This window comes from Jatropha curcas, chromosome 6 (genome assembly GCF_041381405.1).
Source record: "Jatropha curcas cultivar XTBG-Jc1 chromosome 6, XTBG_Jcur_1.0, whole genome shotgun sequence".
Taxonomy (NCBI): Eukaryota; Viridiplantae; Streptophyta; class Magnoliopsida; order Malpighiales; family Euphorbiaceae; genus Jatropha; species Jatropha curcas.
Window position 1 is genome coordinate 12,226,973 of NC_143156.1, and position 72,089 is coordinate 12,299,061.

General features: G+C 34.8%; 1 protein-coding gene, 1 long non-coding RNA gene and 1 other non-coding gene across 5 annotated transcripts; 1 reads left to right on the top strand and 2 right to left on the bottom strand.

Annotated features, from left to right (window-relative positions):
* Nucleotides 1-28,431: 28,431 nt before the first annotated feature.
* On the bottom strand, nucleotides 28,432-35,736 carry LOC105646307 (protein FAR1-RELATED SEQUENCE 3). 3 transcript variants are annotated; one of them, XM_012232135.4, is made up of 6 exons: nucleotides 35,508-35,733; nucleotides 32,873-35,194; nucleotides 32,669-32,758; nucleotides 32,273-32,422; nucleotides 29,373-29,488; nucleotides 28,432-28,835 (listed from the first exon to the last, which is right to left on the bottom strand). In XM_012232135.4, the coding sequence occupies exons 2-5, from the start codon at nucleotides 35,102-35,104 to the stop codon at nucleotides 29,378-29,380; spliced, it is 2,583 nt and encodes an 860-aa protein (XP_012087525.1). In that variant the 5' UTR covers nucleotides 35,105-35,194; nucleotides 35,508-35,733; the 3' UTR covers nucleotides 28,432-28,835; nucleotides 29,373-29,377. The 3 variants fall into 3 exon arrangements, with proteins under 3 accessions (XP_012087525.1, XP_020539840.1, XP_020539839.1); XM_020684181.3 differs by lacking the exon at nucleotides 29,373-29,488 and having other exon boundaries at nucleotides 35,508-35,735; XM_020684180.3 differs by lacking the exons at nucleotides 28,432-28,835; nucleotides 29,373-29,488 and adding an exon at nucleotides 31,030-31,484 and having other exon boundaries at nucleotides 35,508-35,736.
* A 1,831-nt stretch (nucleotides 35,737-37,567) lies between these two features.
* Nucleotides 37,568-38,214, top strand: LOC110010763 (uncharacterized). The gene is made up of 2 exons (XR_002285783.2): nucleotides 37,568-37,787; nucleotides 37,865-38,214. It is a non-coding gene; the product is annotated as an uncharacterized LOC110010763 (long non-coding RNA).
* Nucleotides 38,215-42,433: 4,219 nt separating this feature from the next.
* LOC149495555 (small nucleolar RNA R71) lies at nucleotides 42,434-42,540 on the bottom strand. Its single transcript, XR_016321552.1, has one exon. It is a non-coding gene; the product is annotated as a small nucleolar RNA R71 (small nucleolar RNA).
* Between the last annotated feature and the right edge of the window lie 29,549 nt (nucleotides 42,541-72,089).

Here is a 72,089-nt window from a genome sequence, read left to right on the forward strand (position 1 = left end):
GGATCTAGTTGAAAGGGAGACCTAAGATCAACCACAAGGGATGTTTTATGCCTTTGTGGCACACGATCTAAGCTAGTGGCACAAGCCACTACGTGTTGTGTGAGCCACATTCTTATGGCTCACGCCACATGAACCCAGGTCCTTGTTCTTGTCTCATTCTTCAGCTAAACTTTCTTGATTAGGAAGGGCCTTGCGCCACTACATGGGGCGCATGCCATATTCCCCTGTGGCGCCAGGCCCTTCGTTTCAGAGGTTCATAATGTTTGATAATCAATAAACGGTCCCGATTCGAAGATCTAGTGATCAAGCTCTAACCTTAAATTTTTCGGGATGCGTATCTGACCATAATTGGATCTAAATAAATACTAAAACAAGATTGAGAGCAGTGATTGATGAATTTGTTCATCATCCTTGATGAACATTAAGACCATGAGCTTAAATCTTGCTTAACTCTTTAAATTATGACATTTTAATTACAGTTCTTTAATTTACAAGCACTTTATTACTCTGTCCTTTTAATTTCATGCCTTTAAATTTAATGGCTTGTGTTTATTATTATACTAACCCCTTTATTCATTAATCTTGTATCTCTAACATGCATCGTATTTTCATTTTGTGAATATGTGAGTGATGGTGGTTGGGGAATGTATGCTTTATTGATTCTGTGATTAATGTTACTTTGTATTTGTATGATTTATCTTTATTATTATGCTTTAATGTTTTATTATTGCAAATGTACAGAGATCTTGATGGATCTCAATGAAAGCTTGTACGTAATAATTAGATGGGGAATTGAGAAATTTAGAGGGATGAGGGTAGATTGTTTATTTAAGAAGGATTGTATTCTTTTCTCCTCCCCTTTCTTTGTGGATGTTTATTTTATGCTTATTATGCTTGAGATAATTTGTGTGATTAACATAGTTTTACAAAATGCATCAAAAAGTATTTTCATCTCAATTTTAGTTAATCGCATTATTAATTATTGTGAATCTTTAGACAATAAGGAGGCTGGTCTAACCGGGTGATGGGGGTGCCTAACACCTTCCACTATCGTACCTAACTCCCGAACCCCATCTCTGGTTTAAAACCGAGTTAGTTGATTTTAAAGAATCGACTAGTTCTAGAATTTTCCCTAATCAGGATGGCGACTCCAAAAATAAAACTCTTAGGAAAGTAAGACAACTATTTTCCGAGGATAAATGAATGGGTTTATGAAGAAAGCCAATTTCCAAATAAAATTAACCAAGCCCGTTCGATTCGGTTCTTTCCAAATCCAACTTTTGAAAAAAATCGCGCGTCCTCAACCTGGCGACTCCGCTGGGGATCGAACCCAGAATATTTAATTTTCAGTTTTGGGTTCGAATAAAGAGAGTTGACTCCAAAAGTTGTCCAATTATTCACAAATCTTTAATAAAGCTATTAACTTTAAATTGATTTTACACTTTTTGTACTTATAACTGTCATTCATGCATTTATCTCTTATTTATCTCCTTTCTACCCTAAACCCTAAAGGTGATATTGGGACTTGTGGTCCTTTCTTTCTACTCGACTGTTTGGATCCTCCACTAATATACACCATCGATAAGTCAAGTACCATTTGGTAATATAAAAAAAATTGGGATAATCTGTTATAACATTTTGTTTAAACCCGAAGTAAAAGGGAGGAAACAACCAATTCTTGCTTATGGAACCCAAGACTTAATAAACCCATCTAAAGCTCATGTAAATGACCCTAGTTCCTTCCCATAGGATTACCATAATTAACAAATGATTGTTGCATTCATCCAATAAATGCGAGAGACGTCGGTCCAAAAATCCTATGATGGTGTATGGGCCCAACCTATATGTCCTAGGGTTTAGAAAAGACTTTGACCTCGAATCGTGTGTGGGAGATAAAAGGGTGGAGATTATACGTTTCTCAACTCCTATCCCCTTTGTTTGTATATAATTGCTATGATTGTGTTGTGCTTCATCCATGCATCACTTAACTTGTTTTCTTGTAGCCATATAGGTATATTCTATCATGGCTCGATCCCAACGTTCAAAGCACCAAATGGCAAAACACTTAAGAGAGGTGTTGGAGGCAAAACGACTTAAAAGAGCTCTTTCCAATAGTGACTGCAAGGCCAAAGTCCAAATGCCTAAGAGGGAAGCTCCTTCAATTCCAACTCCAACGAAGGAAGACCAATTAGAAGAGGCTCATAAACTCTTGCTTGAAATAAAGCAAGCGCAACTTGAAGCAATGACTCTCTTCCAAGGTGTGGAGGTGCGATCTACACTCATACGTAATATTGCCAATCGCCTTATGGAAATGGGACACTTCACTTTAGACTTTGATGTTTAAGAATTGTAAAATATTTAGTTAGGGCCTCAAAAAAATAATTAATGTAAAAGTCTGCTTTTGGAAAAGTAATGAAATGAGTTTATTTCAAGTCAAATATTGTTAATGCCAAAAAAGAAGAAAAGAAGAAAAGAGCAAAAGAAAAAATCTCAAATGTATATGAATAAATATCATTGCTCAAGTACTATTACACTTGAGGCAAAAAGAAAAAATGGGGGTCATTATAAGTATATGGCTGCGAAATAGGACTCATTTTACTACTAAAAACAGCTCCCAAGAGCCTTTCTCCGATTTCGGATTTGAGTAGTCGCGATAAAGTTACGATGGAATATAGCATTAGTTGCATCTCACGATGTTTTGAATGTATGATTGCATTATTGTATGTCCTACCATATCCATGCATACATGCATCATGTCGTGTTTACTAACATTTATTTTATGCAGTCAAGTTAGCGCCACAAAGGGACAATGCTCCACAAGAAGCTATTTGGTTAAGAGTAGAAAATCACCTGGTTAGAGTTGAAGAACCTTCAACCCCCTCTGATATACTTGATTCTGCACCTACCAGTTCTTCAGCTCTCGCTTTGAGATTGAATACTCTTCGGTTCAAACAGATTTGTCAGTTCTAGCTTCTACCTCTACTGATAAGGGTAAAGAGCAAGTGGTAATTGAAGATGAATAGGCTAAAGTTGAATCTAAAAGAAAGAAGCATATTGATGACACTTGGTAGGATGAAGAATTTTTCTCCAAGAAGATACCTATAAGAAAATCTGAGCCTAAACCAGTTACGACGAAAAAGTTCTAAAAACTGGATAAAAAGCTTGAGAAGCTGCAAGTATTCATGAAGTCCAAGGGAATGGACCAGTATATAGACATCGATGATGATGATGAAGAAGAGCTCGAATTGAAGCAAACTATCCCTATGACTTACAAGATGCTGAAAGTGGCAAAGTATGATGGAAATGGTGATTCGAAGGTGCACCTTATGCAATACAAGTCAGTCATGGAGTTGGCAGGTCTGCCGTTAAGGGAAATTCTAAAAATGTTCTCGATGTCCTTAACTGGGTCTGCCCAAACTTGGTATTATAATCTCGAGAAGAAGGTGAGAAGAGATTGGAATGAGCTCACCACGGTTTTCCTTAAAGAATATGCTGGCAACCTTCAAATGAGTGTCAATTTAAGGGATTTGGAGGCAACTATGTAGAAACAAGATGAGACCTTTACTGACTACATGGCTAGGTGGAGAGCCAAGGTCACGCAGATGAGGAACCGCCTAGATACCAAGGAGCATATTAAGATTTTTATCAAGGGGACTCTGCCGACTTTCCATAAGAAGCTGTATTACATGCCATTGACTGTTTCACAAGTATATGAGGTGGGGACCGCCATTGAGGGCAAGAGCAGAGAAGATGGAAAGTATAGGAATCGTGCCAAAATTTTAGGAAATTCGGGTTCCAAGGGTCAAGTTCATTGCCAAGACCCCTAGCACCAACAAGAACACAACAACTGCCACTCTAGATCTAAGAGCCACTAATGTGCCAATGAGAAGGTTTTTCAATTTCGGCACTCCTCTCTAGAGTGTTTGAGAAAGTAAAGTCAAAACAATTTTGCCAAAGAAGTCTGATCAGAATTTTGCCAAAGAATTCTTATTAGAATGCATACTATCACTTCCACTAAAGCAAAGGTCATTCCACTGACAATTGCTTACGGTTGAGGCATGAGATCCAGAACTTAGATGATGGCAAGGTGACTGATCCAGAAAAGTCAAGGTCAAGCACAAGGACTAATCCACTTCCTAATTTCTGTAACGCGCCACCTCCTAAAAATTTGTATATGATTGAGTGTGGAAAGAATCTCGAGGAGGTGTTGGCTAAATTTGAGGAGGAGGAGGAGGCAAGACAGAGGGAGATGTTGTTAGAGCAGATCTATGTAATGGTGATGAATGTTTGGACAGTGATGAAGAGTGGTTAGATCAAAGTGAGGAAGTTTGAGTTGGAAGTGAAGATGAGATAGCTGTGAATCCCATTACTCTGAAAAGTTAGGAGTAGCGAGGAGGAAGAAGAAGCTAAAGCTATGAACCATATAACCCGAAGCAGTTGAACTTATTAATCGGACATGATCAAGCCTAGGGAAAAAAAGGAGAAGGCAAGCTCATCGGGTGTGCCAAAAACAAAAACTGAAGACAATACTCTGATTAAACAGCTGAAGAGAACCCATGCAATGTAAGCATATGGGACCTGCTCATCTTATCAAAGAAACACCCGAGAAGCTTTACTAAAAGCAATGGTGGAAATTCTAGTTTCATCATCTATATCAACAACTGATTTTATGGGGTTAGTTCAACATAATCCTCTTACGATCACCTTTTCTGATGATGAGCTTCCTCCTGAAAGAAGGAATCACACCAAAGCTCTATTCATAAAGGCTGAGGTCAGAGGAAGGATCATTGTTAATGTAATGATTAATGACGGGTCGACTTTGAATGTGTGCCCATTAAAGCTGCTTTTCAAGTTCGTCCAATTTGGAACCTTTTGATGTTGTTATTCGAGCTTATGATGACTCCAAGAGACAGGTGGAGGGCATTTTTAAAACTGTGGTTAAGGTGGGGCCAATAGAGAAAGAGACTGAATTTATTGTCATTGATATTCCCCACCATTTGCTTTGCTGCTGGGTGTCCATGGTACCATTCCTTGGGAGGTGTATCATTAATGCTACACCAAAAGATAAAATTTCCTTTTAATGGTAAAGTCATCACCATCCCTGCTGCCAATGAAAGGAGTGTAACCACGCTAAATGTTGACAAGCAAGTTATGCTCCCATGGACTGATTTTCAGATTCTTATGCTTAGCACTGACATGGGGCCCTCTGTCTTTAACATCATGAAGAGGATGAATTATGAAGAAGGGAGCATGTTTATTGTGTAGTATTAAGTTAATATGAGTAGTAATTTTATGCTACAGCTTTTGAGAGGAGAGGATTGGAAGAGAAGTCAATAGGTAGAGGAGAGGAGCTAGGGGAGCCTTCTAGCTCAAGTTAGTGCACTATATATGTAACTTATATTGTTTAGGTGATAAGTAAAATAGTTTATAAAGAAATGTATCATGAACAGTTACAAAGATAAAAGCAATATGCTAAGCTTACTGTTTTATGAGTTTTTATAAGAAAAAAAGTTAATTTGTTTATCAAATATTTATAAATAATGGAATTGAATTCGAATGTGATCATTGCCTTTATGAATTGATTACAAAGAAAATAAATGCTAAAGTAAAAGTTAAGTTTTATGCAAAATAATAAAGATTTAATATTAAATATTTTATGAAAGTTGGAAAAGAATTTTGAAGTACTCCTTTGAATGAAAAATTGAGGATGTTGACCATTGACTTCTGTAGTATGAGGGGTGGTATTGAAAGAATGGATATAGAAGTATTTGAGCAAAATGAAGTGCTACTCATTATCGTTTATAATTGATTTATGATCGAGATGCTTTAAAGAGTCTCGCAGCTAAATGTATGACATAGTTATTACCCGATATCACTTTATTTGTTGAAGTTGATATTACGATATGGTTATTGCCCTGCTGATATCACTTTATTTATTGAAGTTGATATTACAATATGGTTAAGGCACTAATGGCCCTTTGGATTGAGTCTCCATAAGATGTGGAGACAAAACTATTGTTTAATGATTTTATTGATATGTCATAGTATCTCCATTGAATTGATATGTGCTTAGTAAGTAAAAGAATGATTTAATTGATATGGCTATTTATCATTTCTATCTAATTGATTTATTTTCAGTAAGCATATGATAAGTATTGACTTAAAAGAGGTAATCTTGAAATTTGTTTTTCATACTTAAACATCTTAAGTATCTAAGGGCGAAGTATTATTTACATTATATAATTTATATGGTGCCCTACTAAGCCTTATACTTAGTGATAGTTGTTTTCTAAACTATTGCATGAAAAAGGAAAAGAGCAAGTAGGAGAGTGACCCTGCAGAGTGCTAAGTTCTTTATGTAGCTTTTGAAAGGTAAGCTACTGAAGTACCTATTACCTTATGAATAATCTTATTGGAATTTGTATGATGTATAGAACGAAAATCGGTCACTAATATATAATGAGCAGACCAATGTAAATGAAGATTATATAAATTTACAATTACTGGTATACATTTTAAAGCACTTGAAAGGTTTTAAATATCTCTTTCAAAACTAACTTGTGTTTGATGTTGATTGTAAAAGAACGATCTAATATATGATCTTCTTTCTAATGGGCTTTTGGGTAACAGTTTCACTAATGTATTTGACTATGTAAATATATAAATTATAATGCATTTTTAGTTAAAACATTTTAAATAGTAGAATGTTTATGTCTTTTATGAAAAAAAAAAAAAGAGATTTATTGAGTTTAAGATTTTATTAAGAGCGGGTCTTATGATATCTAAAATGTTTCAAATAGTTTTTGAAATTATTACAATATATATATCTTGAAATGAGAAGTTAAGTCTCTTATAGTATGTTTATTGAGTTCTTATATAGGTTAAGTGTTTGATAAACATATTATGGGCGATGTGTCATGCTTTACAGTGGGGTAAGATATGACATTAATTTATTTTGTTTCACTTTTCAAATAAAATAATAATATGTCCCTCAACACACTTTGATTAAAACATATAAAAAATTATAATTGGATTGATATTTTTGCATTTTTGAGTATTTATTATTATTATTATTATTATTAATGATGATTACTATTCCACTCTCCAATTAAGAAAGATAAAATTAAAATTTTGAATACTGATTTTTCTTAAAAATCATTAATATTTGTTGACTCAGTTATAATTCCTATTAAAGTTCAATTATATAAGCAATTAATTTAATGTTATGAATAATTATTAAGACAGAATTATAAAAGGCAATTAATATTTAACAAGAAGATTTATAAATTTTAATTTATAGTCAATTAATGATTATGCATACTTTAATCGTCACTATCAAAAATTGACCATAATTACTTTAATTTATTTTGTTTCACTTTAAAAGTAAAATGATAATATGTTCGTGCATATACTTTAATTAAAATGTATAAAAAATTGTAATTGGGTTAGTACTTTTATATTTTTAAGAATTAATTTATTAGTATTATTAATGATGATTACTATTAATTTAATCTTTAGTTTTGTTCTTAAATTAGTTGAATTTCTGAATAAAAAAATCTCTTTAAATATTCGAAAAGGAGGATTTTATCCTCTTCGTAGACCTAACCGATATAAATTTAAATTAAGAGATATGAAACAACACGGACTGACTAAAAAATACTCACTTGTTATTTTATCTTATCATGTAAATAACATCATTGCAAGAAATTTGACAAAATATATGCATCTAGCATTTAAATTTTAATGAGGCAATGGCAAGTCATCGACCAGCTAAGATTTACATTATTATTATAGTCTTAAAATTTGACTTTACTAAATTAATTATAATGGCTAAAGGAAAAAAAAAATGCAGAAAATGAGCATTGTCTATGGGCAAGATGCCAAATTAAGATAGAATTATAAAAGGCAATTAATGAGGTAATGATAAGTCATTAATATTTTTTGACCCAGTTTTAATTCCTATTAAAGCTTGCTATATAAGGCAATTAATGTTTGCTTCCATTTAAAGAAGGTAACATTCAAATTTTGAAATTTAATTTTCTTTATGAATGATTTTCAGTTTTGTTTGAAATTATATTGGAAGTCACACTATTTAACATTTCAGTTTGAGAACATCAAGAGCCATAATAGTTATATTGAAAGTCAATATTAATTGTCTAATTCAATTCAAATCTTTACTGTTCATATGTTATGACCTGTGATAAACCGATTTGTTAGGTATGTATTATGGGATTCCATACATACAACACTCACTACTATGTTAAAGAGATCCGGTGGTTTGCATTTGATATCCATCAGTGCACATGCAGCAAAGTGAGCAAAACCAATAATTCCAATTTTTTGCAAGGACAATAACTTATGTATGTGGCCAATAATGGCCCTTTAATCATTGATACATTCATGCATTTCAACCATTCTACAAATACTGCTGGCTATGATAGTTTTGCTACGTTATGGCACTAGGGATGTTCCTAGGTCGGTTTGAATATAACAGTCGAACTAAATCTAAAATAACGGTTTGAAAAGAATTAAATTTATACTAAAATTATAAAAAATTTCAAATCAAATCAAACTTTTGATAGTGGTTTGATTTGGTTTGAAATTTTATGCAGTTTAAAATAAGAGAAATTAAACTTTTCCATTCATTTAGTGAGCAAGAAAAAGAAAAGATTTAACATTATACTAAATATGAAAATAAATCAATAAAATAAAAATTATGCTATAAAATACACACAATTTTGAATAGCTATTAAAAGTTTTTAAATTAAATTTTTATATGCATATTCTTAGTATAGTATAAAAAATATTATATATTCAATAAGATAATAATTAAGCAAATTATAGATATTGAATTTAAATTTGATTTAATTACATCTATTACTAAAAATTATAAAAAGTATAGTTTTACAAGCATATAGTTTGTACATACATATTAATTTAATTTTACGTGAATCTTTAACATAAAATACTCTATAATTTATCTAATTAATAAAAATTATTGTTCAATTATTTCCAATATAATTAATCTTATAATTTACTATCCAGTATAAATAATCAATACAAGGGAAATTTTCATTCAAAAAAATTAAATTGAATTTAAACACACACACACATATATATATATATGAACACACACACACACACATACATATATATATATATATATATATATATATATATATATATATATATATATATATATATATATATATATATATATATATATATAAAACATCTGCATCGGTGTGGGTGATTTTTACTCTAAAACCGTAAATTGAACCAAAATTTTGATTTTTAAATTTTATAAAATCAAACCAAACTATTAATTTTTTAAAATCTCAGTTTTGAATCTGCAATGGAGCTGAAATAATAGATCAATTAAAGATAATTTCTAAAAAAGAGAAAAGCCACATTGCCAGGTTTAGCGAGCCATAAGAGTTTAGAGTAAAAGAGTTTCAATAAAATTTGAGCAATGAATTAGAAATGCAAACATATTTTAGGATCATTCAGAAATTCAAACATGATCCTCATTGGAAATTACACACAGCAAATTCAAACCTTATAGTTGGCTGTAGAGATCATAGATATGCTACCAACAACCATTAGCTTCCCCTTCAATGAAGCATTGCTTAATGTTTCAATAGCTGGATAAAAAGCATCCATATCTACATGTAACCAGAACCTTGAAAGATCCCGCATGCCTTCAAGCTCTAAAATTCTTCTATCAGCAATATGTAAATAGGACAAAATATATAAATTGCACAATAATGGGACGCATCAAACCACAATAAATGTAATTACACTTTCTTCAGTAGAAATTCAGCATTGGACCTAAGTAAGCTTCTTTCCTAGCGATTCTCCTACATAACAGGAAAGAATTTTCAATCTCAAAACTCATTTCATGAAAATCACGTATCAATTTATGGGATTCTCTCATCAAATGGTCCATGATTTTCATCGTGCATGAATATCTGTGCCCAAAATAAATTTTCATCGTTCATGCTACTAAAAACAGGTGAAAGTTACATCTCATATCTTTTTTTTTTCTTTTTTTTGAGGATTACATCTCATATCTTTATTACCTATTAACAAATAAAATAATCACAATAAGCGAATGGAAACAAAATAGGCATCTTCAGCTTTACCAACTGGGTGATGAGATATATCAGCTGCAGTGAGTTTCGCACACTGGGCAGTCATTTTTTCAATTTTCTGCCTCATATGAGCCTCTTTCCTTCCTCATTCACAAAATACTTTAATCCCTTACTCATTTTATATACTATTCTTTGCACTTTCTCTTTATCCAGTCCTTCTATACCTAAAAATCACACAATTTAGTAACTTAACAAATAGCAGAATAATATTGGGATTTTTATTCGGTGTCGTCGGAAATCAACGCTCCACTTCCACCTTTCTCTTTTGTCTTGACTGTCGAGCCTAAAGGACAAAGAAACACAACCAAGGACGTCAATTGGCCGGGACGGCGATTCAGCGGCAAGAATAAGAGGAGAGATCAATCGCTTGAACACAAAGAAATAAATTGATTTTTATTTTTGATGCGGCTCAATTTTAGTATGGAAGGGGCAACACTATATTTGTTTGGCTTTATCTAAGAAGGGGAACAAAGAGACGTAGACGAATAGAAATCTTAAATTAAGAAGGGAAAAGATTGCGGTAAATTTTTATGAGAATATCTCCTAAAAATTTAAAATTTTCTACCAATTTCTTAGTTAAGTTAAAAGCAAATGTTCAAAATTTATACAATCTTATTTTTTTTAGAAAGTGTCACCTCGTAGGAAAAAATTTTGTTGATCATCTTTTATATGTAGGGAAATTAATTATTTAATTCATGATATTTGACTAAATTATTTAAATAATTTCTGTGTTTGAAATAAATATTCAGAGCGTCCTTCCATCTAATTTTTTTCACTTTTTATCGTCAAAATAATTTAAAAAGTAAGAGAGAGATGAGATAAGTTTTTTGAAATGACAAAAGTTGCCCTTCGCAATTCTATTTCTTCTACCTTCGTTTCATCTTTTCTTTTCTTTCTTCTTCCTTTGATTTTTTTTTCTTTTTTATATTTTAATGATTTGTATTCTCACTAATAGGAGCTTTTTTCTTGCCTTCTCTTCTTCTTCCTATCTTTTTTTTTTTTTTTTTTTTTTTTTTTTTTTTTTTTTTTTTTTTTTTTAATCTTGTGTTTTTGTGAATCGGATTACCATCGCTGCCAACCACGGATCATATTTCAGATACACATTTGAGATGGAGCAATGGGGATAAGTGCCATTGTGGATGGCCTAAGGATGGGGGTGGTTTGAAGTGTGTGCGTAAGTGGAATGGATGTGGAAGTTATGGCTTTTAAGTTGTGGATCTGTTCTTGTGGTCTTTTACCAATGGATAAGTTTAGCTTGGGTCTCTTTCCCTCCCCAGGTGGATAAAACATGACAGCGTGAACATGTTGTGTAATTTGTGACTAGTGTTTCGCAAGGATTGTTTGGGCATTTTGATTTCAATCTCAGATATAATTTACATTTGACCTGCGTGATTTTTATGTTCGTAAGACTCCTATATTTCTTGGGTATCAGTTATACTATTGGTGTTTTAGACATCGATCTTTGTCCGGAAAACAAGAGCTTTTCCAACAAGGGACTCGATTGGGTATTGTGATGAAAAAAAGAAGAGTATTGGAGGGCATTTTAGTCTTTTTACTCCAATTTAACGGCCAATATTTTAAACTGAAGGACTATTTAGGGCGACAGAATCAAACCTCGGAGATGCGCTGAATATTCGTCTCAGAGACTATTTAAATAATTTTGTCAAAACTCAGGGACTAAATAATTAATTTCCCTTATATATATAAAATGGAATGTTTCAATTTTAGTTTTTATAAATAAATTATTTTTTTTCTGAATTCAGTTTCACTTTATTATATAAAAGTACAAAATCAAAAAAATCCTAAAAAATAAAAACTATAGAATCAAAAAATTCAGTTTGATTCAATTCAATTTTTTTAAAAAATTTGGTATGATTCGCTTGTTTTTTTCCTTTATAAAAATTTAATTTCTACTGTTTATACTCGTGTCCAAATGTGGGATTATTTTCCTCTACATAATGAATGCCATTTTCCTTAACCTTAAAGATTGGTTAGTTTCATTGAAAAGCCATCTTGTGAATAAGAAAATGACTTTTACAAATTCTGATTAAAGGGAGAATCGTGAACTCTACTTTAAATCACAAATTAGGTATGTAAATTAAACAATGATAGAATCACGACACCACTCATTTAATTAAATATGTTATATACATGTCAACAAACCAATCTATTTAGTTAACAAGCACAATCCGCATGGTATATATATTATACATGAAATTACTTTTTCCCTCTAATTAAATAGATTAAACAAGTTAGATGGAATTCGTGAGTCAACCTATGACAATCTATTTAAATCTTATCTGTCACGACCCGTCTCCATAGGCCGGACCGGCACTAGGGCCCAGGTAAGTTTAAGGCCCCCGAGGCCCGTAGTAAGCCTAAATCACTAATATCTAATGATTTCAATATAATATTTAAAACATTCAGCATATATTTATAGAAAAATAAACCTCAAGATTCTATTAAATTTCAGCCCAAATTTATCAGTTACAACATTTCCACATATCGGACCCAATTAACAATACATCACCCTTTTTTTTTATATGGACTCACATAATTATATCGTCTATGTTAACACACGACTAATTGTACACAATTTCTACAAATGCGGAGTTCACTAACAGATGTATACAGATAAGTCTTCAGACATTTATCTACTTAATAGATCAACATTAAAATTAAAGAATTTCTTTTTAACAGTGAAGGAGCAGAGTTATAGCTGGGATTTAGAAAATGCTACTTCTTGGAAGATTTAAACAAGAGATGTGAGTTTATTAATGAATAATAATTATTGCACAACACACGCATTCACACAAATGTATAAATATATCAATCTAGTCATTCGACTAGTTATATGCTCACACAGCCAGTCACACAAATGACATATCACCAGCACTCACAATTATTAACATCTTCATATAATCACATCACGTGGAAATTAGTCAGTGGCACCACCTGAAACCCCAACGAGCCGTCCTCACACATGGCTCGCCCTCTCATACATGTGCACCAGGGAGCCAATCCCCCATACGGCCAACTGGTCTAATCCTCACTGACCAGTCCTCTCATTGTTTTTCCATTCTCTCTCTTCTTTTCCATACTAACAGGAGGCAACTCGGTGGTCTCCATCCAATCTAGATCATCAAGTGCTCACAACAGGAGGCCACCCTGCGGGCTACAATCAAATCTAGATTATCAGGTGCGCAACAACAAGAGGCCATCCTGTGGTTCTATATAACCCATATCATCAGGTGCACACGGGGGCGCCGATCTCCCATTTTCCCGGCCGACGGTCAAATATCATATCATAATCAGGATCCATATCACAGACCGTCCTCACAAACCCATGGTGGTCCACTTCATCCCAATTCCACACAAACAAGGCATAGTATATTCATAGCACAAGTAATCAAACATTTCAATTAGATGCAGACATATTGATCAATTGAACATCGTAATGCAATGCACCATTAGACATCCATTTCTCAAATGCAATTGAATAATTAAATAAATACTATTAGCAATAAACAACAATAATAAAATAAACAACAATATTAAAAATAATAATGAAAATAAATAAATAAATATGTAAATAATTAAATGAATAATAAAGTAATAAATAATCAAAGCACTATATTTATTATGTACCAAATTATAGAACTAATCTAAATAAACTTATTATTTATGTTGTTAATTAAAATTTAGTCTAAGTTCTATCGAAATTTCGGCAGCACCTCCCCTAAAAATTGGACTATCTACCTGCTCAAATATCACAATATTATATATATATATATCAATCAATACACACAGCCCATCCATCGGGCAATCAACAATTTAAGTCCCATCCTCCTTTCAGTACAAGTATGTCAACGTCCACTAAATAAATCTACAAATTTTAATAACCTCCAACATGTTCCAATGATATTATTAATTGTCCCCTAACTAATTATCAAATAAATGTACACCTTATAAATAGAACTTGCATCGAAAAGTCAAATTCTAAGCTATCCACTAAAATTCAATGCTAACCTAAATAAAAAATATTCAAAGCATATATATCTATTAAGTAACTTGATTCACTCCTAAACATAGGCTTATTAAATTTCCTTTGTCTTGGCATAGAAATATAATTTCTAATTATGGCAAGGTCTACAATCAAACTATTCATTAACATATTAACTTATATACAATGGCACTAGCTTCATCTTAGGTGCTTCTTATAAGAACAACATGTCATACTTTACCCAAATTTACATAATATATTCTACGCAACTCATATCATCCAATTAACGATATCATATATAAAACAAATTACACTAATAATCCTTAATTAACATTCAATTACATATTACTTAATAATATTAACCCTTATTAGTATTAATTTCATAGAAACTAAAACATCCTAATTATTATAAAATTCATCCATATAACTCGTTTTGAATACTAACCAGATTTAATTACTTTGCTAACTAACTAATTAGACCTTTCTAAGATTGTATACGTTAATCAAACATATACGTCAATCCACAGATTTAATATCAATTGAGGTCAGATAGTAAAACTAATTAGATATTCATACTCTACACGAAAAATGCAAGGTTCTGCCCCCACCGCTGTCGCCGTCGTCTACGGTGGCCGGAGGTACCTTGGTTCCTGAATCTTGCAATTCTTACGCCAAGACGCAGCAAATTTCATATGGAACTCACTTCTATAGCCAACTACTACAAATTATGTCAATATCTAACAAAATCCCAATTTTTATTCTTAAATCCCTAAGTCCCATTTTGATCAATTCCTGCGATAAATCGCCTAATCTATACGAATGATTTCTAAAGGAGTGAAATGGGAGGACAATCAACTTACCTCATCGGAGATCATCGTCGGAGTTGCTCGGAGGGAAGGACGGAGACGCGACTGTCTCGATCGCGTTGAGGTCCCAGCTTCGCTGTGACTCTTGCGCTCACCAGAAACGAAAACAGAAAGAAGGGAAGGAAGGCGGCTGCTGCGGCGAGGAGTCGACGGCGAGGAGGCGCGACGCGGGTCTCTGGTTGTCGGAAAAACGAGAGGAGATGAAGGGCGAGGGTGAGATCGACGTTGGAGGAAGAAGAAGAAAGGAGAGGAAAAGAAAGAAAGAAAGTGGGTCGGTTTCTAGATCATTCCGGTTCGATTCGAACCGGTTTGGTCTGATTCAATTTTTGGCTCGATTTGCAGATTTTCTAATCCGATTTGATTTATTTTGACTCTTTTAGTTAGGTTCTAGAATAATTAATTTATATAGTAATCACACACATATACATATACATTTTTAATAATTTAATAATTAGCGCTCCATATTTACTCTTAAAAATTTCTAGAGATTCTCCACTCGGCAAATATTTAATAATATGTTTTGGGCTTGAGCCCAACTCCGTAAACTTGGGCTCATATTAGAATTAAACAGTATTTGCAGTCCGGACAGTCGAAAATTCAGATTTTTGATTTAATAATAATTCAAAAGTTTCGAAAATAAAAATTAAGGGTGTTTCAATCACCCCCCTTAAGACAATTCGTCCTCGAATTGAAATCTAACAGGTGGTAATAAGAACAAAGGAATAGGTGATTCTAAAGTCATAAGAGATACTCCAAATACTAAAAAGTCGGCTCAAGAGCGAATAAGATCGACCGAGTAAAAAGGGAATAAGTAGGGCGTTCTGATTGTACTTCTACCGTCAATCATCCTACTTAGTGCCACCTAGCCGAAACTTATAAAAAACTCAAGTTTATTACCTAAATCTCCAATTACTATCTTCACACTGCTACTGAAATCTTTAGAAAATCTTTTTTTGAATAAAACTTTTACAATAAAACCGGATTTATCAAGAAGATGCATAATATATGTCATATATGTTTCTCAAAATTATTTAATTTCCTTTGAAAATTTAAATTTTCACTAAGTATTCCTTCATGAAAACCCAACATATAGTTCACAAACACAAAACGACTGAAATTTAATTTACTTCTAATATCAAGATTTAATTCGTTTAATTTACATATATTATTACTAAAACTTTTCTTTAATCAAAAATTCAAAAATTCAAGGTTGAAATTATTACTTTAATTCAAAACTTTAAGAAAAATCGTCTGCGACTTCCGTTGTCTATTATATCATAGGGCACTTCGAAATAACTATCTGTTAATCATCATTAATCGTGATCTATCTAATCACCAACATTTCAATCTAAAACTTATTACTTACCCTTTCATCTAATACACATCAATACTAATGTCTTCTATAAAAATCTCTTAAGTCCTGACCTAATGCTATCTTAACACCCAAATATCACATCCAATCAATCTCATTAGCTTCTTATCGCCTAATGCATATATACTAATAACTTCTCACTTTTCTGTCCATATCATGGACTAGAATTTTCTAAACTATAGTCTTAACATTTAATTAAAAGTCTTAATTAGCCATATGTCTACCTATCACTAACTTGAGTCAACTTTATATTTAACTTACCTATCTCATTTGTCCTTAATCAATCAATATTCTCTTATTCAAGTCGAGTAAGATATTTATAAATTCCTCTGATTTGTCTACCACTTGCTCCTAACATATATTACACTTTGATATATATACCTTTTCTATACCCTTAAACCATTCAAGTCCATTTCTACTGTTATCCCTTCCATTTATTTTGCAACCTAGCTTCTAAACTAAAGTTGTCTCCCCAAACTTTTCCAACGTTTGTGTCCTTAATTCAACTACTAATTGTCTAGTTACTTCTTATTAACATCATCATTTCTCATTACTACCTTTTATCTTGTTCTTCTCTAAACTTTCTTTTTACGTTCTAACCACGCTCATGATCAACTCACCTTGTTATTTCACCTCACTGGCCCCGTGATATAAATAGACAACTTACGAAAATAACTTTTTACATAATTAATCAATTTTAGATTATTTGTCATAACATAATTTAAATTCAAAATCAAAATGGAACTTTAAATTCAAATAACAAGTAAATAAAATGACATAAAATTTATATATTTTTTTTGGATAATTTCTAAAGAAATTCAGTAGCTGAGCTGAATATTTGTTCACATATTCCTAATCACCTTAAAATTACTATTTATGTCCATGAACCTGCCATACCAATGAAAATCCTATTTTTTTTTTTCTCTACACTATCCTATTCGCTGTAGGAATAGAGCTCACATGAAGAGTAGTGTACTGGGTGATCAGGCCAATCCACTACCATCAGGTATTACTCTATTCCCTAGCCTAAGGGTTGATACCAACTCTAGCCCTTCTAGGTATTGCGATGGATTTATCTTATTGTCTACTGCTTTCACTTCAAACCTTGAATTACATCTTCTATAGTCTATTGATCTACACAATAGGTGTGGGTTTTCCCACCGCATAGGGTCTAGTGCGTCCACCATCCCTAGGGAGGGAAAATCACAAAGTTTCCTTCCTTATGTTGGTTACGGCCGATCCCAACATAAAGAAATTTCCTATACTCCGCAGTTGTGTCCTAGAACCCTAACCTAAGCTCTGATACCAACTTTGTCACGACCCGTCTCCATGGGCCGGACCGGCACTAGGGCCCAGGTAAGCTTAAGGCCCCCGAGGCCCGTAGTAAGCCTAAATCACTAATATCTATGATTTCAATATAATATTTAAAACATTCAGCCTATATTTATAGAAAAATAAACCTCAAGATTCTATTAAATTTCGGCCCAAATTTATCAGTTACAACATTTCCACAGATCGGACCCAATTAACAATACATCACCCTTTTTTTTTTATATGGACTCACATAATTATATCGTCTATGTTAACACACGACTAATTGTACACAATTTCTACAACTGCGGAGTTCACTAACAGATGTATACAGATAAGTCTTCAGACATTTATCTACTTAATAGATCAACATTAAAATTAAAGAATTTCTTTTTAACAGTGAAGGAGCAGAGTTATAGCTGGGATTTAGAAAATGCTACTTCCTGGAAGATTTAAACAAGAGATGTGAGTTTATTAATGAATAATAATTATTGCACAACACACGCATTCACACAAATGTATAAATATATCAATCTAGTCATTCGACTAGTTATATGCTCACACAGCCAGTCACATAAATGGCATATCACCATCACTCACAATTATTAACATCTTCATATAATCACATCACGTGGAAATTAGTCAGTGGCACCACCTGAAACCCCAACGAGCCGTCCTCACACATGGCTCGCCCTCTCATACATGTGCACCAGGGAGCCGATCCCCCATACGGCCAACTGGTCTAATTCTCACTGACCAGTCCTCTCATTGTTTTTCCATTCTCTCTCTTCTTTTCCATACCAACAGGAGGCAACCCGGTGGTCTCCATCCAATCTAGATCATCAAGTGCTCACAACAGGAGGCCACCCTGCGGGCTACAATCAAATCTAGATTATCAGGTGCGCAACAACAAGAGGCCATCCTGTGGTTCTATATAACCCATATCATCAGGTGCACACGGGGGCGCCGATCTCCCATTTTCCCGGCCGACGGTCAAATATCATATCATAATCAGGATCCATATCACAGACCGTCCTCACAAACCCATGGTGGTCCACTTCATCCCAATTCCACACAAACAAGGCATAGTATATTCATAGCACAAGTAATCAAACATTTCAATTAGATGCAGACATATTGATCAATTGAACATCGTAATGCAATGCACCATAAGACATCCATTTCTCAAATGCAATTGAATAATTAAATAAATACTATTAGCAATAAACAACAATAATAAAATAAACAACAATATTAACAATAATAATGAAAATAAATAATTAAATATGTAAATAATTAAATGAATAATAAAGTAATAAATAATCAAAGCACTATATTTATTATGTACCAAATTATAGAACTAATCTAAATAAACTTATTATTTATGTTGTTAATTAAAATTTAGTCTAAGTTCTATCGAAATTTCGGCAGCACCTCCCCTAAAAATTGGACTATCTACCTGCTCAAATATCACAATATTATATATATATATCAATCAATACACACAGCCCATCCGTTGGGCAATCAACAATTTAAGTCCCATCCTCCTTTCAGTACAAGTATGTCAACGTCCACTAAATAAATCTACAAATTTTAATAACCTCCAACATGTTCCAATGATATTATTAATTGTCCCCTAACTAATTATCAAATAAATGTACACCTTATAAATAGAACTTGCATCGAAGTCAAATTCTAAGCTATCCACTAAAATTCAATGCTAACCTAAATAAAAAATATTCAAAGCTTATATATCTATTAAGTAACTTGATTCACTCCTAAACATAGGCTTATTAAATTTCCTTTGTCTTGGCATAGAAATATAATTTCTAATTATGGCAAGGTCTACAATCAAACTATTCATTAACATATTAACTTATATACAATGGCACTAGCTTCATCTTAGGTGCTTCTTATAAGAACAACATGTCATACTTTACCCAAATTTACATAATATATTCTACGCAACTCATATCATCCAATTAACGATATCATATATCAAACAAATTACACTAATAATCCTTAATTAACATTCAATTACATATTACTTAATAATATTAACCCTTATTAGTATTAACTTCATAGAAACTAAAACATCCTAATTATTATAAAATTCATCCATATAACTCGTTTTGAATACTAACCAGATTTAATTACTTTGCTAACTAACTAATTAGACCTTTCTAAGATTGTATACGTTAATCAAACATATACGTCAATCCACAGATTTAATATCAATTGAGGTCAGATAGTAAAACTAATTATATATTCATACTTTACACGAAAAATGCAAGGTTCTGCCCCTTGGGAACTCCGGTCATCGGAGCCACCGCTGTCGCCGCCGTCTACGGTGGCCGGAGGTACCTTGGTTCCTGAATCTTGCAATTCTTACGCCAAGACGCAGCAAATTTCATATGGAACTCACTTCTATAGCCAACTACTACAAATTATGTCAATATCTAACAAAATCCCAATTTTTATTCTTAAATCCCTAAGTCCCATTTTGATCAATTCCTGCGATAAATCGCCTAATCTATACGAATGATTTCTAAAGGAGTGAAATGGGAGGACAATCAACTTACCTCATCGGAGATCATCGTCGGAGTTGCTCGGAGGGAAGGACGGAGATGCGACTGTCTCGATCGCGTTGAGGTCCCAGCTTCGCTGTGACTCTTGCGCTCACCAGAAATGGAAACGGAGAGAAGGGAAGGAAGGCGGCTGCTGCGGCGAGGAGGCGCGACGCGGGTCTCTGGTTGTCGGAAAAACGAGAGGAGATGAAGGGCGAGGGTGAGATCGACGTTGGAGGAAGAAGAAGAAAGGAGAGGAAAAGAAAGAAAGAAAGTGGGTCGGTTTCTAGATCATTCCGGTTCGATTCGAATCGGTTTGGTCTGATTCAATTTTTGGCTCGATTTGCAGATTTTCTGATCCGATTATTTATTTTGACTCTTTTAGTTAGGTTCTAGAATAATTAATTTATATAGTAATCACACACATATACATATACATTTTTAATAATTTAATAATTAGCGCTCCATATTTACTCTTAAAAATTTCTAGAGATTCTCCACTCGGCAAATATTTAATAATATGTTTTGGGCTTGAGCCCAACTTCGTAAACTTGGGCTCATATTAGAATTAAACAGTATTTGCAGTCCGGACAGTCGAAAATTCAGATTTTTGATTTAATAATAATTCAAAAGTTTCGAAAATAAAAATTAAGGGTGTTTCATTATCATACACAGATCTTTTATTTATGATTAAACCAATTTAGATTCAATTTTAAATGTTTAACTTCCATTTTAGCAAATCATGTTCAGATCCTATGTTATGACCTCTTTCCAATTTTAACACGCTTAATTGCCTAAATTTTCCATTACCAAAATAGAAAATATTAAGATTTTCGGATACAAAATTTACAAAATATTAACTTGATGCAATTTACAAAATATTTGAATTAACTTGATTTTAATTGAGTGAGGATCAAACTCAAACAACTCAAACAACGGGCATAATCGAATTTGAGTATTATAATACTCCATTCGATTGGTAGATAAGTCTGATCAAATATTTAATTTTGTGGAATGTTATATATTTAATACTAAATATAATATTTAATATTTACTAAGTCAAAAGTTTTTGAAATTTATTTAACACTAGTATTAAGAACATGCTTTGCACGTTAAAACTCATTATACTTACCCTTTTTTTATCTTTTTTTCTAAATATAGTTTATTAATTATTTAATATAATAAAAATGATAATAAATTATTGAATAAAAAATAAATATATTAATTACGTGGTTTTTATTTTACTGTAAATATTATAATATGTATGTGAAACGATCCAAAAATTCAATTTCATAGAATTTTAATTTAAGAACTAAATTTTTATTCCAACCAATGAAATTCAGCGGAAAATATTTTAGTATTGATAAACCAGACCTGTAAACCAGTTTGAATTTTCTGAAAACTGAGTGAAAAACCCGTAAACCAAGCAAAAACCGAGTCAAATCATTAAATCGAGGCAAACCAGTTTGAATCGAATTGAAAAGCTCTGGGAAACAGCCTTTTCTTTTTCTTTCTTTTCTCTTCTTCCTCTTCCTTCTTCTCCAGGGAGCCAGTGTCGTTCCTCCCTTCCCATTTTCGGTCACCGCTCGACGAGAGCGAGTTGGCGATCGACTCCCCTAGGGTCATTGGTCCCTTTTCCCACTTCCTTCCATGCTAGCAGAGCCTCTAGTGGCGAAAATCGAGACCGTCTCCATCGACAGTTCTCATTCTTTGATCTCCTGTGATACTAGGTGACTCCGGCGACCTGAAGCTTGAAAGTGAGTCTCGATCGACTCAGCTCCTCCACGCGATCATTTTTCCTCAAATGATTCCGACAATAGGGCATGGAAGATGAAACCACAGGAGCAGCAGCGAGAGGGTGACTATAGAGCCCGTTCTGGCTAGTTAGGGAACTGATCTGGTGCAACTAATGCCAAAAACGGACTCCTAAGTGAAAACCGAGCCAGATGGTGAGAAGAGCGCTCGATTTCTAGAGGCCACAATTTTTCGGCGGCGGTTCGGCAATCGGCCAACGAGTCTCCGGCGGGACCTCAAGAGGCAAAATCATCTCCTCCTCGTGTGGATCGTGGCATCATAGTCTGATTTTTGATTGATACACTCTAAGACCCAGTTTCAAATATTTCGGTATAAATTCCAATTTAAAATTTTTAGCTATTTAATTAGATTTCGAATAAATAGATAAATATACATAAATTTGAAAATTAAGCATACGAGTCATTTAGAATATTTTAGGCTTTATGTTAGATTAGTTGAATATTTAATTAGATTTAATTAAATAAAAAGAAATTAGATTATTTGAGTAGCTTTATATATAAATATAATACTTTAGTCTTTTATAAATAAATTAATTTTGATTAGCTTACGGTATTTATGGTAGCTGGTTGCGATTAATTATTTGATTTAGGATTTAGAATTATTAAGTGCATATATGTGTGTGTGATCTTGATAAATGTTGTCTAAGGCAGATAGGTTGATTTAATTGATTGCCCGACGGATGAGTTGTGTGAATTAAATAAATGTTTAGATGAATGAAAAATGGTTATGGCGGATGGGATTAGTTGTTGTGAATTGTCCGATGGATGGGCTTTGAGAATCTATTGTTGAATTGTAGTTTTAAGCAGGTGGTTTAATCCAATTTTAGGGGAGGTTCTGCTGAAATTCCGCTAGAATCTATGCTAGAATTATTTAATGGTTAAGTTGATAGGCTTGTTTGGAATAATTCGTTAACCCGATATATTTAAGATAGAATACTTAATTCAATTCAATTCTCTACTCTCCATCGAATGCCATTTCGTTTAGATTGTTGTAGTTGTTCACTCCTTCAAAGAGTTAGGACTCGAAATTAGGGTGTTTTTACCATTTAGCAATGTAAGTAATAATAGGTAGTATATGTACCATATGCATCATACATAAATTCATTACTATGCAACGCTTTGTCTTTATTTGTTTATTTATTTATTTACTTGTTTATTTATTTTTCAAGTATTAATTATTATATTATAGCATTTGCTTCTATATACTTATTAGCACCTATATGTGAATGTCTAATTGTGCACTTGTATTATGATATTTAATTATTTGATGTACTTGCACATAATTGCACTACTTGATTACATGTGTTGTGATAACAATGTTCCTTGTTTGTGTGGAATTGGAATGAAGAGGGTCACTATGGGTTTGTGAGGGTATTCAGTGATATCGTCAGCCAGGTATGGGGAGATCAGCGCCCCCCATATGCATCTGATGATATATGATATGAAAAACCACGGGGTGGCCTCCTGATGGTATGGAAAAGAAAAGAGAGTATAAAAAAATGAATGAATGAATGACTAAAATGAAATGAGAGGGCTGCTCAAGTGAGGATTAGATCGGTCGGCCAGGTATGAGGGATCGGCTTCCTGGTGCACACCTCATGAGAGGATGGGCCATGTGTGAGGAAGGCTTATCGGCGGTTCCAGTGACGCCATTGATCAATCTCCACGTGTTTGACTACTTGAAGATGTGATTATTTGTGGGTGCTAATATGTGCCATTTGTTAGATTAGATGAGTGTTCATTTTAGTACTTCAGAATGCATTTTGTGTGAATGCTTTTGTTATGCATTAATTATTATTCATTATTAAACTCACATTTCTTTTGTTTAAATTCTTTCAGGAAGTAGATTCTTTTGCCCGGTTAGAGCTCTGTCTCCTTCCTCGCAGAGCTAGAAATTAACTTTTAGAATTAGCAGTTATTTAATTATGTAGCTATATGTATTAAAACTTATTTATACTTATTTGTTAGTGAACTCCGCAGTTGTAGGATTTTAACCGATAAACTCACGAAGAGGTTTAGTAATTTATTTATATGAATGCATAAGATTGTTAGCCCACATTAAGGATGTTTTGTATTGTAATTGGACTCGAACTATGAAATGTTTAGGATGTTAGATTTGGGCCAAAATATAATATAATTATGAGATTCATTTGGTATGGTTGCATTTTAGTGGTTCAGGTTTACTATGGGCCTCGGGGCCTTAAGCTTATCTGGACCCTAGTGCCGGTCCGACCTATAAAAACGAGTCATGACAGTACGTAGATAAAATGAATGAATATTGTAAAAAATTTCAAAATGGAATGAAAAAATGAAACTTTATGATTGAAACGATATGGAAAGTAAAAATAATCATAACTCAAGTAAAATAATATTTTTAAGATTAAAAAGTAAAATAATAAAAAGAAAATTTTTTGACATAAAATAATAAAAAACCCTATAGCCAAAGAAAAATAAAATTATTATGGTGATTTTTTTATAAGTATATTGTATAAGATTTCTAATTGAGTTACATTATAATTCATAAATTATTCATAATTAAGATATTACTCGTACGTCTTGTGTTAAACTATTGGAAGTACAATAATAAATTTAAATAATAAATATCAATTTTTTAATTCTTTTAATTGAATTATTTTTATTATTTTTTACGATCTTATATTATAAGAGTTTAGCTAACATAGCTAAGTTAATCATAAATATCAATTTATCAATCATTATTTAATCATTTTATTATTTTATTAATAGTTTTATTTGAACTATTTTAACTTTTTTTCAATCATTTAAATTAATATAAAATAATTTTATATAATTTTATAAAATTGAGTTAAAATATTTTGACATATACTCCGTGTTTCTTGACTGGATGTTTAACTTTCTTTGATAATTAATTTTTATTTTAGGGTTAAGATAAAAAAAAATTTTCGATTTTCTATTTTATATTTTCTCGTTTAATTTGTTTAATTGAATATTATTAACCAATCTAATTAAAAATTATTATATAATTTTAATCAATCAATAAATTAAAATTTTTCTAATTAGGATGAGACTAAATTATCATTAATGATATTTTAATTAATCAATAAAATACAAATAAAATTTAAAATTCCTATACATGCAAAAAAATTATGATTTACTATTATATTATAATTTGACATTGTAATTCCCATGGCTACTTTACTTCTATCGAAATATTAAATTAAAAAAATAAAAAATAAAAGATATTATTTTGATAAATATTAATCTTACAATTCAAATAGAATTTACACTTTTATTAATAAAATATAAAATAAAAGGGAGGAAGAAAAAAGAAAATGATGCAAAACAGGTGGTCAATTTCAGTTATAAGTTTTAGCAAGGGATAAAAATTCTGCTGCTAAACCATTCGTAGAACCCGTTCCCAACCCTTACCCCGGGGAGAAGAATGAAATCAATTTATGTTATAACTTTAGAAACGGATAAATATTTCGTTACTAACCTGTTTGTGAAACCCACTCTCCCTACTTTATTGACCGCAACTTCTGTATTTATTATCGCTTTCATTGCTGCACCTCCGGTAGATATTGATGGTATTCGTGAACCTGTTTCTGGGTCTCTACTTTATGGAAACAATATTATTTCTGGTGCCATTATTCCTACTTCTGCGGCTATAGGTTTGCATTTTTACCCAATATGATAGCTTGTACTTCTGTTGTATCAATTATCATTTCAACGATCAACTTCTCCCATAATGATATCTATACTACCTAGTATTGTCATAATATCAGCCAATTTCATTCTTTTAACTAATTGAGGAAGAATTTGCAAATTGATAAAACCCGGGGGGCGAATTTTCCATCTCCAAGGAAAACCGCTCTGATCCCCTATCAGAAAAATTCCCAATTCTCCTTTTGGAGCTTCGACTCTCACATAAAGTTCTTGTTTCGGTAATTCAAAAGTACGAAAAAAGTGAAACAAGATTTGATAATTAATTAAAATGATCTAATTAAGTTAACTAATATAACTAATCTAATTAAAAATTATAATATAATTTTAGTCAATCAATAAAATTAAAATTTTCTAATTAGAATAGAATTAAATTATCTTTAATGATATTTTTAATCAACTAATAAAACATCAATAAAATTTACAATTTTCTAATTAGAATATGACTAAATTATCCTTAATAATATTTTTAATCAATCATTAAAACTAAAAATTTGTAGGGGTATTTACCGCAAGAAGAAGACATGATTGCAAACTCAATAATTTCAAATTAACAAAAACTTGATATAACAATTCTTAATAGTCCAAAGCAACAAATTATTGATAGCAAAAGCTATTAAAACTAAACATATATATAGTGGTATGATAGGACAAATTTCTAATTAGAATGTGATTAAATATATAATATTAATATAATAAAAATAATAAATTGATATCCTAATTAGAATAGAATTAGTAATGATATTTTTGTCAATTCATAAATTTAGCAGGGGCGTTTTAGGAATCCAATGTTCTTTCTCATTCGTACTTTTTTATATACTAGTCTTTTTTATAATGCATTGCACGTTGACAATGCTCGTTATATTTTCATTTTTTATACTCTTTTTATTTTTTATCTATATAATATTAAAACATAAGTTTTTATTTAGATTAAAAGAATTACAATTGGTTTATTTATATTAGATTTTGCTATATAAGCTATTTGCAATGTTATTTCTTATGTACTTGATTCTATTTTTATATAATGAAGTGATCTCAAAATAAAGTTCAATCCAATATCTATATCTAATTCTTCAGTTCCTAATTTATAAATACAGATTCTTAAAACCCTGATAGGTGCTCAAAAAGAAAATCAAGTTATCACTAAATCCCTAACCCTTGTCCTCAATCCCAAATCAATATCTATATACAACTATAATGAAAAATAATAATATTTTTTTTTGCTGGTAGGTAAAAGAAAAGAAATGAAAAGATGATTTGAATTAATAATGGTAAACATTTTGACTATAGTAATAGTATTACTTACCTAGTGCACTAGAGAAAGGATTATGTGAATATACACACAAACTCTTGAAATTCAAAGAATGGCTCAAAACAGAAATATATAGTTCTAATTTTTTCAATTTTATAAACACTGTTTTCTTTCAAGTCAAACGTATTTAGGATATAGAAGGAAAAATATCAAGAAAATTAAAAATGTTTAATCAATAGGCCATCTATTTATTGCAAGGGAGATGTAAATCTCTAATTAAATTAAAGTGATATTGGTTACAAATTAATTCAATAACGGAAAAAAAAAAAACAAATTATTACTAAGAATAAGATTTTTTTAAGAACTCAACTTATAACAAAAAATATATTATATTAAAAAAATTATCAATCTGAATTTAAAAATAACCCTCAAAATGCTATAATTTAATTAAATTTGATTTTAATGACAAAAAAATAAAAATAAAAACCAAGTCAACAAATGAAAATTATAAATCGAATCATGCTAGGATCTAATATTAGTTAATTAATGAGTTTATTCAAGTTTTTTGTTTCTCTATTGTTCCAAGTTACAAATTTAAAATAAATAAATAAGTTAATTAAATAATAAAAAAAAAAGATTACATGAAAGAAACAATATATACTCTCCAAATGAACCCAGAATTTTTCCCGCAGAATTTTTCCCGCGACCATAAAAAAAAGAGTATACTTTTTTCCTTTTTATTATGTATATTTATTTATTTAAAAAATAATTTTTAGAAATTATATCCAATTAAATAATAAAATGCAATTTTTCTTGTTCCGTCTTTCCCACAGGTATCCTGAGCCCATTGGGCTAGCTCTAAATCCGAGTATATTTGCTCCATCCATGAAGATCAAACCCTTAATCTCACCTAAAAAAGAAGAGTGTCGAACCACTAATCCAAACTCGTATGATTGTAATTTTTAAATTCACTACGACTAAAGCTATTTTAGGAGATTCTAAATTTCATAGAAGGCGATATCGAAAATCTCATTATTCCTTTCTATTCTCACATTTATATATACTATAGATTATAGATAAACATTTAAATTTATTTATTTATTTGATTATAGTTGAATCGAGCAAATCAAGTCCGCCTATTTCAAGCACTGATCAAATTCAAATCGAATTTGAAGCTTCAAGTTCTCTAGCATAATGAAGTTCAAACTCAATGCAATACCAATCCGATACAAATCATTTCTGGAGCTCTGTTGAAATTGAGAAACTACAAAATTGACTCAGCAACATAAAAAAGGCACGTCTCCATGGGAGAGAGGTTCTTTACTCTCCCAACATCAGAAAAAGATAATCAAACATCATTAAGGCTCAAAAGAAAGAAGAGGGAACCATCTTCCAGAATTCGAATATAAATGGAATGCTCATTAAGTAAGTATGTGGCATCTACATCTACAACTTTCATATACAAACTGAGTTTCCAGCACATTGTTACAAGGAAAATCATGCACTATCTATGAGTTAAGAGTTAAGAATAAACACAAGTAACCTAATCTCAACCACGCTCGGTCAATAAAATGAAAAATGATATACTCCTATACCTAACTAAATCCACAGATGAATTATGTCAATGTCAAATTCTTATGATACACGATGCTTATCGACGACACGAAGCACACCTTTGCTGCCTCTGATGCTGCCTGCTGTTTAGACATAGGTGGAGCTGACTGTACTCAGCTTGTGGGAAGAAATTCTAATACTCTATATAACTCATTAGAACGAAGTGCTCAGATACGAAACCTAAAAATATTGCAGAACAAGCATGTCAGCAAAATATTACTTCACCATGCAAAATTATGAGCTAAATACACACTCAAATGCATGCATTAAAGGGTGTTATCAATCTTATTATGTGACTAAGAATGCTCCATTTTTTCCCTTTTGAAAATTACCTATTACAACAAGGAGATATCTAATGCAAACAACTTATTTTCCCAACTGTCACTTGAAAAAATATATTATATTATGACAAAACATTAGTCTTATGATCCCTGAGCTCAATCAAACTGTAAAATTCTCATATATAATTCAGCAACTTAGCAGGGTGGAGATTTTTAACATATCTTAGTATTTTCTATCTTCTAGCACACACCAAAGAGCTATGGTCCAAATGGCAACCTGTATTCTATAATCATTCTGACACTCTGGACATCTACTAACTAGACCCTCCAATTTAACCATATAAGTTACTCCAGTCTAGTCATTCATAAACAGCAATTAGAATTCAATCGTGGGCATCTAGTAATCCACATGGTTTTATGGGAATGGTATGCTTACAACTGTCATAATTGCTCTCGGATATATGCCATTGATCTCAACATTGAAGCCAGCGTATCTTTGGAAACCTGGAATTTAACCTCTGTTTCCCCAGATGTTGTTTTTGCATCTTGGAGCTAGAAAGAATGAGTGAATAAATTACATCTCAAAAATATCGAGCCATCAATATAACCTCCCAGCAAAGCGAGAGAAGCACAACTCAAGCAGAAAAATATTTCAGAAAGGAATAACATATACCCGAAGTACCTGAAAGCATTGAAGCTCAAGGATTCAATCCTCAAGCCATTGACAACCTTATCAATAAGAAGATTTGTTATAATTGCTTTTGAGATGGGATAGAAATTAGGAAGGGATTAACTAAACAATTAGCTGTCTGTTTATTAAAAGAAAGTGCAAGACATCAGTTTTTCATTTTCTTTTTCTTTTTAAATGCAAAAAATGCAAAGCAAAAAAAATGCTTATACAACTTTTTGGTTTACAATATAACTAATGCTCCATTTGTTTCCATAAAACAACTTGCAGGAAAATAATTTGCTGAAAAAAATTTTATATGGAAAACATTTTCCTTGAAAAATATTTTCCAAATGACTTATTTTCCGTTGTTTGGTTGTAACATTGAGAATTAGTTAAAAATATTAAAGTCTTTATCTCATAAGACCATAAAAATAATTAATAATAATAGAAATTTTATAATTTAAAATTTTTTTTAAAATATGAGAATAAAGCAAAAAAAAAAAAGTCTAAATTATGAAAGCCGCTGTTGGTGATAGTCGGCGGTACATGGTAACTGGTGGTAGTGACTACGATGATTAATAAATTAAAAAAATATGGATTTATAAGATTTGTCAATATCTGAAAAATGTTTTAATCTCTCAAAAATGAGAAGTTATTTTCATTAAAAAATGACTTAATTTTCCTTTGACTAGAAAAATATTTTCAGTTAACTTATTTTCCTAAATGCTCCAAACAATGAAAAATAGTAGAAAATATTTTCCTGTAAGTTATTTTACGGAAACAAACGGAGCCTAAAGGTTGGATCATTTTCTTTTTATGAGAATAACATTGTTGTGGCATTAAAGACCAGTTTACAAGTCAAACAACCTAAAATTAATTTTGAGGAAGAAAAGACAGCCTTGTCTTCATTGAACTAGTTATACGTCCAATGGTATTTTCACATCATTAAAATGCATATGATAAATCATTCTCATCTCTAAATCAACAATTTAAAATTTCTCTATCTACTTAATAACTTCCAGTCCAATGAAAAATAATGTTAGGATTACATATATGTGTAGCAATACCTAGGCATCGTTAAGCACATCTCAAATCAGTAATAATGTTAGTATTAGTATCAGATATGTCTCATGAAGTATTAGTGAACAATTGGGTCAAGATGTGAACAATTGGGTTCGAGATTACATAGCTAAAATAACTAAATCCAATAATGTTTAATCCTGTTCGTCTTGTGTCTTTCTAAATGTAATAGGTTGCAAAGCTTTTCTGGGGTTTTACTGCTCAACATTATTACAATATTGTGTATGCATTACTATAACTTTAGAATGTCATGTATTAAATAATGGCAGATTATTACATGCTTGTAATAGCATCACCTGAGCAATTCTCACAAATTAGAGCTATATTTTTTGAGACTACTTCATTATATAAAAATAGAATTAATTACATAAGAAGTAACATTACAAGAAGTTTTTATAAAAAAACTAGCAGAATACAAAAAATAGGAAGAGAAAACTAAATACTAATCAGTTATCATCTTATAAATAAAGTTCAACCCAACACCTAGACCTAACCCTTCAGCTACTAATTTATAAATGCAGATTCTTGAAACCCTAGTAAGTGCCCCAAAAAAAAAAAAAATCAAGCCACTAATCAATCTTTAACCCCTATTCAATGCCTATATATAGTTGTAACAAAAAATAAGAAGTAAAAAATTATTTTTTATTGCTAGGTAAAAGAAAAGAAATGAAAAGGTGATCTGAATTGTTTAAAAATAACACGAGCCAATATACTGAAACCCAAAAAGGTGACCCGAAACAGAAATCTAGTCATCACTCAACTCCCTCTATGCTCTTCAAAAAAACCCTGAATTTGTCCCTACAGCCATATAGAAAAAATTTGGAGAAAAGAATAAATTAAAACCCTTAGTTGTTGACTACTATGGAGAAAAATGAAAAAAGTTATCTGAACTGCCTAAAAATGCATTTCTGTAAATTGGTAGTTACTTTGACTATACAAGCAGTATTTATCATGCAGTGCATTGGAAAAGAAACATTTTTTTTGGGGGAAAAAAGGGGGGGGGGGGGGGATTTGGTGTTTGTGTGTGTTGAGTGGGGAAGTCCAGTCCTCTGCCATTTCATGCTCTTCTGAATTGACTAGATGCAATTCGTGCAGACTCCAGGATTAATTGAATTTATAATTAAATTTTCAATTCTCTTAATTATGTTTTTTCTCATTGGTTTATATTCTGTTCCAAATCACTACATCATACTATTCATTATCTGAATGATAATAACATAAAAGGGTGATTCATAACTGAGTATAAGGTTATCCAGATTTTAAAGCAAACTGACATCCTATTTTTGCTTCAAGTGAGAGGTATTACTTTTGATTACTCGTTAACAGCTGCACATTGTTGCTTCCCTCACTATGTAGTCAAAAGCCAGCCAGATTACAATTAGCAGGACCAGTTTGGTGGCTTCCCAATCAATCCTTAATATCTTTAAGCAAAGCAAATAACAAATTAAGGAAAAAAAAATGTGCTGTTGAGAATCATTCATGAATCTACATGATCAGAACAAAGCAGATATATTGGTGGAGTTTACCAAATTATTAATAATCAAGGAAGAAAAGTGGTTGAAATTTTCATATTTCAAATTGAATACCTTTAGATTAATGACAGCAACACGATTGGCTGGTGCTGAAAGCTGCTGACTAATATAACCCATGGATCTCAACATAGGCTCCAATGTGACCCTTGTTAGCCTAAACTGTACTTCTGTTTCCCCTGACGGGCTCTTGCCATAATCATGAAGCTACAGCAGTGATAACAGAAATTAATAGTTAAGTATATGTACACAGTGAATACCCAAGAGAACACAATAATATGTAAGGGATAGCAGAATGAACTAGATAACCTTAGAAGTGTAAGTGAGTGCTAAAAATGTCATTGGTAAACAGGTGTAGTGGAAATAACACTAATCTCCTTCAAATAATGACAACTTGAAACATTCTGTAGAAGAATATAAGATGTAAACTTTAGGAAGGAAAAGCATCAATACCTTCAAGTTGATGACAGCTACTTTTCCAGCAGGTGTTAAAGTCTTATTTTCAATGACCCATGTCATAGACTTGAAATATGTTAGAACCACCTGCATTGAATAAAATTAACAATCACCAAACTTTTTCAGATGCCATACAATATTTCACCAATACGGATTACATAGTTATGCAACAAATGGTACAGAATCAGTTCTCTTCCATACCGAGTTATCAGTAGGCCCACCATCACGATGGATAGACACAGGACCCATGCTGGGCTGATTCAAATCAGCAACAGGTACTCCCATATCATTAAGATTAAACCGTTGCGGTATAGCATCTTGCCAATGCCAAAATGATGGGACCATTTCAGGAACTGAGGAAGGGATTTTCTTGTTACCGTCTTCAAGACTATTTCCACTGCCCTGGGAGTTAGGAGGTGCAACTTTAGCAACATTTTTCTTCGTGACAGCAATCTTTTTTAAACCCTCTCTTAAAGCACTAATTGCCACATTGTAGGTCTCAACAGCAATTGCTCCTTCCTCTGCATATTTAACTGCTTCCACACACAAATTGTTAAAGCGAGATGTCAGAGTTTCAATACCATGCAGATCAGTATCTTGCCCCTCTAATCCAACCCAAGATTTGGCATTCCTTGTCCATCGCTTCAATATGTAATGGGATGGAAGGGTGAGAACATTAGTTACAGTAAATACAGTTAATATATGCCGACAGAGAACACCACAGTATTCAAACATCTGGCAACTACAAGTTGCTTTCATCTCAGAAATGTTCAATGTCACAATATATGCTTTGTCATCATGCTCATATTTTGCAACCCTGTATTTACTTACAATCCCATCATCCTCAATGTTATTTGCTGTATAGACAAAAGTTTCAACCAGTTCTTCCTGAAACTTTGAAAACACTTTCTTGGTATAAAGGCTTGCTGCCTGTTGTTCCATTGGTGACGGTGTCTTGAGCACTGGAGTGGTGCAAATTGTATCATAATCTGCTTCTATTTCCTTTTCTAGAGAATTCTCAAGAGCTCTTTCATACTGCTTAAAGAACAGAGGTATTGTGGTCTGTTGAGTAACATACCCATCAAAAAAAGAGCTAACTCCTTGGTTTGAAGAGAGCGCAGCAAAGAAAGTGCCACGAAAATAAACTGGTGCCCAATTTTTGCGAGCATTATAAACAGCTTGAAGCCACTCATTCTTCTGCAGATCATATTTATCCAGGAGGGCACCCCATGATGATTCAAAATCCTCAATCGTCTCGCAAAAATTAATGCAACTATACAGCTCTCCATAAAAGGACGGATGAGCAAGGTATATATGAGACAACCTTTCTTGGCCTTCTCTTAAGATGTGCCACTTGCAGATGCAATGGCGAGTTTCTGGAAGCACTTGAGCTACTGCCATTTGTATGGCTCTATCCTGGTCAGTTGTAAGAGAAATAGGAGGCCGGTCATTCATTGCAGATAGCCATGTCTTAAATAACCAAGTAAAGGAAGACTCCGACTCGTCTAGAAGCAATGCACAGCCAAATAATACCATCTGACCATGATGATTCACACCCGTGAAAGGAGCAAAAGGGACCTGATATTGATTTGGTCTATACATTGTGTCAAAAACAACTGCATCACCAAAGTGATTATAGGCCATCCTTGATCTTGCATCAGCCCAGAAGACATTAGTCATGTGGTTATCATCATCGAGTTGAATTGCATAATAGAAGCCAGGGTTTTCAGCCTGCATTTTCTGGAAATAGTTCAGAAGATTTTGCGCATCCCTTCCAAGGGTTCTTTTTCTGCTAGGATGCCTCGCATAGTTCATAGGCACATATGCAACATTCCTAACAGGGTGATTAGGTTCTACAGGAGATACATTCCTAACACGAATTGGTTCATGAGATACATGATTTCCATCAATGACAACATAAACATCACTACTAGCATCCGATGCTTCAGCCAAATTCTTTGTAGCACCAGCAAAATGTCTTCGAGGTCGAAGGTAATGAACCTTACTAGGAATCACCATAGAATGGTTATGTTCCTCCACAAATTTTGTGACAATCCAATTGTTTGAATCCTTTCTCTCTATCCTAAGCATGGCATTACAGCTCTCAAAATTCCTCCTTTTAAGTACCTCTTTGGAACACGTAAAATCCCAAGTTACAATTGGCCCATCAGGCTTAGCACGGGTAAACTGACCAACATGAGTGCTAAACCCCACACGCCTGGCATATGCATCATAAAATGATTTGGCAGAATCCTCTGATTCAAACTCCATACCCACATGTGGTAATGCATTTCCATTGTCATCCTGATTTCCAACTATCTCTTCTGCAGAATCTTCAGTTAAACTACGTTTATCAGGTTTATTGGAAACAGCATTTACCTTCATGCTATCATCTTCATTTTCCCCTTCCACATGTAAACCTTCAACATCCATAAGTTTATATTATGAACCCAGATTTCGTTTCCTCCAGGCAGTCTACAGGTACAACCTAATCTCCATATTTATCCCAGATTGAGCAGAATCCTGCATTAGGATTCCATATGTTATCTATAAAGAAAACTCAAAGTAAGCTAAATACAAAGAAATGGAAAATTCATAATTCAGTCCATTCCCTGAATTTAATCACAATTAAGTTCGAATTACTTACATTCATTCAAAATTGATACAAACAAGGAGATTTCCAAACGAGTAAATGTCAAAACTCGCTAAAAGAATAACTAATTCACTAATAATTTTTGTTATAAACAGAAGATAAGAAATGAATTGCTAAAAGAGAAACATTTGCTTTCAAATCGAAGCCCTAAATCTTCAATGGAAATAGAAAAGGAAAACTCACCTTAAACCAAAGAACTGCTAAAGAACCAAAACCCAGCTCTTCTCTTCTCTTATACTATTGTCTTTCTGTAATATTTAATAAAAAAAATTGCATAAACAAATAATTACAGTTCGTTTAGTTTTTAGTTGGGAAAGATAGAGTTTGTATTATTGTAATTTGCAGGAGCAGAGTAGTTCTCAGTTTTGAGACAGTGAAAGGAACAAACTCGGTTTCTTTCATCCTTTTTCCGTTTCCAGTTTCACATTTTCAACCCCTACTTTTCTACAATTTACATTTTTCCACTTCAATTGCCGTTAACTTTTCTTGAATTGAGGGAGAATTAAGATTTGTCCGAAAATTAATTTTTTATATATAATTAAAATCTCAATTCTACATCAAATTATCAAAGATCCCAATTTAACAAAAAATAAAGTACATATCAAGTTATTGTCCAGTGATAAGCGCATATACGACCTGATAATAAATTAGGTTCAAATCCACTCTTCCAATACTCAAAAAAAAAAAAAAAGTAAAATAATAAACATTAACCAATGAAATTTATTAATCAAAATCTTAAATATTTTTTAAATGTATTGTTATTAAGTTAAATAACTTTTTTAATTAAATAGTTGTAAATTATATAATTTTCATATTATAAATTAAAGTTTAGAAATGATCAAGTGAATTAATTAGAAGGACGATAGATAACAAAAATATCAAATTAATTTATGTTTATGATTAGAACATAACTTGGCTTAGAAAAATATTTTTATCATAAAATATTTTCAAACAATTCATTTTTAGTTGTTTGAACGCAATGCTGAAAAATAGTCAAAAAAAATTAAAAATTTTTAATTTATATATCTACAATAATATCTAAAATTATAAAATATTATATTTTAAAGATTTATTATTAATTATAAGGAAGAAAATTACAAACAAACTATAAACTATAGTAATCACTAGTAGTTGGTGACAGAGAGTGGTAACCATCTATTGTTGTGTTGGTCAGCAATACTTGAAGATGGTGATTATTAGTTATATGTAGATTAATAAATATGTATTTGTAAGGTTATAACAAATTTGTTGATATTTCGAAATTATTTTAATGATTTAAGTTTTCATTTAACTCTGAATATATTTTTTATTAACCGAATTTTTCTGAACATTTTAAATATCTGAAAATTCTAAATACTTTTTTAGGTAATTATTTTTCAAATATACATAAGCTCTAATGTGAAATTTTTTATTAAATTTTAAATATCACCGAGTTAATATTCAGTAAAAAGAATGAGAATAACTTTAATATATATATATATATATATATATATATATATATATATATATATATATATATATATATATATATATATAGAATAATAAAAGAAAACACGGTTAAATTTAAAAATGGCAAACTATCCTCTATTCCAATTGGTTAAAAAATAAAATAAGAAGTTATTATTTTAAAAATATTTTATTTAATTGCTTATATTAGTTTTCTAATTAAAATTTAATTTATAGAATAAAATTATTTTCTAATTTTCATGTATAATTTTTGAAAAAAAAAAACTACATGACAACTCCTATAAAACAATTTTAAAAAATTGTTTTAAATCCTAATAAAAGAATCATAAAAAAAATCAATTTGGATTTATTTTCTAAATATTCCAATTCTATTCATGTTACACTTCCTATAAAAGAATTAAAAAATTTTGATTTCAAAAAGATTTTACTATTAATACTTTTCAAATAAGACTTTTATTACAGTAATAGTCCTGTTCCAACGCGTTGGCTTAATTTTATTCAGCTCCTTAGACTTATACCCCTTTCTCTTTACCATCCCTAACCTTCAAAACGTCCCAATAAAATGAATATATTTTTAAAAATGTAATAGTAAAATTCAAAACCTATTTAACTAGTCAATTTTTATTGGTTTGCTTTGCTAGCACATCACATTACCAAAAACTTGCCATATAACACACGCCATGTCAATAAGTGCGTAAGTAAAAAAGATAAGTGGGCCCCATAAACCTTTAGTTTTTTCTCTCTTCTCACCTTTCTCTCTCACTTACCCGTTATATGTGTTGCCCAAATAACAAACCCTTTGCCTCTATTGAACTTTTCTCTCTAACTCTTTGTAGCTTCTCTTCTAAATTCTTCTTCTCACCATCCCATGTCAGAAAGGAACGGTGTCAATGTAACATACATAAGATATTGTAGATGCAGGCAAGAGGCACTATTGAAGACTGCATGGATTAAAAAAATCCAAGAAGAAGGTTCCTTGGATGCAGTAATTATGGGGTATTTTTTTCTAATTCTGTAATTTTTAGTTTTGGGTTTGGAATGCTTTGGTTGAAATGAATTTATTTTGGTTCCAGACATCCAATTGCTACAGTTTTATGAAATGGTTGGATCCATTTGTAAACCCACACTCAAAAGTTGTGATTGTTGGATTATTGAGAAAGCTCGATAGAATGGAGAAAAAGAAGGAAGAGGCTGAAGAGAGAAACATGAAGATGAAATTCTTATGTTTGATGCTTGCTGCCTGTGTTTTTATTCTGTTAATATTTTGTAGCTTTGTTGTGGGTAGAATATACAAGTAGGGAGGCCTACAATTGTGTTATAGGGTATATGTTAGAAAGATTTAATCCATAACTGCATTTTATGCACTTGATGGTTGTGTATGTTTATTAAATGTAATGAAATTAAAACTTTTTTTTCTGGTAAATTCTTCATGCTATATTGGATACATAATACTATAGTGGAGGCATTAAAATTATGAAACCATTATTAATTAGAGACACTTGTAATAGTTTGTAAGCTGCTGGGAAATAAAATTCATCAATTCTGATATATAAAATTGAATTCCAAAAAGAGAATTGAGAATTGCAAAATACTTTCATTACAATTGTAGCATTCCAAAAAATATATACCACAAGGCTCATCAAGTGTTCAAGCACAATATATGGATGATTCAAAGTGAAACCAAACATGCTAGCGAGTTTCACTTTTTGAAGCACAAAATAATCATCAAAAAGTAGTGCCACTGTGTAAGGATAATTACAAAATCCCAAAAATTGATTCCCCTACATATTTCATCTTAAATATAAATAAAAAATCCTGCCAATTCACTTCCAAGGCTGCCTTGCATTTGTAGCTTTTTTTTTCCCCTTCCTCTTGGAGCCCCTTTCCTTGTAGCAGTCCTTGATTGCTGTGTTGGTATCTCTTGTGATGCATTGCCTTATGTCAGATTGCCCTATTGTGTTGATGAAGCATGCAAGCCTCTCTCAAACATTGGAGTTGTCCTAGTAGCTGAATTTGCATACATAGATGTTGTTTTTCTCCTTTTCTGTTTTGACAAAACATAACAACTATGTACTTCATTTATCTAGAAAAAAAAATGAAAAGCAATAAAAGTCAAAATACTCACAGTAATTGTTTGGGAAGTCCAGCCTCATCTCCCTTGCTATGGTACCTCTTGTTATGCCTCACAGTCCCACAGACATTGCAGTTCATGACAATCAAACCCTTTCTTAATAGCTTTGACTTTGCAGTTGCATTCTCCAATTCTTCTGCTTCTTTCCTCCTAGCCTTTTGCTTTCTCCCTTTTTTCTTCTTGATTGGAGATCGTAGGGTGAATTGATGTGTCACTTGTGCTTTTGGCCACATCTCAAGCCCATTGATTGGATTGATAAACATAGAATATACTTTCAAATAGGTTTCCACTGAATAAATTTCATTTACATACAACACAAGATCCTCATTATTATCCAAAATGCATGCAATTGCATGCCCATATGGTACCTATCAAGTCCCGTCTCATACATGAACAAGTTTTGGCCTCCATATCAACTACATACTGCCCCTCAGGTCCACTAACTTGTACCCTAGGCCCCTCAATGAATGTTGGTGTATAGTGATAAGCAAAATCCATATTTTTAGCTAGCTTCTTTCCTATTTTGGAACACAATTTCCCCTGCACCTTCTTAATCAACTCTCATTTCCAATATAGCCTATCTATGAGTTTGGTTCTAATTATTTCAATCATAATGATGATTGCATCTAGTATTTATTAAATGCTTCACAGAGTTTGTTTATGAGCATATCACATAGAACCCTGGTTATGGAGCATGCTCTAGACCAATTTGTGAGTCCCTTCCCTAGCGCCATGGGAAAGATCTGAAGATTCTAATCAGACAGGCCCATTGGTTGGTTCATCACGAAAACTGGTAGGAACTCCTTACGGTTTCTTTTGTTGGTTATGGCTCGACTTAACACTTATGTGTCTCAGGTTGGCTCTTTAGAGTGCTTTAACGGTGTGTGATGTGTTTAGAGTCGCCACCTTAATTTGTTTTTATTTTTGGAGAAAATATTAAGGAAAAAACTCCATGATTGACTCTAATTTTAGTTTGCCACAATGGATAAAATGCACTAGCCTCGAACCATTGGGTTTGGAGACTAAGTTCTCAACTTCTTTTCGTATGAATTTCATGGTTTGGGGTTTAATTAAGAAATAAAAAATATTTGTTTTGTATGAATGTCAGTTTAATGATGCATGATCATACTTATAATGCATGGCAATTATAGACTGATAAGTGTAAATTTTATAGTGTTTTTAATATAGTTTTTATTAGAATTTTAGTAAGTTTTTACTTCTTTAATTTAATTTTAAATCACTTTTAGTGTAATTGTGTTTAAAAGCTTCCTTGGTCTTTAATCCGCTTGATCTAAGAGAAAATTGCAGAAATTTGGCGCAGAAAAGAACTTTAGAATGCAAGGCACTCAGCTTCTAGCACGCCTAGCCCGTGCTGGAAGGCACGCCCGTGCTAGAAGCCAAGTAAACATAAGAAGAGACAGAAGAGAGCACGGCCAGGGTGTGTCAAAAGGCACGGCCATGCTACAATGGGACCAGGGCGTGTCAAGCATAGCACGCCCATGGCAACTCTAGACAGACTTCCAGAGAAGAGCACGCCCTGCCTGTTCTCTGTAGCACGCCCGTGCCTCAGTACTTCACTAGCCCGTGCTACCTAGCACGCCCCGTGCTTCACTAGCCAGACCTCCAGACTACAGCACGCCCAGCCCGTGCCATGAAGCACGCCCGTGCTGCCCAGGCGGAACCAGCGTGAATTTAACACGCAAATCAAGCCTTTCTCACATGGGCCAACTTCAGGGAGTTTCCTAAACACACTAAACAAGACCTGGACCTATTCTTGAAGAAAAAGGAGTCCTAATCAAGAAGAAATCAAGAGCCTAAACAGTTATGATCTCCTATAAAGGATTTTGTGCTAAATAAGGATTCTATTTTCCTAAAAGGAGTCAGACTTGCCTTCAGGATCTCTATATAAAGGGAGGAACTTCTCATAGTAAAGGAGGTCGTTTTTGGTGCAACACTTTACATAATTCTCTTCTTCTCAAAGATTTCAAGCTTCAAATAATTGTGCTAAGATTCAAGGAAGCCATCAACATAGTTGTGATACAGTTTTTATTCTAAACTCTTCATCTTGTTTCTTCCTTTATTATTGTCTTTAAATATAATGAATGATTCAAGTATGATTGAGCTTAATTTAATTACTATGTCTAGCTAAACTTTTATACTAGGGATTTGATGTAATTTAATTCGATTCCAGCTTATAATATTAGATTTATTTTTCTTTGTTCTTGTTATAACTTATTATTGTGCTTAAGGCTTCCAGGCAGAAAAATTCCCCTGGATTGAATTATTTCAATAACCACATTCGGGAGAAGGGTTATTGATATGAACAAGGTAATAATTTACTTGAGAATAATAACTTGATGTGGAAACTATATGGTTTGACTCAAGGGGGGCTTTCATAAGTTAATAAAGTATTAAGTTGTGAATTCATAAAACAACCATAAAACCTAATGATCTGATTCATGTTTAATTTCACTATTAAGATAGGTGATTAAATTGGATTAGAATAGCTAACAATAAATCGGGAGAGCTTATTAGTAACCTTAGGGTTGTTTTCTCCTACTTGAACAATTAAACTTGATTAATGAACTAATAGAATAAGCTGGGTAGAATTAAATGAAATCAAATTCCCTAGTAGCTTAATCCCCTGATTTCTTTTCACCTAAATTTTGTGTTTGATCTCTTTTACTTTGAATTTTATTTACTTTACAGCGAATTCCTTTTATCATCACCTAAATAATAATAGGTTAACATAATTTTGGTAATTGATAAACAATCCCTGTGGATACGATACTTTCTTACTCTATATTACTTGTTGCGATTTCGTACACTTGCGAAAAGCGCTGTCAAGTTTTTGGCGCCGTTGCCGGGGATTGGCGTATCAATATCAATACAAATTACTCTGTTATTAATTTAGACACTCTTTCGTTTTTTATTTTCTTTTAAGTGTTGTTCCAGGTGTTTTATGCAAAGAAGATCAAGGACGACTGAACCTCTAGTCTTTGACCCAGAAATTGAAAGAACCTTTCGTAGGCACAACGCTGCAAGAAAAGCAAGAGAAATAAAACTCGAACAACAAGCAGACATGGCCAACGAAAACGAAAACAGAAACGAAAACGTAGTTGGACCACCACTTCAACATCCGGTCCGTACCTTAAGGGATTATACAACACCTAATCTGAATGGGACAACCTCAAGTATTACAAGACCTAGGGTAGAAGCTAATAACTTTGAGATTAAACCTGCAATTATCCAAATGCTCTCTACCTCGATCCAATATGGAGGTTTGCCTAGTGAAGATCCTAATGCTCACATCACCAATTTTTTGGAAATTTGTGACACATTCAAACAAAATGGTGTTTCTGAAGACGCAATCAAGTTGAGGCTTTTTCCTTTTACTCTTAGGGATAAAGCTAGATCATGGTTACAATCGTGTCCCGCTGGAAGTTTTACCACATGGGATGAATTAGCTCAAAAATTCCTAGCTAAATTCTTCCCATCCTCAAAAACCACCAAGCTGCGTAATGAGATAATGACATTTGCTCATCATGATCAAGAGAGCTTGTACGAAGCTTGGGAAAGATTCAAGGACTTGCTAAGGAAGTGCCTGCATCACAGCTTGCCCAAGTGGCTACAGGTACAAACTTTTTATAATGCATTATCACCTAATATTAAAATCACTTTAGATGCAGCTGCAGGTGGATCCTTTGAAAAGAAAGGTATTGATGAAGCATATGAGTTGATAGAGGAGATGGCAAGCAACAGCCACTACCAAAACAATACCGAAAGGAGAAGAACCGCAGGAGTCTATGAAATAGACGCCATTACAGCACTCAATGCCAAGGTAGATAACATGGTAAGGAAATTGGACATGTTAACCACTAATCTTGTGAATTCGATTATGCAAGTGTGTGATAGGTGCAATGGACAACATGGAATTGGGGAATGCATCATGGACTCCTTAAATCCGCAGACTTTGGAGCAAGTGAACTATGTGATGAATCAAGGAAGAAAGAATTACCCTTATTCAAATTCATATGATAACAGGTTAAGGAATCATCCTAACCTATCTTATGGTAATCCTAATAATGCCTTGAATACACCCCCAGGGTTCCACCCTCCAGAAAAGAAATCTCATGATGACCTCCTCACTACCCTCTCCAAATCACACATGGAATTCATGAATGAAACCAGGGAGAACCATAAAATCCAGCAAGCTGCAATCAGGAATTTGGAGATTCAGTTAGGGCAGTTCGCAAACATGATGGCATCTCGACCTCAAGGTACGTTACCTAGCAATACTGAAAAGAATCCAAAAGAACAAGTGCAGGCTATCACCTTGAGGAGTGGCAAACAATTAGATGAACCACTGAGGAAAGAAAAGGAGGAAAAAGAACAATCAAAAGTGCCTATCATTGATTTAGAGGAAAAAGAAAAGGTAAAACCCTATGTTCCCCCTGTTCCCTTTCCACAAAGATTAAAGAAAGCACAAGATGACAAGAGCTTCCTCAAGTTTCTGGATGTGTTTAAGAAGCTTCAAATTAATATTCCTTTTGCTGAAGCTCTTGCTCAAATGGCTAGCTATGCTAAATTCCTAAAAGATATCTTGAGCAAGAAATGAAAAATTGATGATCAAGAAACAGTGATGTTAACTGAGGAGTGCAGTGCAATTATCCAAAACAAACTGCCTCCAAAGTTAAAAGATCCAGGAAGTTTTTCTATCCCTTGTAACATTAGTAATCTTGACTTTGAAAAGGCTTTGGCAGATTTAGGTGCTAGCATTAATCTTATGTCCTATGAAGTTTTTAAGATGCTAGGTATGGGAGAGCTCAAACCAACAAGGATGTCTTTGCAATTAGCAGATCGTTCAATTAAATATCCTAGAGGGATTGTAGAAGACGTGCTTGTAAAGGTAGGTACATTCATCTTTCCTGTTGATTTTGTTATTCTTGATATTGATGAAGACAGGGAAGGATCTCTAATCCTTGGAAGACCTTTTCTTGCAATTGCAAGAGCATTGATAGATGTCTATGAGGGTAAGTTGACTCTTAGAGTTGGACAGGAAGAGATTGTATTTGATGTACTTAAATCTTGTAAACTCCCTATGGATCATGGAGACTGTTTTAGAATTGACGTAGTCGATGAATGTGTGGAGACCACTTTGCATGTTGAAAATAATGCTAATGAGTCAAGCATCTTGAATGAAAAAGAAAAGGAACTTCCTAAGCATGAACTGAAACAACTTCCACCTCATTTAAAACATGCATTTCTAGGTGAGAACCATTCTTTTCCTGTTATTATTTCTTCTCACTTAACGCTTGATCAAGAGGAAAGGTTGTTGCAGGTTTTACAAAGGCACAAGAAAGCATTAGGATGGTCTATCTCAGATCTACAAGGAATAAGCCCAAGTGTGTGCATGCATAAAATCTTGATGGAAGAAAACTACAAACCTTCAATCGAGCACCAAAGGCGACTGAATCCGAACATGAAGGAGGTAGTTAAGGCTGAAATTATTAAACTCTTAGATGCCGGCATCATTTATCCAATTTCAGACAGTAATTGGGTAAGTCCTGTCCAAGTTGTTCCAAAGAAGGGAGGTATGACTGTTATTTCTAATGAAAACAATGAATTAATCCCCACAAGAACAGTCACAGGTTGGCGTGTGTGTATAGATTATAGAAAATTAAATAAAGCAACACGCAAAGATCACTTTCCCCTTCCCTTTATTGATCAAATGCTTGAAAGGCTTGCAGGATATCCTTTTTATTGTTTCTTAGATGGCTATTCAGGGTACTTCCAAATACCTATAGCCCCTGAAGACCAAGAGAAAACTACATTCACTTGTCCTTATGGCACTTTTGCCTATAGGAGAATGCCTTTTGGGCTATGCAATGCCCCTGCAACCTTTCAAAGGTGCATGATGTCCATCTTTTCTGATATGGTGGAAAAATTTATTGAAATATTCATGGATGATTTTTCTGTATTTGGTTCTTCCTTCGATGCATGCCTTCATAATTTATCTTTAGTAATGCAACGATGTGAAGATACTAACCTTGTGTTAAATTGGGAAAAATGTCACTTCATGGTTAGTGAAGGTATTGTCCTAGGGCATAAAATCTCTCAAAAGGGGATTGAAGTAGACAAGGCAAAAATTGAGGTAATTGAAAAACTACCTCCCCCTAACACAGTGAAGGGCATAAGAAGTTTTCTTGGGCATGCAGGGTTTTACAGGAGATTCATAAAGGATTTCTCAAAAATTACTAAACCTCTTTGCAATTTATTAGTTAAAGATGTACCTTTTGATTTTGACAAAGAATGTTTAGATGCTTTCAACAGGTTGAAGAAGGAGTTAATCTCAGCCCCGATCATCACTACACCAGACTGGACTTTGCCCTTTGAACTCATGTGTGATGCTAGTGATCATGCTGTAGGAGCTGTTCTTGGACAAAGAAAAGACAAGAAGTTGCATGTTATCTATTATGCAAGTCGCACATTGAATGATGCACAATTAAATTATGCAACTACGGAAAAAGAACTGCTAGCTATTGTTTTTGCTTTTGACAAATTCAGGGCATATCTAATTGGAGCTAAAACAATAGTCTACACAGATCACTCCGCCATCAAATACTTGCTGGAAAAGAAAGATGCAAAGCCAAGACTCATTCGTTGGGTACTTTTATTGCAAGAGTTTGACCTAGAAATTCGCGACAAAAAGGGGACCGAGAACCTCGTTGTTGACCATCTTTCCAGGCTTGAATTAGGGGAAGAAGGCACAGGCGAGCTACAAATCAATGAAAGCTTTCCTCATGAGCAACTTCTTCTAATGGCAAATGCTCAAACCCCCTGGTACGCTGATATTGTTAATTATCTTGTTTGCAAAATCCCTCCTCCCAATTTTTCTTACCAACAAAGAAAAAAATTTTTTCATGATATCAAATTCTACTATTGGGAGGAGCCATTTTTGTTCAAGTATTGTAGTGATCAGCTCTTCAGGAGATGTATACCGGAAACTGAAATAGAAAGTGTCCTTAAATTCTGCCATTCAATGGAATGTGGAGGCCACTTTGGAGCAAACAAGACAGCTGCGCGTATACTAGAAAGTGGTTTGTATTGGCCTAATCTTTTTAAAGATGCTTATAACTATGTTCGTCTTTGTGATCGTTGTCAAAGGTTAGGTAACATTTTGAAGAGACATGAAATGCCCCTGAACAACATCCTTGAAGTCGAAATCTTCGATGTATGGGGTCTGGACTTTATGGGACCTTTTCCACCATCATATTCAAATCAATACATTCTAGTGGCGGTGGATTATGTGTCAAAGTGGGCAGAAGCTGTTGCTCTTCCAAATAACGATGCCAAAAGTGTGATGAGCTTCATCAAGAAAAACATTTTTACAAGGCATGGAACTCCCAGGGCGATAATCACGGATGGAGGTAAGCATTTTTGTAATAGATATTTAGACTCCCTTCTTGCAAAATATGGTGTCACTCATCGTGTAGGTACTCCATATCATCCTCAAACCAGTGGACAAGTAGAGGTCACTAACAGAGAAATCAAAAAGATCCTCGAAACCACTGTTGGACAATCGAGAAAGGATTGGTCCAAAAAGCTAGACGATGCTCTATGGGCCTACAGAACGGCATTCAAAACGCCTATAGGTATGTCTCCATATCGCATGGTGTATGGTAAGGCTTGTCATCTTCCTGTAGAGTTAGAACATAAGGCGTTTTGGGCCATTCAATTTTTTAACTTTAATGCAAAGGAGGTTGGTCAAAAGCGATTGCTACAGCTAAACATGATGGATGAAATGCGCCTTCACGCTTATGAAAATGCCAAAATATACAAAGATCGCACTAAACAATGGCATGATAAGCGCATTATCATGAGGGATCTAAAGGTAGGCCAGCAGGTGTTGCTCTATAACTTTAGACTTCGGTTATTTCCTGGTAAGTTGCGCTCTAGGTGGTCTGGACCATTCACAATCAAGGAAATCTTTCCTCATGGCGCGATTGAAATAGTGGATGGTAAGTCGAATCGAAGTTTCAAGGTAAATGCTCAACGTTTGAGAAGCTATTATAATGAAACCTTTTAACCCATCAAGACTACAATTGGTCTTGCTTAGCCTAAATTAAGATAAGTGCGTCGAACTTAACGACGTTAAACAAAAGTGCTCATGGGAGACAACCCATCTATTTTTTAAATTTTCGTCCATTTATTTATTTTTATTCCCTATTTTATTTGTCAAAATCCCAAATTTTCTCCATAAGTGTTCTTTTGTTTAGTTAAGAGTTTTTGTAGGAAAAAGTGGAAATCCAGAACCAAGCACGCCCTAGCCGTGCTGGGTGGCACGCCCGTGCCATGAGATGAGAAGCCAGCCCACCCAGGCGTGCCCATCAGCACGCCCGTGCCATAGAAAAGAGATTAACACACTTGAAGGTCAGAGGAGAGCACGCCCTAGCCGTGCTAAGTGGCACGCCCAAGTCGCGAGCGCGACATTCACAAGCGCGAGCGCGACAATTAGAAAAGAGAGTCAGAAGATTTACAAGAAAAAACCGCGAGCGCACCATCCATATACGCGGGCGCGAGCTAAAGTCGCGAGCGCGACATTCACAAGCGCGAGCGCGACAATTAGAAAAGAGAGTCAAAAGATTTACAAGAAAAACTCGCGAGCGCATCTCCCATATACGCGGGCGCGAGCTGAAGTCGCGAGCGCGACATTCATATGCGCGGGCGCGACAAGCAGATCTGAGGGTCAGAAGCAATTGGACCAGAAGACGCGAGAAGACGCGAGCGCGATATTTATATGCGCGGGCGCGAGAAAGCACCTTTCAGAGGCAGAAAGTTTGCCAGCAAAATACGCGAGCGCGATTTTCATATGCGCGAGCGCGAAAAGAACTTGAGAGGCAGAGAAGAGCACGCCCGAGCCGTGCTATGTAGCACGCCCGTGCCAGGTACGCCACTTTTGTTGTTTTGCAGGTCAGAGGGGAGCACGCCCAGGCCGTGCTCATCAGCACGGCCGTGCCACGATTAGACCAACTCATTTATTGGCGCCCCTATTTAAAGAGCACGCCTCCAAACTTTCTCTTTTCCATCTCGCACGCCCTAGCCGTCAACTCCTTTCTCTCAAACTTTCTCTTTTCTTCTCCCTTTTCTCTCAAATCAAACACTCTCCACCCAAAATTTTCACATAATCAACTCCAACAATGCCTCCTAGATACAAACGTAGCAGACCCGCATCATCCGTTGTTGCTCGGACGCGTTCGACTATGCAATCCTCCACGGCTCCTCAACCTCCTTCACCTCCTGAAATTCCATTCGAATTTGCCTCATCCGATCAACAAGAAAGGTACACAAAATTATCTCTTCGGCCTATTTTACCGAATAGATTTATCGATGAGGCTGCCTTAGCGCAAGTGGGTCTTAGGGATATTGTGTTAGACCCTCTTAAGAGATTAGGATGGGGGGAATTTATTGATATGAAGGACTTAGTCTATGCCCCTCTAACTCTAGAATTTCTGAGTTCCTATCGCGCTTTTATTCCGTTATTGCCTAATTCACCACCAAGCAGGGTTAACTTTAGGCTTCTTAGTCAAGACTTTGAACTAACTGTGAATGAAATTAGCCACATTTTTGGGTTTCCTACAGACAATAGCCAGATACAAATATCTAGTGATTTTAGTGCGCGTAATACTTGGCAAAATTTGACAGGTGAAGTGAATTACAATCCTAGATATTCTAAAGCATCCAAATTAAAAAAACCTTCCTTGCGCTACATTCACAAATTCTTATCTAATTCCATTTTTGGAAGGAGTTAAAGCGATGGGGTACTAAGTTTGAACGAATTATATTTTCTGTGGGCTATTGAGAATGGGGTTTTATTGAATGTTGGTTATTGGCTCTGCCAAAAATTTGGAAAGGTGGCTGGAGCCGACAAGGGGGCCATAATGGTGGGATGTTTTGTAACTCGGATTGCTAGATACTTACAGGTTTGGAACCCGGCTAGGCCAATTTATGATAGTATAGGAGGAGGGCGTAGTACTAGACTGGACCTAGATGTTATGATACATATGAAACTGATTGAAAAAGTCGGGGATACATATAAAGTAGTGGGCGCCCCAGAGGCTAATCCTGATAATGCAGGAGCAGAGGCAGCCGGTGGAGCTAACATGGAAGAGGATAATCCTCTTCCTTTTCCTTCTTCTTTTGGTGCAGGTACTTCCGGTGTCGGTCCATCGTTCCAAGGCACAGCCAACATGTCGAACGATGAAGTCCTTGTAAGAATGATGTCTCGGATGGACCTCTTTGACACGCGCCTTAAATGTATGGAAACGATGATCGCAGACCGTTTCCAGTCCATCGAGATTATGAACGGCAGTCTTGATTCTCGGATGGACACCATGCAAGGCCAACTCCAGACCATCCTCCAGCTTCTGCAGCCACCTCCACCACCAGAGAATTGACGGATTTCTCACTTTTCTTTGTTTTATTTTTGTTTATTTGTTCTAATACATTGTCTTGGTTGCTTTCACTTTAGTTTATTTGTTATTTGAATTTTTATAACTTTTTAGTAGTTTGTTTTGTTCTTAATGTTTAGTTGCTCTTTTAGCTAAGACTCTTCCCACACCCGTTCTATTGTATTGTTCAATACAATGTTGGTAAGATTTCTTCGTCTCTCTTACTGCTTTCCTTCTAGTAATGCAATAAGTTTGGGGAATTTATGCACATTGGGGACAATGTGATTGATTGAATTGGGGGAAGGGAATTTTGGCAAAAATTTTTGTTTTTGTTTAACATTTTTGGAATGATTACAAGTAAGCTTGAAAGTTCTCATGTCTAGTAATGAGTGTTAAATATAGTCGATTCTAAATTCTAGCATATTTAAGTTTTGAATTTGAATTTTTGACTCAATCATGTTCATTGATCTAAACTATTTGTTTCTAGACTCTTAAAACACTGATTTTTATGAAAGTTATGATATAAAGGTGTGTTTTACTCTAAAGTATTTTAAACCTTGGCATTCCTAGAACAAAAATTAGAACTTCCTTCGAGGCGAGAAATTTAAATGTTTACATCTTGAAAGAGATGATTTAGGCAATTTTTGTTGACACTTATATAGCCTAAACTACCTAAACAAAAATATATGACCTTTGAAACCCACTTTAAGCTTTAAACCGTACAATTTTCTTCTTCACCATAAATAAACCAGGCCATTAAAGCCAAATTCAAATCTCTTACCCTAAGTACAAAGGATTGTATGATTAAAAGATTCGACTTTTAATTAGAATATAGCAACAAAGAGGGAGAATTCATCAATCAATACTAGCAAATAAAGAAAAGAGGAAAGAATCAAGAAAGAGGCACATGCAAAGCAATCAAAAGAATGCAAGAAGAATGGTAAAGCAAGTAAGAATAGTGCCAAAATATTAAGAAAAGACCTTGCACAAGATGCCTCTAGCTAGTAAGAAAGCTTCAAAACCAACACTCCCTAGAACTAGTAAAAGTTTAATTAAAATAGAATCTTGGATATTATACATTCTTTTGTACTCTTTGACTACCTTTTTATCCTTTCTTTTGATTAAGCAAAATTTGCACCAAGAAAGCCCCATTACAACCCAAAATAAAGACCTTTTGATTTTTTTAATTATATGCATTTAAATCGTGGAGAAAGAATGACTAATTCTGCATATGGGAATGCCACTGTTGCACTATCAATTGTCTTATTTTTGAAAGGTTGAAAATTCTTTAGATAATTCATGTCCTATTTATCATAAATTGAATAAAATTAGTGTTGACAATCTCTTTAAACTTGTATTTTACTCAATGAATGTGCTTTATTCAAAAATAAAAGTCAAACTTAAGTATGATTAGCATGGAGAACGATTGAGTTTATTCACTTGTTTACTAATCATGACATCATGAAAGATTATGGAAATCATCTCCAACCATGTTAAACTAGTGTCGTCAAATTATTTTTCCTTTAGTTTTGTTGCTTGAGGACAAGCAATGGTTTAAGTTTGGGGAATTTTGATAAGTGTAAATTTTATAGTGTTTTTAATATAGTTTTTATTAGAATTTTAGTAAGTTTTTACTTCTTTAATTTAATTTTAAATCACTTTTAGTGTAATTGTGTTTAAAAGCTTCCTTGGTCTTTAATTCGCTTGATCTAAGAGAAAATTGCAAAAATTTGGCGCAGAAAAGAACTTTAGAATGCAAGGCACTCAGCTTCTAGCACGCCCAGCCCGTGCTGGAAGGCACGCCCGTGCTAGAAGCCAAGTAAACCAAAGAAGAGACAGAAGAGAGCACGGCCAGGGTGTGTCAAAAGGCATGGTCGTGCTACAATGGGACCAGGGCGTGTCAAGCATAGCACGCCCATGGCAACTCTAGACAGACTTCTAGAGAAGAGCACGCCCTGCCTGTGCTCTGTAGCACCCCCGTGCCTCAGTACTTCACTAGCCCGTGCTACCTAGCACGCCCCGTGCTTCACTAGCCAGACCTCCAGACTACAGCACGCCCAGCCCGTGCCATGAAGCACGCCCGTGCTGCCCAGGCGGAACCAGCATGAATTTAACACGCAAATCAAGCCTTTCTCACATGGGCCGACTTCAGGGAGTTTCCTAAACACACTAAACAAGACCTGGACCTATTCTTGAAGAAAAAGCAGTCCTAATCAAGAAGAAATCAAGAGCCTAAACAGTTATGATCTCCTATAAAGGATTTTGTGCTAAATAAGGATTCTATTTTCCTAAAAGGAGTCAGACTTGCCTTCAGGATCTCTATATAAAGGGAGGAACTTCTCATAGTAAAGGAGGTCGTTTTTGGTGCAACACTTTACATAATTCTCTTCTTCTCAAAGATTTCAAGCTTCAAATAATTGTGCTAAGATTCAAGGAAGCCATCAACATAGTTGTGATACAGTTTTTATTCTAAACTCTTCATCTTGTTTCTTCCTTTATTATTGTCTTTAAATATAATGAATGATTCAAGTATGATTGAGCTTAATTTAATTACTATGTCTAGCTAAACTTTTATACTAGGGATTTGATGTAATTTAATTCGATTCCAGCTTATAATATTAGATTTATTTTTCTTTGTTCTTGTTATAACTTATTATTGTGCTTAAGGCTTCCAGGCAGAAAAATTCCCCTGGATTGAATTATTTCAATAACCACATTCGGGAGAAGGGTTATTGATATGAACAAGGTAATAATTTACTTGAGAATAATAACTTGATGTGGAAACTATATGGTTTGACTCAAGGGGGGCTTTCATAAGTTAATAAAGTATTAAGTTGTGAATTCATAAAACAACCATAAAACCTAATGATCTGATTCATGTTTAATTTCACTATTAAGATAGGTGATTAAATTGGATTAGAATAGCTAACAATAAATCGGGAGAGCTTATTAGTAACCTTAGGGTTGTTTTCTCCTACTTGAACAATTAAACTTGATTAATGAACTAATAGAATAAGCTGGGTAGAATTAAATGAAATCAAATTCCCTAGTAGCTTAATCCCCTGATTTCTTTTCACCTAAATTTTGTGTTTGATCTCTTTTACTTTGAATTTTATTTACTTTACAGCGAATTCCTTTTATCATCACCTAAATAATAATAGGTTAACATAATTTTGGTAATTGATAAACAATCCCTGTGGATACGATACTTTCTTACTCTATATTACTTGTTGCGATTTCGTACACTTGCGAAAAGCGCTGTCATAGACAAACATTAAAAGCATTAATATTGAAAAGTGTGTAAATCGAAGGGAAGCCCGATTTTAGCCTCATTTATCGAGGATTCTAGGTCGTGCGACACATTTTCCTAAATCTAGACCAATTAGTTCTGTTGGGGGCCTGCTACCTAGGCTGAAATCCATTGGTATGTCTTCGAACCTCGTTTGTATGAGGATTAGTGCGCACGAAGTTCCACTATCAATTAGGATGGTAGAGTTTTGAGGATGCCACTCTTAGAGTGGGCCTATAAGGTGTAGGACGCTTTTGGTTGAAAACTGGCTTTGTATTGTGTGCTAGACGTACCAAGCTTAAAGCATTTTGAGTGCTAAATGGATCGGGCTTAATAATTTATAAGTCATCGAAAGGACTAGGCTTAGTTGATAAAGATTGAACTTAGTGTTTATACCCTAGGATGAGGGGTTTGAAGGTCGGGAGGCGTGAGTGTGCAGCTTCAGAGTTCCACGGTGATAAACGACAAAAAAGGTCGAGTCTTTCTCTAAATTTAGCAAAGGTAGGGCACGACGACCTGAAATTAGTCTTATATTATATAATATATTTAGCTTCGGTCTAAGGAAGGCCAAAGTGTGAGTGAAAGTCAAAAGGATAGAATTTTTGGGAGCTAGGTCGGGCTTTAACTCAATTAAGAAAGAAGAGCAAAGTCGGACTATATTGCCTTAAAATCATTCACAAAAGGGAGAATGAGAGTCGTTGATGCTTGAGAAGCGCTCGATCAAGCAACAAGAGGTGGTGAAAATGAGGGGGGTGATGATTTTATAGGTTACTGGAGCCCCTGGTCGGTACCAGGCATTTTAGCGCTAGTACTAGTGAGGACTACACCGCGGGACTCAGCCGGTATCGATAGCTATGTGATTGGTACAGGCGCTGGGCAGCTCAGTAATAATCAAGCAAATTACTGCCCTACCCTTCTAACTTAATTTCTAGGTTTTTGAGCTTCCGAGAGTCCATTCAAGACCCAAATGACGTCCGATCGAGCTGATTCGCGCCGTTGGGTCCATAGTGGAATTTTCTAAAGCTTAGTGCTGAAATCATGGTCAACATTTTGTCCTCTTTGGAAGGTCACAGCTGATCTTGTTTCGAACTTATGGACTCTAATTTTAGCACTTTTGATCAAAACTTCCGTCTGAAAACCATACCCTGAGGGTCGTGGTCTGGAACATCTTGTGAAAATCTCATCTGATTCTGAGAACATTTTTCTAGAATCAGTTTGATTCGACTAATTTTTTGGTCCTTCCATAAAGTTCTCCATCAAAGAGGATTGAACTTCATTTGAAATTCTATCAGGATCACACAGGTTGAAATTGTGTGAGATTCTGAGTTTGGATGAGTCCCAAAATATGTAATCTTCTAGGTAAGGGCGAGACTTGTCCTCCCCATTTTCTATAAATGGGGGGGGGGTGGTGGGCTATTTGCCCTACACAGCTTTATTGCTTTCTCTCTTCTTTCTTTCTCTTAGTGAGTTGTTCCCTTACCAAAACTCTGTTGAAATGAACCCACAGTCACCGATGACTTCTTATTTCTCGCTCGGTGAGTCTTAGCAAAGTGGGAATGTTTCTCTGATCTACCTTTCCTCTAGAAGAGGCGAGCGAGACCGGGCCCCACCTCCACCATCAGTGTCGGCATCGAGTAAGAGGGTAGCAACTCCTCCAATGCCAGATCTACTAGCTGAGAACATGCAGTGGGTCAGATACATTACCTCATTTAGGATGGGCATCGACCCTCTTCCTGAGGACATTCTGGACCATTGGCTTGAGTATCCTAAGGGCATTCCGGTTTTTTCTTGTTTCTTCAGTCTATTCAATTCTTATGCTTTATTGTGTGGTTTACTAACTTGAACTATTCATTATTCAATTGTGCAACCTCCTCCGGGTTGGTGAGAGGGGCTGACCTTTCTAGTCGGTCAACTCGAGGGGCATTGTCTGAGGCCCTGACTCGAGAGAGTTTCTTGAGAAGCTAAGTCAGGTCATTGCGGGAGGAGCTTAGGTGCAGCTGATGCCTTGGGCCTGTTACCCTGTTGGTCTTTTATTATTATTATTATTTTTAGAATAAGCCTTTAGTTTGGGCTTGCGCCAGTGTATGTTGATTAGGCCTTTAAAAAATATGAGGGTGACCGAGCCATTGGATGAGGATTCCATCATGATGTACGAGAAAAGCTTCCGATCTAGGGTTCGGTTTACTTTGTCCGAGCCTCTGAAATTGTTTTTTAATGACTACAACATCATTATCAGCTAATTACATCCCAATGGCTTAAGGTTCTTGTGTGGGATAATTGCGTTGGCTCGCCAAGATGGATATGTGGTGTCGGCTGAGGCAGTGCTGGAACTTACCACTTCTCGGTTTGCCCTAAGGAGGACCACTGCTTTCTTTAGGCAAAGAATCTTTGCTAGGAAATCTAAAACTTCTTCCTTGAAGAATTGGAAGTCCAAATACTTCATAGTTAGGTGACCTAGAGGGTTCTGGGTGTCGAACTAATGGTCTGAGGATCCTCTTTGCCATCTTCCTGCCTCGCCTACCCCTTATGATCGGCTCTGTGTGGACTTGATAAAGGCTAAGGGGCTTGGGTTTGTTAACCTAAGGTAGGTGTTAGTCGAGGTTATCCGACCTGTTCTCCTAGTAGATCGATAAGATGTAGCCCATCTTTCCATGGTAAATTTTATTCTTAAATGCTTCGCCTTTGTCATTTACACTAACATCTCTTAATTTTTCTTTTTAATCCTATGTAGAAATGGCTCCCAAGAAGTTGCTGAAGTAATGAGAAAGAAGGCCGCCATTGAGAGTTTGGAGAGAGAGATGTTGAGGATATGTGATTTTTCCTAAAAGAGGAATTTGAAAAGAATCGAGTCGAACGAGCTTAGTTTGATTTTATTTAATAAAACGGTTTTCTTTATTTAGCCCATTTGTTTATTCTTAGAAAATGGTTCTCTTACTTTGGTAAGATTTTTATTTTTGGAGTCCCCACTCTTATTAGAGAAAATTCTAGAATTAATCGATTCTTCGAAATCGACTAACTCAGTTTTAAACTAGAGATGGGGGTTGGGAGTTAGGTACGATAGGGGGAGTATTAGGCACCCCTATCGCCTAGTTAAATTGGTCTCCTCGTTGTCCAAAGATTCACAATTGATAATAATGCAATTAACTAAAATTGAGATTCTAAAAATGATTTTAATGTAATTTTGAAGAAATGACAATCATGCAAATAATTCTCAAGCTTAAAGACATAAAGATAAAACATTCACAAAGAAAGGGGGTGGAGAAAAGAATACAACCCATTCCTAAATATATAATTTACCCTCATCCCTCCAAATTTCCCAAAACCCAACTAATTATTACATACAAGCTTTAGCTGAGATCCGTTAAGATCTCATTACATTAGGCAATAACACAACATTAAAGCACAAAAAGAAATAGACATCCATATAATCAACATAAGGTCAAAGATATACATTATTCACAGAATTAAAGATCACACATCCTAACCAACAACCACTCATTCATTCACAAAATAAAGATATGATGCGTGTTCAAGATACAAGATTAATGAATGAAAGGCTTAGTACAATAATAAACACAAGGCATTAAATTAAAATGCATAAATTAAAGGGCAGAATAATAAAGTGCTTGTAAATTAAAGTATAGTAATTAAAATGCAGGAATTTAAAGAGTTAAGCTCATGATCTTGATGTTCATCATAAATGATGAACAAATGCATCAATCTTTGCTCTCAATCTTGTTTTTATTACTTATTTGATCAATTTGTGACCAAATACGCATCCTAGACCATTAAGGTTGGAGCTTGGTCACTCGATCTTCGAATGGGGCCGTTTATTGATCAAATCACATTTTGAAGCTTTGAATCAAAGGGCTTAGTGCCACAGAGGGGTGTGGCATGCACCCCACGCAGTGGCGCGAGGCCCTTCCTAGATCAAGAAGGTTCAGGTGAGTTGTGAGTCAAGAACACGGGATTTGGGTTCATATGGCGCACGCCACATGTAGTGGCTTGCGCCACTAGCTCGGGCCATGTGCCACAGAGGCACAGAATGTCCCTTATAGTTGATCCTAGGTCTCCTTCACAACTAGACCCACAATAGGTGCTTAAAACACCAAAAAGGAAAAGAAAAAGACGAAGAAATGAGTTTAAGGTTCTTAGAAACTACCTTTTAGTGATTTCTTTAAAGATTGGATCAAAAATGGATGAAGAACCCAAACACTTGGTTCTTCATCTAATAATCCGAGATCTAAGATTGAGTAATGTGTTTTGTGCGATTTTTGGTTGATCTTCTAGGGTTTTTAATGATTATAGAATAGTGAATCTCAACCTTTATCAAAGGGTAACACTTGTTACCTTTGATTTAAAGTTTGAGTTTTAAAAGAGCAAGAGTCGCCCTAAGATCTCCAAAAATTCCTCTCTTTGGCTCACCCCCAATACCTATTTATAGGCATTAGAGGGTGGGTGGCTCCATTTAGGGTTGAAGTGGCAAAAATGCCACTGTCTTGCCCTGCAACAGGACCAGGCCTACTTTTACTAAATTGGACTGGATGGCACGCCAAATGAGGGAGTGCACCAAAAAGTGTGCCAAGCGCTCGATGCGCTTCTCGGGCATAGTTTGATCGTGAGACCCTTGGTAACCTGAAAAGTAAAAATGGTTAAAAACATGGATAATCTCAGCCACAGACCATTAGTTCGAGAACCGGAGCAATCGAGAATCCCGATCCAAATTTATGTAAAAAATGATGTATCATCGCTGAACCTTTTAGGGGCAAAATTTGAGCGGTCTAACAGTTTGCCCCCATTTTAATAATATTTCACTTTTTAAGCAAAATATCATCAAAGTGTAAAGTAGATGTGTAAGTGAGAAATTGCTTACTTGATTTGCGTTGCATGAACGACTTTGATGGATGAAGTGCACCATTTTGGCGGCTTTGTTGATGTGAGTTATCAGTTGGCAATTGTTGGGTGGGCGAGTTGCGCTGTGGTGATTATTGGCGACTTCTGCGGCTGACTGCACCAATTGATGGCTTTCATAAATGCAACGATCGTCCTTTGGATGTGGATTAAGGAGTGAGGTGCGCCACTTGGAATGGCTTCAGGGGTGTGCCACTTGGGACGACTTCAACGTATGAGTGAGTGCACCGCTTAGGATGACTCGGTTCTGAAATGCTCAACTTTGGGAGGTTGTCCTTTGGATAGTGAAAGGCGAAATGAGATGCACCACATGGGATGGCTTTAGGGGTACGCCACTTGGGACAACTTTAACGGATGAGTGAGTGCGCCACCTGGGTCGACTCAATTTTGAAATGCTCCACTTGGGAGGTTTTCCATTGATAGTGAAAGGCGGAATGAGATGCGCCACATGGGATGGCTTTAGGGGTGTGCCATTTGGGACGACTTCAACGGATGAGTGAGTGTGCCACTTGGGACAACTCGATTCTGAAATGCTCCACATGGGGAGGTTGTCCTTTGGATGGTGAAAGACAAAATGAGATGCACATATGGGATGGCTTCAAGTGTGCACCACTTGGGACGGCTTCAACGGATGAGTAAGTGCGCCAATTGGGAAGGCTTTGAGTGCGCCACTTGGGACGGCTTTGGTGTGCCACTTGGGACGGCTTTGATTCTAAAATGCTACGCTTAGGGAGGTTGTCCTTTGGACGGTGCCTTTTTTGAAGGGCTTTGAGATTTCCTGCCTTAAGGGTCTTACGGTTTTTCTGCCTTAAGGGACTTACGGTGTTCTTGCCTTAGGGAACTTATGGTTTGAAATGCTTCGCTTTGGGAAGTACCTACAAAACACATTTTTGGCTACACAAGGGAAGAGGCTCTTTGGCTAGTTATGGTTAGAAATTCCGTGATTAGGCCCTAAAAAGCATGCGTATATGACACGTGATTTTGCATAAAAATGTGTCTTTTGGCATACAAATATGTGATCTTACTTGAATTCATGTGGATTTATGTGTGTGTGTGAGTTTATATGAAGTTATGTGTTTTTTTTTTTGTGAATTTATATGAATGTATTGAAAATTGTGCTGTGGCATGCAAAACGAGGTAACTTACCTATGGCCAGCGGTGTGTTGCCCTTGCTTAGGCGACTAGTTATTGATGAGTTACCGACTAAGTATGAGAGCTTATCACGGTTAATAGACCTCTAGGCTAAACTGGGCCCAAAGGCATCAATCGAGCCCATAGGCCCATTAACCTTTATAAGAGGTGAAAGTGACATTCATTTGTCACTTTCAACCTCACTTAGTCTTTTAATTTCAAACTCTCTTTCTCCTTTTGTTTGCTTCTTTTGCAACTGAAACTCATGGCTACTGAAAATGTTGTGGATTTACTTCCTAGTGATGCGGTGATCGATCCCGTGACTTGTCCTACGAGCCATAGGATGAAACTACGGGAGTATATTTTGGACGCAGGGCCTGCGGCATGATTTGTCCAGCCACCTTTGTTGGGGCACAATCGAGGTATTCTAAAGCTTTTTCTTTATTTTTCCTGCATTATTAAGGCTAGAAACATGCAAACATTAGGTTAAAAATCAGAAATTAGTTTGAAATTTACCTTATTGGGTGTTTTTGGGAGTTTTGGGTCTTGTCGCAAGCCGCTATGGCATACGCCACTTCAATGCTTGTTTGGCTGTCTACATCCTTGTGGTGTGCTCCACAGCACTTGTGGCGCATGCCACATGAGCAGTGGCTTGATAGTGACTATGTAACTCCTATTTTTTATGATTTTTCATCATTTTTCTTGCTTACCTGCACTGTAAAACATGTGCCTTTGCACTTTATTAGCATACTTATAATGGTTTATTTTTGCAGAAGGGCGCAAGGCATAAGAAATTTAGCGGCAACACCTATGCAGCCGGTGAATGGTTTGATCGGTTGCCTGAGTGGGTCCATGAGCGCGTCCGAGAGGTAGGCTTTGGCTGTTTTGTCGATACTCTTTCTCGAGAGTAGGGGCCCCCTAGCATTCTGGCACTGATGGAGCAAAGGATGGTGCTACACATACATTCTATCTGCCATTCAGTGAGATGGCGATCATGCTAGTAGACTTTGCTGCTATTGCGGGACTACCGTTTGGAGGACGGTCTATGGTCTTCAATGAACGGATGATGACATTAGATCGTTCGAGCAAGCCTTAGAGCTACTATCGAGGTGGAGCCCACCATCTTCGACTAGAGGGTCCGATATGAAAGTTTTTATGCTCACTATTAGGAGATGACCTGGGAGTGGGTGGCGAAGATGGATGTGGATGTGGTAGCATGAACCAACATGTTTTATCTGTTGTCTACTACCTTATTCACTAATCATGGTAACGACGCGGATTTGGCACTGCTACCACCAATTTAGGACTTGGATGCAACGAGGCAGTTCAATTAGGAAGCTGTTGCCTTGTCATACCTTTATTATAGCATAGATTTGTGCGTTCGTAGAGGTATGAAAATAACTTTTCTTTGAAGGTCGGTTACAGGCACATCATAGAGGTATGAAATAACGTTTTCTTTGATGCTTCTTTTGCTTTTGTTCTATTCTTACTTTTTCCTCTTATTTACTGATTTCTACCTTATTTTTGATATAGATCTGGGCTTGTGAGCACTAGGTCCTCCCTATGCTTGGCTTGTTTGGCTTCGAGGGCAATGTTAATGCGAGATCTTTAACTCGAGTCGAGCATGGCGATTTAGCAGGAGGTATGCCCATACTACCTCGGATGTTGTGATGTTTCTGTAGCTGCTGAATAGTTTGACCTAGGATCGGGTAAGCCATTATCTCTCAATGTTTTTTTTTTCTTTTTTTTTTTGTTTTTCTTTGTTTTTTTTCTTTTCTTTTTTCTTTTTTTTTTCTAATTCTTTTCTTTTTTTTTTATAATTTTTTGCAGATAGAGAGGTACCATAGGGAGATGTAGTTGGCTATCCCGACTTCATCCAGGCGGCTGTCGGGTACCAGAACAGATGGTTCTTCCTTTCAGTTTTGTTCTATGACATGTACAAACCTCAGGGAGAGGGTGTATGAGTGGGAGTTAGGATGAGATCGGAGGAGAGTTCAACATGCTGTCCACCAGATCCATTCGGCTGGAGAAAGACATCACAGCTGCTCGGAGAGGATCGACTGCCATAAACCACCTAGCATCTTTTGTGCCTGGTGCTTATGTCATATTTGTGCAGACTTAACTCCTGGTCCACATCCCTCCTCCGACCGAGTTTGATCCTTTTGCTAAGGCGGAGGAGCTGGATAGAGGTCAGGGCAGTGCCCTGGTATAGGTGAGTTTAATCCCTTATATTTACATGCTGTGTGTTATTCTTATAGCAACAGCAGCGCAGTAAGTGCGTGAGGAGAGGTTCAGACTCCGGAGCTCCGGACACGGCTATCGTCATCGGCAAGCCAGAGCATGGACCAGGTGACGCTTTCTCCTTTATTTTGGACCACATGGGTTAGACTGCACAGGCTATGTTGGAGATGCATTTCGTGAGTTTGTACCAGATGGCTCCTCCCGGCTATACCCATGTGAGTATTTTCTGCTCTTTATTATGATGACTGCTCTTTTTTTACTTCTTCTCTTTGTATGCCCTTGTCTTATTCTGCAGTGTCCATCTCTGACTATAATGAGGTGTGCCAGCTGTACGAAGCAACAAAGCAGCATTTTCTCCAGCTGTCTGCTTGCTGGTGGCATGTGCCACTAGGCTGTGGCTTGCGCCACTAGTGCTGCGATGGCAGTCAGATGTCAATTTATCCTCTATTTCTTTGCTATAAAATCCCATAATACATATAGACATTACAAAAGCTCTCTTCTCATTCCAGACAAAGTCTTTACTCAAAAACTTCCCCCAACTCTTCATTTCTTCTCCATTCTTCATGGATCGGTCCTTGGCACCTGCTTTCGAAGCATTGTTCCGTAGTTTTAGCCGTAAGGATTGGGATTTGCTAACACACCATTTGAACTCAACGGGCTAAGCTACTACCGGAACGTTCGGGTTCATCGCGGATTGTTGCAATGGTTGATAAACCACTTTGATCCTTCGGACAACTTATTTTGTCATAAGGACTTCGAGATTTGTCCGTTGTTTAAAGTATTTAGCATCATTTCTGGGAGAATACCTGTGGTGGAAGAAGTTCCTGTGGTGCCCTGCCTGGATATAGACCCTACTTCACTGATTCTGCTTGTATTCTGTTTCTCGGCTTATGAGATTTCGTCTTATGACTTTGGAGCTGATGTCGTGCCTCTGCAATTGCTTGTAGATCGTGTATTGAATATGGACCGCACTAGCCCGTACTGGCCTTCACTTATTTATTTCTGCATTCTTAATCAGTATTTGCTACTTAATGGCATTGATGGCTATAGCAGCTTTAGGTTGGTGCCCATAGTTAAGCATATGGCTAGGCAATGCATGCCTTTTCAACTTATTCTTGCAGAAATATTTACTTGGCTGGGAGAGCATGCTTGAGACTCTAGTTCGGTACTTGGTCCGATGGGGAGTCCGCTTTTACTGCAGGTAAATGCATTTTTCTTTTTTTTTTTTCCTTTTTTTCTATATGCTCTAACTTTTACTTAAGCCGCTCTTTATGGGTTTTTGACTTAACGAGCTTCCCTTTTTTATTTTTTCTTATACTTTTATTTTATTTTATTTTATTTTTTTATTTTTTTGCATGCATTTACAATTATGGGCTTTTGAGAAGCTGCAAGTGATGGATCCACCATCAAATAATTTGATGTTTGATTATAGGCCATGAGTCTATGTCCGAGGTCACCGCCATTTTACTGACGAGACTGTTGAAGACTGGACTGCTATTTTTCAAGACCTCACCTCCAAGGGAGTCAGATGGACTTGCTCCTGGTGGTATATAAAGCGGGTCACAGTTTCATTTTACATGCTCCATGTGCCCCTGTATGGATTAACCATGGCAGTGGCCTACTATCCCAGCCGAGTAGCTAGGTAGTAAGGTCATCATCAGGCTGTCCCTGATTACGCACGATTCGAGGGTGGCCTTATTACACAACAATTTCTATCTCGCTTTATTTCCACTAGGCATGGACGCACGACTGTGCCCATTTCTGATGTGGCCGATACCTCTTCCTCAGACTTGTACCACTCTTAGCTGTAGGCTTATTCTGGAGTCAGTGCTGATTCAGAGTCGGCTGATCTATTGATTATTAGATTTTTGTTAGGATCTGGCATGTAGATGCTTCTATCATGCTTTCTAATGAGATGTATTAGACAATTAATTGATAGTGCCATTATATAAATGTATGCACTTATTATGAATGAAATGTCTTTTTTCTTAAAATGCTTGATATATTTCCTGCTGCTCTATTTCATCAAAGTAAATTCACAACATTTGCATATTAACGTAAATTTAACATAACAAGCTTTAAAGTCAATAAGAATACAAAAGGTAAATTTATTAATTGTGCTTTGCTATAAACGTTTCAAGTCATACATAGAATTTCTTCAGCCTATCCAAATTGACTGGTTTAGCAAATTCAATGCCTTCCGTATTTGATAGCTTCAATGCACCTTTGGAAAACATTCTCTTGATCAGAAATGGGCCTTCCTCGTTAGGCTTGAACTTCCCCCTTGGGTCGTGAGTGTTCGACCGTATTTGTTTCAGAACCAAATCCCCTACTCTTAGTAGCTTCCGATGAACTCTTTTCTTGAAATGCTTAGCTATCCTCCTTTTATACAACTAATCCATGAATCGGGCATTTAGTGTTGGCTCAAGGGTCAATTTTATCTTGAGATTTTGATGATTAAGCAAAACAAATAAATTTAATTATTTTATCTGTGCTAATATTATTTTATGCAGATTTATTTATGATTAAATATGGAAAATAATAAACAAGGCAAATTCCTACGAATCCAAGGATAATTGGAGATCATGAAGACCATTGAAGATTTTAGTGGTTAGCATTTTATGATTTGTTGTAGGATAGAGAGAATATTCATTTATAAGCACAAAAACATTTCTTCTCTCTTTCTCAAAAATAATTTTCGAAAAAGTTTCCTTGAAAAGTGAAAAATCTTATTTTTAAATTCACTTACCTAAATGAAGGATATTTTGTCTCAATCATTTTTGGTAACAAATTTTTGAAAAAGATTTATTCATTTTCGGAAACTATATCTATAAAAATCTTGCTTTTATTCACTTACGAAAATGAAAGAGATTTTATCTTAATCGTTTTTGGTAATAAAATGTTACGAAAAAGATTTTTTCTTCGAAAACTATTTTTAAGGAAAGTATAAAATCTTACTCTTATTCACTTACTTTAAAAGAAAAGATTTTGACTCAAAGAATTTTTGGCAACAAGATCTTCGTATCTTCTGAATTTGGAAAGTCAATATTCTTATTTAAAAAGTAGAGATTTTACTTTCTAAAACAGGATTTTCATCCTTCTCCATAAAAAGCATCTTTCCTTTGTAAAGACGTGGGTTTTTGTTTTAAGAGTGAAAGTCCATTGTTCAAATCTTTAATATCTCAAAACTTACTCTCAACCCCCTTATTTCTTTTCATCTTATTACTTCACGTATTATTTGTAAAAGAGAAAAGAAAATTTTGTAACAACTTCTTTTGAAAAACAGTTATGTTCTTTAAAACGGTTTTCTAATCTTGATTTCTATTTTTCCTATGCTTGTATTTGTATAGATTCTGTAATCTGTTGTAGACAGGTTTTTATTTGAAAAACATTTGTGTAATAACTTAGGTGAAAAGCTATTGTGAAATAGGTTATCAAGGGACCTTCTCCTTGTGTGGGATTCTAATGTCTTGATTTGAGTTTCTGTTCTCTGCAAAAACAGAAAGGGTTGACGTTGACTAGAACCTTTGAAAAATCTAGTGGGATAAAGGGTAGATCTAGGTGTTGATCTATTGCCTTGTACTATTAGTTTGTCTCTTACGCTTAAAAAGAGATAACATAGTGGAGGATCTCAAGATGAGTCTTGGGGAGTGGATGTAGGCGAGTTAGTGCCGAACCACTATAAATGGCTGTGTTAATCTTTTTATTTTCTAAAGTTCTGCTTGATACCATTTTACTTACACTTCTGTTTAAAAAGGCGATACAGTGATTGAGTTCATTCCTACTGAAAAGCAATTAGCAGATATCTTTACTAAACCTTTAAGTGAAAGTCAATTTGCTTAATTAGAAGAGAACTCGGTATATTAGTTCTAAACTCTTAACTTTAGAACTCTATAAGTATATTCTAAACTGCTTTCTATATTTGAGATTGAAAGACTTGCTCTGTGTTATGTTTTAATCTAAAAAATATTTTTGTCTAAAAGAGATGCATATTGCTTTGATATGACATTCTAATGTCATTATCAGATTCTATTTTTACACAATATTAAAAATGGTCAATTTCTTTTATTTTATTTTTGTTGTGCATTTATTTTTTTCTCTATTTTATTGTGTTTTATGTCTTTATTTTATCTAAGTTTTGGCAGTATTTTCTTTTTAAATATTTGAGTCGGTTTAACTTTCCTTAAAACCGTTTTTATTCATTTAAATTTTCTTCTTTATTATAGCTTCTCTTTTAAGTGTTTTTTTCCTTCCTAAAGTTTATAAGTTCTTTAAATTAATCACTTCTTTCTTCTATTAAAACTGTTTTCTCTTCTCAATTCCCTTCTCACAACGAAACCCTAAACTCCTACTACTTCAAAAAGCCTAACCATGGCCAGATCAAGTTCTACTTCTTCCTCCTCTGATTCTCTAACAGAAAAAGAACTTCAACTTCTTAAGAGATTATCTAAGAAGTACGAACAGAAAGAATAGAATAGAAGAAATCCGTTGAGGAATCGAGTTCAAAGAAAGACAAATCGAAAACTAAAACAGAAAAAATCAAAAGGGGAAGAAAAATCGAAGGAATGGGTCGCTGGTTGTTGAAGCAAAGGTAAAGTTATTTCATCGCCTCATCCTCTTGTGCGTTCATATGTTATTGACTGGAAGTTCTTTGGAAAAGAAGAATTCAACTTTAGGGAACTATATGAGTTCTAAGGATGGATGGAGTTTTTGTCTTTAAATCAATCTTGCTATGAGAACTTGGTAAATGAATTTTATGGCTCTCTCAAAGCCACTGGTTCAGAGACACTGTTTGTGAAAATCGAGGGTGAAACTGTTGGCTCAAGGGTCAATTTCTAATCTTGAATTTTGATGATTAATACAAAACAAATAAATTTAAATTATGTTATTTGTGCTAATATTATTTTATGCAGAATTACTATGGAAAGAAATCGTACAAGGCAAGTCCTATATTGAGTGTGAAGATTTCGAAGATCCTAGTAACTAGGTATTTAGGATACTTTGTAGGATAGAGAGAAAATCCATATATGAGCACAAAAATTATTTTTCTCTCTCAAAAATATTTTTCAGAAAAATAGATTTCTTCAAAATAATTTCCTTCGTAAAAATATTTTATTTTTCGAAAATATTCTTTAAATCGAAATGATTTATTTTCCTAAAATTAAAAGAGATTTCTTCTCTAATGTTTTTGGTAATAAAATCATACACTTTTTCGGGAATATATTTTGAAAGATCTAAAAGTACTTAAATTTATTTTCTTACCTTAAAAACGAAGGAGAATCCTTTTTCGTTTTTAGTAAGAGCATCCTTCTGCAAAAATATTTTCCAAATATTGCTGCCGAAAATCTTTTGATCAAAGGAAAGTAAAATCGTGTTTTATTCTCTTACCAAAAAGGATAAAATAAACTTTTGGTAACAAAGATTTTCATATCTTCTAAATAAGGAAAGAAGATATTCTGATTTCAAATCTCTTTCCAAAGGCGACAGTTTCTTAGCTCTCTATATAAAGGAGCTTTCATGTCTTAAACATTGGTGAAGTAAGAGTTTTTGTTTTAAGGGCATTTTCTCATTGATCAAATCTTTATCTCTCAAAACTTACTCTCTACCCCCATTTTCTTTTCATCTCTACTCTTAACGTCTTCAATATTTAAAGTTAAAAGAATTTTTACAATTACTTTCGAAAAACAATTCTATGTTCTAATCGATCTTCTAATCTGATAAAATTGTTTTTCCTGTGCTTATATGGGCGTTTCTTTCTGTCTATTTAGATTGTGTAATTTATAGTAGACAGGCTCTTTATTTGTTAAACTTTTGTGTGTAATAGCTTAGGTTAGAAGCTATTGAGATAGAGGTTATCAAGCGACCTTCTCCATGTGTGGGATATTAATGTCTTGAACTAAGTTTTTTGTACTCTACCAAAAACAGAAAGGGTTGAGGTTAACTAGAACCTTTGGAAAATCTAGTGGGACAAAAGGGTAGATCTAGGTATTGATCTATTGCCTTGTACTGTTGGTTTGTCTCTTACCCTTTAAAAGAGATAACTTAGTTGAGGATCTCAAGATGAGTCTTGGGGAGTGGATGTAGGCGAGTTAGTGCCGAACCACTATAATTCTCGGTGTTGATCTCTTTATTTCTGAAGTTTGCTTGATACTGTCTTTTTAACACTTTTGTTTAATTTTTAGAAACGCTAAATTTGTTAATAATTCAGATGTTCTAAAACTGTAATAAGTCTTATCTATTCTGAACATTAGAACTCTGGTATTCTAATAAAGTGAATATACCTTGTTCTAACTGTTGTTCTATTCAAAGTATATTTCACTGATTGGGTTTCTATTTAATGTTCTAAACTTTATGAGGATGTTCTAATCCTGATAGCTTTCCATCATAAAGTCATTCTAATATTTGAGGCTCTGTGAAGAAGTTCTGAATTTAATAACTGTCTTTCACATAGCTTTATATGGTTTCTCAAATTTTATGAGGAAGTTCTAATTTCAATAGCTTTCCTTCATAAAGAAGCTCTAATAGTGTATAAGTCAGTGTAAAGCTGTTCTAATCAATAGCTGCACTTTGCACAGACTTTCTATCTTTTGTAATTAGAACATTGTGAGGTGATTCTAATCCATATTCTATTCTCACAAAGTTCTGTGTGTTTTCCGCTGCACTTAGAATTCTATTTTTTTTTTTGTTTAGAATTTCTAAAATTTATTTCAGTTTTTAGAAAACCGAATTCACCCCCCCTCTTGGGTTGTGCCATATATATTCGGGACCCACAATCTGGTATCAGAGCCTTGGCTCTTGACTTACCGAAGCTTAACCGCTTAAGAGATAAGATCCCATGGCAACCTCACTTCCTCTTTCTTCTTTAGAAGGACAATCTGTTTTTAGACCTCCTTTGTTCAATGGCTTTAATTACTCTTACTGGAAAACTAGAATGGAGAATTTCATGAAATCAGTTGATATAAACTGCTGGAGAAATGTTATCACTGGTCCTCGTATTCCCATGAAAACTGTAGGAGATGAGCTAGTTAGAAAGACAGAAGAAGAATATACCGATGCTGACTGGAATGACATTGCTGTAAATGGAAAAGCCATTAATATTCTTCATTGTGCTTTAGATGCAACTGAATACAACAAATCTGCAACAGAGGTATAGGAAAAACTTAAAGTGACCTATGAGGGTACAGATAGGGTAAAAGAATCCAGAATAAATATCCTTTAGAGAGAATATGAAATGTTTAATATGAAAGAAGGGGAAACTATTGCAGAATTAAATTCTAGATTTACCAATATAGTTAATCCTTTGAGAACTCGCAGAAAGGAAATTTCAGAAGATGAGCTTGTTAAGAAATCCTTAGAATTCTACCTAGAAAATGAGATTCTATAGGAACTGTCATGAATTACAAAGAGACTCCCGTCACTTATGATTATCTTATAGGAGCTCTTGTTTCAGAAGAAATGAAATCTTCCTTGACAACGGAAGATAAGAAAAAGAAAGGACTGGCTTTGAGGGTAGATTCTAGTGAAGAAAGTTCTTCTGATCTTGATAGTGATGATTTAGCACTTGTTGCTAAAAGATTTAAAAAGTTCTATAGAAAGAGTGGAAGGCCACAGAAAAAGTTTAACAAAAAGAACTTTCCACCCAAGAATGGGAACTTACCAAAGAAAGAACCTTCTGAAGTGGTTTGTTATGAATGTAACAAACCTGGACATATCAGGCCTAATTGTCCTAAATTGAAAAAGAAGTCAACGAAAGAGAAGCTGAAGCAGGCTTTAGTGGCTGCTTGGAGTGATTCAGATGATTCTAATCCTGAAAGCCACATCGATCAAGAAGAAATTGCTAATATCTGTCTAATGGCTACTATCGATTCTGAATCTAAAGAAATCAGCAATCTGACTTCAACACAAAAAGCTGGAATCAACGAAACAAATGCAACGATCCATGAGAATGATGAAAGCACTGTAAGTATTTCTGAACCCGAATCAGAACGTGATCTTCTAAATACTTACAATAATCTTTGCAATGAGTTTGAAAAACTTGTTAGAAAGCATAAAGTTTTAAAGAAAGATTTCAGAAAATTAAAATCTGAAAGTAATCATTTAAAAGATGCTTTTTATTAAGAAGCTACAAGCAAAGATCTTATTATAGAAATCAAAGATCTTAATAGTTGCAATAACCAATTTTCTGAAAATCTGACACATCTTGAAGAAAAATGCAAAAATCTGAATTCTGAAAATGAATCTTTGAAAACTGAGATTAGAATTCTAAAGTCAATTTAAGAATCATTTTCTAAAGAGAAGACAAGTTCTAATAGCATTTCTAAATTGAATCGTGCTTCTAATCAGAAAAATGCTGTTTCTAATGTTGTGACTTTAGAACATCAAAGTTTCAACAAAAAGAAAAATCATAGTGCACCTGTTACCACTAATCCTCCAGGACCCAATATGAGTTGGGTACCTAAATTTGCTTGATCTTTTCAGGTGTGCCTAAGGAGCGAGCTGAAAACAGAGATGTGGTACATGGACAGCGCTTGCTCTAGGCATATGACTGGTGACAAAAAGAAGTTCACCAGATTAGAAAAGAAAAAGGGAGGTACAGTAAGCTTTGGAGACAAAGCAAAAGGTAAAATCGTTGGTATTGGTGTAGTAGGTTCTAATCCTTCAATAGAAGATGTATGCTTAGTAGAAGGATTACATTATAACTCGTTAAGTGTGAGTCAGATTTGTGATAAAAATAGAAGAGTGATCTTTGAACCTTCTCATTGTGAAGTTCAGAAGATGCATGATAATAAAACCTTATTCGTTGGAAAAAGGTTTGGAAATATATACCTAGTATATCTCTCTGATATGCATAACCAGGATATATGTTTAGTCTCTATTGATAATTCTAGTTGGTTATGGCATAGAAGACTTGGACATGCAAGCATGCACCTTATTTCTAAACTATCTAAGAAAGATTTGGTTCATGGTTTCCCAAAGTTGAAATTTGAAAAAGATCACATTTGTGATGCTTGTCAAATGGGCAAACAAACCAGAACTTCTTTTAAATCCAAGGGCATTGTTTCTACTTCTAGACCTTTAGAATTGCTACACCTTGATTTATTTGGTCCAATTACTCCTTCTAGTCTTGGAGGAAAATTCTATGCATTTGTTATTGTAGATGATTACTCAAAATTCACCTGGACACTCTTCCTTAGAAATAAGGATGAGTCATATGACATGTTTGTTCATCTGTGCAAGAAAATACAGAATGAAAAAGGATACAACATCACGAAAATTAGAAGTGATCATGGAGGAGAATTTGAAAATCAGAAATTCGATGCTTTTTGCAACGAGACAGAAATCTTCCATAACTTCTCAGCACCTAGAACACCTCAACAAAATGGAGTGGTGGAACGCAAGAATAGAACACTTCAAGAGATGGCCAGAACCATGCTAAGTGATTCTAAACTACCAAAGTATTTCTGGGCAGAAGCAGTTAACACTGCCTGTTATATTCTAAACAGGGCTTTGGTAAGATCTGAACTTAAAAAGACTCCATATGAGCTATACAAAGGTAGAAAACCAAACATTGGTTATTTTCATATCTTCGGGTGCAAATGCTTTATTCTAGATAACAAGAAAAATCATCTTGCTAAATTTGATGCAAAATCTTATGAAGGGATTTTTCTGGGATATTCTAATAATAGTAAAGCATATAGAGTATTTAATAAAAAGACTCTAGTTGTAGAAGAATCAATTCATGTTGTGTTTGATGAAACTGACTCTACTTCTAGAACATTAAAAAGTGATGATGCTGTAGATTCTAATCCTGAGAAGCAGAATGAGTAATCAGAACAACTAGAACAGCCAGAAAGCGATCAGAACATCAATAGTCAGGCTGAACCAGAATTAGAACATGAAGATCAGAACTGTTGACGCGTGTTTTTGTGCCCCCGCCTGATCCAATGATGATACGAGGATGTGGAATGAATGGGTTAATGATATCTAGAAGTCTTTTAATCCAAGGATTTAAATCAAACCAATTTTAAGTTTCTAGTTGGGTTAGTCGCGTCACCCCACTGTCAGTCGTGTCACCCAACTATCAGTCGTGTCACCCAACTGCCAGTCGGGTCACCCAACTGTCAGTCGCGTCACCCAACTGCCAGTCGGGTCACCCCACTGCCAGTTGCGTCACCCAACTGCCAATCGTGTCACCCAACTGCCAGTCGCATCACCCAACTGTCAGTCGTGTCAGCCAACTGTCAGTCGGGTCACCCCACTGCCACACCCAACTGCCAGTTGCGTCACCCAACTGCCAGTCGCGTCAGCCAACTGTCAGTCGGGTCACCCCACTGTCAGTCGCGTCACCCCACTGCCAGTCGCGTCACCCAACTGCCAGTCGCATCACCCAACTTCCAGTCACGTCACGTAGCTATGAAAATGAGCTGCGTCACGCAGCTACAGCGGCGTCACACAACTGTGTCCTGACCTACTTCTATAAATAGATCTTTTTCTCACGTTTGAGACAACCTTTGGACGATTTTTGGAAACCCTAAAAACACACCCTTCGGCCACATTCTCCTCCAGAAACTCTTGTGAGTTGATTTGAAGGAAAATCGCCATTAGAGATCAATTTTAGGTGAATTAAACCATAAAAAGAGAGAAAATAACAAAGATAAAGAAAAACACACTTAAATCCTTGGAAACAAAGCTTCTGGATCGCCTTAACCATCATTCGTTAAGCCGTTTACAATCCTCAATCTGAGGATCAGGTAATTTCTTTAACTTTCTTTGTATTTTTTATATATTTTTGTGGTTTTAGTAATTTAATCTTCTTTAAATTGTATTTTGTTCATATTTGGCTATTTTATATGTTCTTAAATCACATTTAAATACGAAATGATGTAAATAAACCGTTTGAAAATGAGCTTAGGCAGGAACAGCTGTGTCACGCAACTGTTCATCCAAGAACAGTCGGGTGACCCAACTGTTCATCCAAGAATAGCTGCGTCACGCAACTGTTCATCAGGAACAGCTGTGTCACGCAACTGTTCATCCAAGAACAGTCGGGTGACCCAACTGTTCATCCAAGAACAGCTGCGTCACGCAACTGTTCATCCAAGAACAGCTGCGTCACGCAACTGTTCATCCACGAACAGTCGGGT

Bases quoted from the DNA above. Each gene is read 5' to 3' on its own strand.
- LOC105646307 (XM_012232135.4), bottom strand. From the start codon at position 35,104: ATGGATGTTGAAGGTTTACATGTGGAAGGGGAAAATGAAGATGATAGC. The intron at 32,423-32,668 runs GTATTGATGCTT...TCACTGCTGTAG, and splicing joins TAGCTGTCATCAACTTGAAG to CTTCATGATTATGGCAAGAG. The intron at 29,489-32,272 runs GTATTCAATTTG...CATTCTTTCTAG, and splicing joins TTGCTGTCATTAATCTAAAG to CTCCAAGATGCAAAAACAAC.